Source organism: Lonchura striata, chromosome 36 (assembly GCF_050655825.1).
Source record: "Lonchura striata isolate lonStrDom1 chromosome 36, ASM5065582v1, whole genome shotgun sequence".
Taxonomy (NCBI): Eukaryota; Metazoa; Chordata; class Aves; order Passeriformes; family Estrildidae; genus Lonchura; species Lonchura striata.
In genome coordinates, this window is record NC_140738.1 from 2,095,154 (window position 1) to 2,166,102 (window position 70,949).

General features: G+C 49.6%; 2 protein-coding genes across 2 annotated transcripts; one reads left to right on the forward strand and one right to left on the reverse strand.

The window, feature by feature from the left end:
- Positions 1-6,492: 6,492 nt before the first annotated feature.
- Positions 6,493-9,684, reverse strand: LOC146764018 (uncharacterized). The gene has a single exon (XM_085565614.1). It carries the CDS (start codon positions 9,115-9,117, stop codon positions 8,290-8,292), a length of 828 nt encoding a protein of 275 aa, XP_085421740.1. The 5' UTR covers positions 9,118-9,684; the 3' UTR covers positions 6,493-8,289.
- Positions 9,685-14,415: 4,731 nt separating this feature from the next.
- Positions 14,416-44,035, forward strand: LOC144248412 (uncharacterized). The gene is made up of 10 exons (XM_085565428.1): positions 14,416-14,461; positions 14,603-14,700; positions 14,840-14,959; positions 15,932-16,015; positions 16,631-16,709; positions 18,365-18,420; positions 19,352-19,462; positions 27,862-27,868; positions 42,970-43,507; positions 43,676-44,035. The coding sequence occupies exons 1-10, from the start codon at positions 14,416-14,418 to the stop codon at positions 43,890-43,892; spliced, it is 1,356 nt and encodes a 451-aa protein (XP_085421554.1). The 3' UTR covers positions 43,893-44,035.
- Positions 44,036-70,949: the final 26,914 nt, after the last annotated feature.

A 70,949-nucleotide genomic window follows, 5' to 3' on the forward strand; every position in this document is an offset into this window, starting at 1 on the left:
TTAATCGGCATTTTTCACAATATTACAAAGAAATCAATCCAATATTATTTATTGATTATTGATTATTGATACTTGATTATTAATTATTAACCATTACAAATAAATTTATCCAATATCAACTATTGATTATTAATTAATCAACACTAAAAATAAGTTGATCTATTATTAATTATTAAGGATTAAATAATCAATATTACAAAGAAATCTATCCAAAATTAATTATTAATTATTGATTATTAAGAATCAATATTACACATAAATTAATCCTATGTTATTAGTTATTTATTATTAATCAATATTACAAGGAAATCAATCCTATATTATTAATTATTATTAATATTACAAAGTAACAAATCCAATAGTGTTAATCAATGTTAAAAATAAAATAATCAAATATAAATTATAAATTATTAATCAATATCACAAAGGAATCAATCTATATTATTAGATATTAGTAATTATTAATTATTAATCACTCGATATTACAGAAACTTTTATCCACTCTTTATTATTATTTATTATTAATCAATGCTACAGAGGAATCAATCCAATGTCAATTATTTATTATTAATTAATCAATATCACAAATTAATAGTTCCAGCATTAGTTATTAATTATTGATTATTGATCAGTGTCGCACAGGAATCGATCCAGCATTAGTTACTGATTATTGATTATTGATCAGTATCACACAGGAATCGATCTAAAGCTTGTTCCCGTGTAACGTTTCCCGCTCGCCGCGAGCTCTGAAAGCGCCGATCGCAGGTCTGTAAAATCACAAACTAATCACTAATTACACAAGTTAATTAATAATAAACTAATTATTACACAAGTTAGTTAGTAATAAATAACTAAACAAGTTAATTAGTAATGAAATAATAATAGCGATAAAATCGGAGCAATAAAAACGTGGACAATGAGGGTCAGGACACCACGAGATTATAAAAAATGAAAAATTTTGGACACCCAGGAGTTCTTGGGCACTGTGAAAACACCGATCAGTTGTTCTTGAAATGTTAAAAGTTTATTAATAATAAAATAGTTATTAAAAATATAAAATAAAAAATTAAAATAATAAAATTAAAATACAAAATAAAATCAGAGTTATCAAAATCTGGACAATGACATTTAGGCAACCACAAGGCGATAAAAAGAAAATCATTTTGGATGCCCAGATGTTTTTGGGCACCGTGAAAAATGCCAGTCTGGTTCTTTAAAATATTTTTTAAATTCCTGATTCAAACAAGTTAATTAGTAATAGAATAGTTATAAAAATAGCAATAAATAGGAGTAATAAAAATTTGGACAATGAGGGTCAAAGCACCACGAGATGATAAAAAATGAAGAATTTTGGACATCCAGGAGTTTTTGGGCACTGTGGAAAATAACAATCAGTTGTTTTTTAAATTTTAAAAGTTTATTAGTAATAAAATAGTGAGTAAAAAAAAAACAAACAAACAAACCAAAAAATAATAAAATACTAAATAAAATCAGAGTAATAAAAATATGGACAATGAGGATAAGAACACCACAAGATGATAAAAAATGAATTTTGGACATCCAGGAGTTCTTGGGCACTGTGAAAAGCACCATTCGCTGGTTTTTGAAATTTAAAATTTTACAAAGTCAAAAAGTTAATTAGTAACAAAATAGTTATAAAAATAGCAATGAAATCGGAGCAATAAGAATCTGGACAATGAGGGTCAGGACGATGACAAGACAATAAAAAGTGAAGAATTTCGGACATCCGGATGTTTTTGGGCACTGTGGAAAACACCAGTCAGTTGGTTTTTAAAATTGTAAAGGTTTATTAGTAATAAAACAGTTAGTAAAAAAACAGCGATAAAATCAGAGTAATAAGAATGTGGACAATGAGGTCAGGACAGTGACAAGACAATAAAAAGCGAGGGATTACGGACGTCCGGATGGTTCGGGCACTGAGCTGCCAAAGCCACGCCTTGAACAAGGAATAACCCAAAAGCAGCAGCCTGTTGCATATTCATCGATCTCATGCATGATGCATCAATCCTGTCCAGCCACAGAGCCCGGAGCAGTGGCAGCCTCTTCTCAATCCCGCGGCGCCCGCAGGGCTGAGCGGGACACGGAGAGTGAATTTCCTTTAATCAGGGAGCCCTTGTGGCAGCACATTGCTCTGCCTCCCAGCATTTTCCACAGAGGAGCACAGAGGGAAACGAAAGAGAAAACAATTTCTGTTTCTGCTCCTTGTTTTAGCATGTGGAATGTGTTTGGAGAATTGTTTACCAATTTGTTACCCAAATTGTTGTGGGGTGGTTGCTGGGTTGGGTTCTGGTGAGGATCGTTTGAGCCTGGGGCCAATCCAACCCACCTGGGGCTGGAATCTCAGAGAGGGTCACGAGTTGTGAGGAGTTACATTTGGGAGTTAGAAAAAGCGGGTTTGTGGTTGTAGTGTCTCCTTTAATCAGTATATTAATAGAAAAAGCAGGTTTGTAGTATTAGTGTCTCCTTTAAACAGTATATTAATAGAAAAAGTAGGTTTGTAGTTTTAGTGTCTCCTTTAAACAGTATATTAATAGAAAAAGTGGGTTTGTAATTTAGTATCTCCTTTAAATAGTATATTAATAGAAAAAGTGGGTTTGTAGTTTTAGTATCTCATTTAAACAGTATATTAATGTATATTACTATAGTTGTAATAAAGAAATCATTCATCCTTCTGAGCTGGAGTCAGGCATCGTCATTTCTTCCCCCCGGCTCGCCTGCATTTACAATGAGCTGTAAATTCTTTTTCTCTGGAAGATTTCGGTGTCCTTGGCTGCTGTCCCGGTGCAAGTACCTCATTCCTTTCTTCCCACACACAGAGTTTCTATTTTAGCCACAAAAGCTCCGTTTTAACCACAAATCTACATTTACCCTACCATTAAAATGTTAATACAGCACTACTAATCAATGTAACATAATAGAAATCCTATTCAATTTAATACTTGCAAAAGCCAACCATAAAATATGCATTTTTCACAGAGGACATCCCGAGGCTGCTGCAGGGACAGCGATGTCACTGCTGTGATGTCATTGGGGACGGTTGTCGCTGTCGAGGCAGGACGGGAATGATAAGACTCTGACTCAGAAGGCTGCCGAGAGTAAAACTCCGATTTATTCAAAATACACCGTTCTTCTATACAGAGCTCCATGACGACCAATTCCATTGGTGCAGAGTGCTTGATGCACAGTGATAGAACTTAACTATAAACAATGTGAACAACAAGAGAGATAAAGAATTATTTACATTCTTCTCCAACTCTTTCCCAGGCTTCTGCCTGGATAGAAATTCTCCATTTCTCTCTTTGACTGAATCTGAGACCCACATTTTCCCCTTTTTGTTTAAAGAAAGAGTCAGTGTTTGTCTCCTTTCTGTGAGGCCTCTTGCAGAAGAGAGGACAAACACAACTCCGAGGTTCACTCGTTGATAATTCAAAACCTCATTGGATGTTGGCTCAGAACGGTCAAAGAGCTTCCAAACTTAAAATTTTCAAGGAATCAGTTGCCAACTCTAAGATAATAACAACTCATTGTCAGACTGCCAAAGGACTGGCAGTCCAACTTGTCAAAACCCATTTCCCAGTGTGAGCATGACATGAGAGAAAAGAAGGTACTTACAACACATGCACATACCCAAATTAGGCAAATTTGAATTTGGCAAGATGAATAACATCTGTTTACCACAGCTGCAAAACCTTTAGGCCTCTGGGATTTGTCCCAGACAGTAAGGTGCAGCAGGTGAAGCCTTGGTTGGCATTCATCAGAATTGCTTTTGCAAGGTGTGTGCACTTGATAGAAGAATCATGCAAGGCTTTGCCTATGCAGTCATGTCCTCAATGGTCAGCTTGAGTGATTAAATTGAACTAAGGTCCAAATTGCATCCTCAAAGCTTTCAAAACAATTGAATTAAATTGACCCAATTCAGAAAGGACCAAATTCAAAACACTTGAGAGACCTCTGAAATGCCATGAAATCCCTGAAATGCCATGGCCACAGCCCTTAATTCAATCAGTTGGGCTGAGGTTGATTCGTGGCTTTCCAGTACTTTGAGCTGTCAGTGAAAACACAGCTCTTTCTGCCTTTTTTTTTTTTTTTTTTTTTTCCTGAAGAGCCAGTGGTAGGCTCTAGGACCCAGCGATGCTTGGCAAGGCGGGGGACCCGGCCCCGTGGGCAGGGCCAAGTGCCCCAAATCCGGCCAGGGGAGCAGGGAGCCCAGGCTCTCTGCTGAGCCAAGATTCACCTGGCTCGGCCCCCAGCTTCTCTTTGGTATTTCCTGGGGCCCCTGAATTTGGGGTCCCTGGGACACTCCAAGACCATCAATAAATGCGTGACCTCTCCCAACTTTATACTTCAGGGCACACTCCCAACAGGCTGCAAGAAACCCAGCAATCCCTCTGAGTTTCTGCCCTTCCCCCACCCCGCCTAGCCACGGGTCTTCCCACAGCTTCTCGGCATCCCGCTCTGTGAACCACAAGAGCAGGACCCACAGGGTTCGACAAAGGGGTGTTTCCCCAGGAATATAAAATTCCACCCAGGCTCCAGGGCTCCCTGCACCACCCAAGCCCACCCAGTACAACGGGCTGCTCCTCTTTCCCAGTGTGTCTGCGCTGCTGCGGAATGCAATTCCTCGCTACACAGCTCCCTGATTTGCGTCCCCATCCCCTCATTCCCACCTCTGGGACCAGCAGCAGTGGTGCTGCTGGGGACCAGGCTGGTGCCCCCTTCCGCCGCCTCTCCCTTGGAGGGGCAGAGCTCGGTACAGTCTGGAGGGAGCAAAGGGAGTGACGGGGTGGGTTCAGGCTCTGCAAACAAACAGGCTGGACTCAATGTCCAGCATGGGGGTCTCGGCCGCTGGATCGCAGGGCGGAGTCGCTGCTGATAAGCCAGCTTCAGGGGGCACGGTGGCAGGAGCTGCAGCGCCCTGTGGGCACCCCTCACACACAGTGAGTGGCATGGGCAGTGTTGCCATGTCTCCTGGCGGTAGTGGCCGCAGCACTTCTGCCGATTCCGAGGTCGGCGGCAGTGGCAGCGCTCTTGGTACTTGCAGTTGCAATGCAGAAGGCAGCACGGGCACTGGAGCTGCAGCGGGCAGTGCCATGGCTGAGGTGGTTTCTCCCGAGAGTGACGTTGGCGGTCCCAGGCTGGGCAGAGGCGAGGCTGCTGCTGCTGCTGGAGCAGTGGTGGGCAGGATGGTGAAGCCCGCTGTCAGCAGGGGCAGTGGCATGGCAGGCATGGCATGGAAGGCAGGCACCACCCCCGGCATGGGAGTCCGTCCCACAGTGGGCAGGGTGGAGAATAACATGGCTGTCCCGCCCAAGACGTGCTGTTGGACAACTGATGCCGGCACCGTAAATGAAATCAAAGCAGCCGGTTCGCACAGCACGCAGAGGGCCAGACCAGGAGTCAAAGCATGTCCTGCCGGCACAAATTGAAATCCCCGCGGGTGGCGGTGAGTGTCCCAGGGGATGGACCAAAGGCTGCAGTGGCGTCTGTGCAGGCTCCATCAGCGAAGGAGTCGGGAGGGAGGCAACCCCCACTCCGTGATGTGTGACAGGCAGCGCTGGCCCCCCGCAAATGCAGTTTGGAAAGCGGGGCGCTGTGGGTCCTGCCAGTCTGAGGCTGCCCCGTGCAGTCCATGCAACGCCGGGTGTGCTGAAGCTGATAGTTGTGGCCAAGGCACCCTGGCTGCCTCCTGAAGGGCGGGTGATATCACTGGCACCACTCTCTGGGCAGGGTGTGCCTGCGCAGCCAGCCGCCGTGTGGGCTGCGGCATGGTTCATGTCCGGAATCCCGAAATGTTCCGGTCAGAATCGCTGCCTGTGTCCAAGGCTATGTCAATGCCCACTCAGATTGGAGCCAATTCAGATGCCGTAGCATCCCCTTTGCACATTTGTGCCATGAGACAGCGTCCCAAGTTGAGCCAGACCTTATGATCAAAGGGGGACGTAGGATTCGCAGAAAATCCCCGGTCCCGAGCCCAACTCAAGAGTCTGACCATGTCTTCCTCAGAGAGCCAAGCTCCCACAAGAGGGATACAGGCTTGCCAGGCAGTCAAGACAACTCGCTCGACTGCAGATGGCTGGTTTCCCATTGTTAGAAAACCTTTCCCTAGCAGATGTCAACTTCAAGAGTCCAACAGTCTGCTCTTTCAGGGAAAACCCGTCCCATGCAGTTCCGGCCTCTAAGAGCAGGCCCGCAGTCCAAACAGGACAAGCCTTCTCTGGAAGGCATGCAGTTTCAGCATCACCTTTCATTAAGAAGGCAAAGGTGTCTGAGCACAGCCTCCAGGCTCTTGGCGTGGAACCACGCCAGCAGGAGACCCCCTGCAAGATGCCAGGTTTGGGTCTGCAACCGAGGGTGCAATTCCACGTCAGGTCACCATACCCTGTCCCTTCAGGGTAATGTGCCATATCATGTTGGGGTCACCACATGTTGCTCTCGAGGAAGAATGGGAATGAGAAGACTGAGTCAGAAGGCTGCCGAGAGTAAAACTCTGATTTATTCAAAATACACCATTCTTCTATACAGAGCTCCATGAGGACCAATTCCATTGGTCCTGAAATGAAAACAACCACACCATTGGTGCAGAGCGCTTGAAGCACAGCGATAGAACTTAACTATAAACAATGTGAACAACAAGAGAGATAAAGAATTATTTACATTCTTCTCCAACTCTTTCCCAGGCTTCTGCCTGGATAGAAACTCTCTGTTTCTCTCTTTGACTGAATCTGAGACCCACAGAGTAGCAATGGAGTGATGTAACTACAACCAATGGGGTAAGGGGAAGGGGTGGTTTGCATGGGGGAACCAATGGGAAACCGAGGAACACAGAGCTTTCTAGAACAGAGGGCTAGAGCAAACAATGACTGACAGGAAGTGGGGGAGGATACAACACTTGATAGACAGAAAGGAGGGGGTGGGAATCTTATGTAGTAGTTGTTTCCCATAGCAACCCTGAACAGTTCTTCCCCTACCCGCCTCCCACACCCAAGATTGTGAAAAGTCCTTTTCTCCCAGCCCGCGCGGCCAGAGAAGGAGTTGAGATGCGGAGTTTTGCTTCTCAGGGCCGTTTATTTTCCCTTGTCTCCAACACGCTTTGTCCCCTCTGCTGAGCTCTGTCTGGCAGCTCGGTCTGTGGCAGCCTCCCTGCCCTCAGGGCGCTGTTTGCCTTTTACACTAAAAACTACCTCTACTGTGTTTACAGTAACGTGCCAATATCTATCATTTATGTTGGACAGTGTGTCTCTACCTTCAACCAATAGAAAAGTGTCACCATCACAGCAAGACATGGAGGGCAAGAAGAAGGAGAAGAAGGTCAGGACATGCCCAAATCCCTCCATCTTATTCCCTTGAACCCCCTATTTTAAAACCCCAAAATTCTACTTTTCCACCCTGTGTTAATTCACCTACCAACCTACTCAAACCCTTGTTGCTTGTAATTCCTCTTCCCAAGTTGGAAATTTTCTCCATGGGCTAAAACCAAAGCCACCGGTGTCCTTGACACCGTGCCAAGGCCTCCGACCCCCTGCCAAGGGCTTGAGTCATCCAGGGCAGCCAGAGGGATGTCCTGGACTCCAACACCCCCCAGTTACCGAGCACCGGGAAACCCCTGTGCATTGATCCCCCCATCACTGAGCACTGCGACAGGGGCCGGGTCCCACCTTGTGCACCAACCCCCTCAAACACCGGGCCCGGACCCACCTTTGTGCCCCCCACCAATCACGGGGGTTCTGCCCCCTCCCCTTTGATCCCCCAGAGCCATGGAACCCCCTGGAAACAGCGCCAGGACTGGGGACACCCAGGCGCTGAGAGGTCACAAGGGGGTTGAACTGCACGAGGGGGGCTCCCTTAGGACTCAGTCGTATCCCCCACCATTGTCAGCAAGGACTCCCACTGTCACCAGGAATCCCCCAGTTTACCTGGACCCCCTCCCTTCACTGCCTCTCCCTGTGCTCTGACCCACCAAAGTGCTGGGACCCCTCACGCCATGAGCCCCCCACAGTGCACCAGGACCCACCACTCACCTCCCACCCCCAATCTATGGGAACCCACCCAAATCACAGCAGTACAAGGAGAAGAAGCCAACACCTTCCCCACACCCAGCATGGATCACCAGGACCAAGGATCAGCAGGATCAGGAGGGCTCTGCACAACAGGGCTCACTGAGGATCATCCAGCTCGGATCCTCCCATGGGGAATGGAGCTGGAGCAGCACACCAAGCTCTTCCCTCACTCCAAGCTCTTCCCTAACTCCAGGCACTCACAGAGCTTCCTTTAGTGGTGCCTCCGTTGGTGCTGGGTCAAGTTTGAGCCCGTGGAGAAGCTCTTCCCACACTCCCCACACTCGTAGGGCCTCTCCCCGGTGTGGATGCGCCAGTGCACAATGAGATGGGAGTTGTGCTTGAAGCCCTTCCCGCAATCAGGGCAGCAGTAGGGCCTCTCCTCTGTGTGAATCCGTTCATGTACAAGGAGATGGGAACTGGTCCGAAACCTCTTCCCACACTGGGAACACTCGTAGGGCTTCTCCCCAGTGTGGATGCGCTGGTGTGTTCTCAGGGCAGAGTGGCACTCAAAGCTCTTCCCACATTCCAAGCACTCATAGGGCCGTTCCCCGGTGTGGGTCACCTGGTGCTGAATCAGGTCAGAGCTTTCTCTGAAGCTCTTTCCACATTGCCCACACTCGTAGGGCCTCTCCCCAGTGTGGATCCTCTTGTGATGCCGGATCAGGGAGGAGCTCTGGCTGAATCCCTGCCCACACTCTCCACACTCATAGGGTTGTTCCCCAGTGTGGATCCTCTGGTGATGGACCAGGTGAGAGCGCTGGATGAAACACTTCCCACACTCCCCACACTTGTAGGGCCGATCCCCAGTGTGGATCCTCTGGTGCTGGATCAGGGTGGAGCTCCGGTTGAAACCCTTCCCACATTCCAAGCACTTGTGGGGCTTCTCCCTGCCACGAGGCTTCTCCACCAGCTCTGAGCTCCGGCTGAATCTCTGCCCGCCTTCCTGGCTCAGGGGGGCTCTTTCCTCCCCGCAGCTCCCTGGGCTGGGTTTGCAGCTCCTCCTCCTGCAGCATCTCAGGGGCTTTTCCTCCTCCTCCATCCAGCCACGCCCAGGGAATGAAAAATCCTGGTTTGAGGGAAAAACAAGAGGAGAGCACCTTGGACTGCAGGTTCCTCCTTGCCCAAGTTCATCTCAGAAAATCATTGGGAATCTTGCGTCTGTAAGAACCTCCAAAACACCAAGATTCAGCCCAAAAATTCCATAAACTTCCAAGACACAGATCAAAAACTCCCCAAACATAACAAGTCAGAAAAAACCTCCTCCAAAAGATAAAGATTCAGCTACCACATACAACCAAAGCACCAACATTTGTCCCAAGAAAGCTCAGAAACACCAAGCTTCACCCCCTGAAAATCATGAATCCCCCTCCACAGTCACCTGTGCATGTGGGGGGAGCAGCATTCCTGGGGCTGGGGGGAGGCTGCAGACACAGGGAAGGGTGGAACCTTCTGCTGCTTCCTCTTTCTGCTCCTCCTCCTCCTCCTTTTGTGTCTCTACTCTTCCTCACACTCTTGTTTCTCCTTCTCCTGCACAATCCCACCCTCTCCTGCCATGTCCATCATTTCACCATTTTGTTCCTCAAGCCTGCTTCTCCTTCCCTTCTCCTCCTGCCCCCAGGCCCAGCACCCACTGCCGGCTCCCTCTTCCCCCCAGCCCCACAGCATCCCAGCGCAGGGGCAGGGATGGAGCTGGGGCAGGTCGGGCTGGGGCAGCGCTGGGCTCTCGGCCGCTCCCGCCCGCACTCGGTCCCCACTGCAGCCGCTCCCGCCAGGACAGCGCGGGGGGGCCCGGCCTTGGCGCTGCCCCACTCCCACCTCCCCAAATTCCCCTCGCGGGGCCATGGGGCCGAGGGGGGGCGCAGGTGGGTCCAGGTGGGGAACGCGGGGAGCTGCGAGTCTGCCTGGCAACTGGTGAGTCATCAGCGCCGCGGGCTCTGATTGGCTGAGCTCTGCCCGAGCCCTGGGGCTGCAGCACAGAGGGGACACCCTGCTCCAGGGGGGATGTCCCACAAACGGGGGACCCCATGGAAGGAACAACAGGAAAGTGTCTTTACAAACAGATGCTGTGAGTCTGCTCGGATATAGGGCCAGGGACCTGTACATAAGGAAGTTACAGCAGACACAATCTGTCTCAGAAAATGTTATTAACTGATGACACAGACTGCTCCTCAGCCAAGGTCCTGCTCAGAAGTTCCAGAAGAAAAACAAAGACTTAACAGAGCCATGAATATCATTTGCTATATAAAAACAGGGAGCATATTATGGGAGTATGTAGTAGGTGGATTGGGAAGTCTGTACCTCTCAAGTACTTCAGTCAATGCGGAAAGGGAGAGGAAGATGTGGCCAGGAAAATTAGGATGAAAAGGAGGCTGTGTCCTCCAACACTGTCCGGGGCGGCGGGCAGGGAGTGCAGCTGAAGGTGCCTCACCCACTTTGGGTGATCGGCTCCCTTGGCTGGCGGCAGCACCGGGGATTGATTGGGGACCCGGGAGTGACCAGGAGACAGACGAGTGACACATCAGGGGGGTCTGTGAAGAGTCAGCAGGGAGAGAGCACTGAAAATCTCATCAGTGAGTGCCCTGGGATCCTCGGGGAGTGAACATGGCAGGGCAACCATGGAGGGGAGAAAAGGGAAAGCCAGGGAGGGTCCTGGCCAAAGGGATGATGATCCCAAAATGTCTCTGAAGGGTTCCTTTCGAGAATGCTGAGGTAGTTTGCACATTCCCCCACAGGTAATTAAGGACATGGACACCCAGGGAGGAAATAAGGGAAATTGAGAAGGCATTTGGAAAACAAGGGAATGGAGGGTGTTGGTGTGCTGTGAAGGGATCAGGTGAAGGGGAGTGTGCAGCAATATCATTACAGCAAGAGGCAGCAGGAGGAATCTATGTGGTAATAAAAAGGATGACGGAAAAGAAGAGAAGGAGAAAAATACTCAGGATTGGGATGATTTTCAGCAGGGTCTTATTCTCGAAATTTGCCAGCTGATCCAGATCCTTTCCATCCCCGGTTTCCAGGAGAGGAAAAGCAGGAGGTCAGGATGCCAGGGGTTTTTCTCTGGGTTGAATGACCCAGAGTGGGTGTGGGCAATCTCAGAAGTAACACTACCCATGAACAAAAAGGAGCTGTGACAATGCTGAGGATTAGAAGGGAATTACACAACCTGGATTGAGGATTCTCTGTTCCAGCCAGAACACTGTAGGACTTTTTAACCCCAGACAGCCTCCATATTGTGGTATGGGCAGGAGAAAGAGAGCAAAACTTGAGAAAATGAACAACCAAAAATATTGATGCCTCAGCTGTGGCTCTTTCAGACTCAGAAAAGTGTTGGGAAGGATGGATATATTTAATTATTCATAATACAGCCAGGCTGAAAACAATCCTCCCTACTGGCTGGACAATACAGTTACCTACGGATAAATCCAAAAGTCAAATAGACTGTTCCATCTCACCCCCCAAAATGTATGGTTCACCCCGCACCTGTAACCCTCCCCTAAAACATCAAGTGCCTGTAACCCCATTGGCCCAAGTCTTGTTCCAGCCCACCTTGAAGTCCCTGATAAGGAGTCTCCCAGGGGCCAGACGCTCTCTTGGATCTTCCCCCCTCTCAGGACCTCCACCCTGTCCTAGAGCATCCTCTTCTCTCTCCCCTCCCCCATCCCCTCAAGCTTGCCAGGTGCTGCATCTGGCAGCTCCAAGCAAGACCTTTCTCCATCCCTAATAAACCTCATATCCTAAGAGCAGCCTTCAGAGATCTCTCGTCTCCATTCACCTAAACCGTCCTGGAGCACAGTGCTCCCTACAGAAAAGAAATTGGAATTCTAGGTGAATGTTAAAGGGGGCCATGCCAAAGGAATTCTTGGGCCAAAATGTTTCACCCAGTGGCCACAGTGGCCTCATTGGCTGCAGAATTGTGCAGCCACAGCTTCCACGGGAACCGAGGCCCAAAACCTGATGACAACAGGATCTCCAACTGTTCCAGTCTGCCATCAAAGTCAAGCTTTGATAACCAAAAGAGCCTCGCAATGGATGAGCAGTGCTCGGTTATTACAGTGTGAAACTTGATCAGTGGCACAGGAGGATTCAGAACTGAGGACAGGGGAAGGGTTTAACCCAGCCTCCTGTTTGAACAGCCCACAGAGGGGCTGGGAAGAAACCCAGCACTGCATTCAAGTGACACAGCTCCAGACCCAGCCTGGGGGAGATTCAGGAGACATTGCCTGGCCTGAGGCAGAAAATGTCTTTGTGGATGGCTCTTCAAGGGCAGCAGAAGGGAAAAGAGTTCCAAGACACGCTGTTATTGAGGAAAGGGAATCAGACAAAGCGCAGGTTACCCCCATGGTCAGCTCAACTGGCACAGCTGTGTGTGCTTGTAAGAGCCTGGCACTTAAATGTCCTGAGCAGGAAGGCTTCAATATCTTCTGGTGACACCATCTCACCTAACAGGGGGGCAAAAGCAATTCTGATTGCTCAGCAAACACTGGATCACTTATTAAGGTATTTCCAAAAGAAATAATTCCAATAAAAGGCATTGTGGAAGAAACAGACTCAGAGAGCAGAACTCATTTCACAAGAAAGATCCTCCAGGGGGTTATGGCAGCTTTAGGAATACAGTGGGACCTCCATAATCCCTGGCACCCCCAGAGCTCAGGATGGGTACAAAGACTGAATGGGGAATTGAAATAAACACCTTTGGAAGCTGGGGATAGAAACCAAGATGCCATGGGTACGGCTTTTGCCATTGGCTTGGGCAAGAAGAAGAGCCAGACCTAGGGCAGATATTGAATTATTTCCCCTTGCAATTGATCTCAGGAATCCTTACCTAGGAATTCTGCACCTAGTGCAGGGTGGAGATAAGGGATGCACATTTAAAGCAGTCTGTGGCCAGAATCCTGTCTCTGGTGCAATCTCTCCCACAGGAAGCTGGGCTGGCACAGAGCCTGCCTTGGCACTTTGCTGCTGCCAACATCCAAGCAGGACATGGGCTCTGCCGAAGGAGTGCAAAGCAGCACCACTGGTGGCCAAGTGGCGTGGCCCATGCCAAGGGGCCCCGAGGCCAGAAACAGCCGCCAGCACAGCTGAACACGGGGGGACCCCTCAGCCTGGGCTCCAGGTCTCTGCAGCCCCGGAGATTTGCACTTCCCGCCTGCAGCAGGAGGATGGGAGGCCCCCCTGAGCCTGCACTGAAGGCAGCGCAGCAGCAGCCAGGGCTCCACAGCGGGGCAAGGCCCTGGGCCTGCCCACACCTCCTCTGCTGAAATCCTCGGCCTGGCCACCCTCCTTGGGCAGCTCCAGCCACCGGGGCCAGCCCTTGCTGCCACTGCTGCAGCTTCAGTGCTCGCTGGGCCTGCACTGCCACAGCTGCTGGGGAGACACCGGGACAATTCCACTCTGCCTCTCACTCACACTCACACACTGCCCTGCCTGCCAGTGCATCCATGGAAAATAGACCAGCTCATAGACTTGAACATTGTTAACCTTTGATTTCTCTACTCAGGCTTGCTTTGCCTTGGCCTTGGGGAAAGAAACGTTAAAGGTTTTGTTAAGGGATGTTACACCACTCAGTGGAGATGAGTTTCACATCTCAACACACTGGGAATGGCCCAAAAGAGACCCACAAAGACAACGACCAGCAGCAAAACATCAACCCCAGCAGCAAACAGCAACCAACACCTACCCCAGACACTGCCCCCAGCAGGGCTGCAGACACCTGGTCTGCAAAAGGCTGAGAAGGAAATCCAGCACTTCCCACCTCATTAACAGCACAAGCAAAGAAATCCAGGCCCAATAGGAAACCAAATACTAAAAACTGCACAACTTGAAACTACAGAACATTTTGTGGAAGAATGGCTTTGTGAGAAAGGACATGACTACGTGCAGTTAGTGAAGCAGTAGCTGAAAATTGCACAGTGCAGCAATAGCAGATGTAGCAATAATATCTTATGTCCTTGGGTAAGCTGGTTCCCAACAGTAGAATAGTCAGCAAAAAGATAAATGTAAGGGAAAACAAAGCAAGCTTAGAAAGCTCTAAAGGCGGGGTTGACCTGTTTTTCATACACCAATGATGAGCTTAAATTTTGCAATATGCATGAGCTTCATTATAACGGGTATAACTATACATGTGTGCTTGAAATAAACTGAGACTTGTTGACATTATAGAATGGACTTGTCTCCCGTCATTTTTTCCACAAAATGGTGACTCGATCAACGTGATAGGCGCCACGGTGGAGTGACGAAAAAGGGTTCGGGTCCTGATGCAGCCAGGACGGCAAAAGTGCTGAATTGAAATAGAGTGCACCGTGCCCCAGGTGACCGCACAGGCAAGCCTGGCCGATACATGCTGCCGACGACCTCGGAGGGCTGCAACAGTGCTGACAATATAGGTATGGAGAGGCAAGCAGCATATGATTTATTTACTGCATTCTTGCAGAGAAGGCAGATTAAAGGCATTGATTTGCAAAAAGATCTGCCAGGGTTATTAACATATGGGTATTCTAAGGGGTTCTTTGTAAATCCTCATACAGTACATGAGTTGTCTGAGTGGCGTAAGTTTGGGGATAAACTGTGGGAGGAAGTTTTAGATGATGATAAGACAGCTAAAAAGTTGGGAAAGTGGTGGAAGGTAGTTCACAATGAGTTATTACAACATCAGGCAGAAAAGAAAGCTGCCGAGCAGAGAACTTCAGCACTAGAGAAAAATAGAGGTTTTAGCGGGGAGGATTGGTTGCCTGGTGTTTCCATGCCACCTGCTGTGTCTACAGTGGAGTTACCTCCATTGCGACCTGTGTCTGAGGCTACGGAAACAGAGTCACGTTGTGAGCCCACGGCTCCTCCAGCCCCCTCAGAACAGAAATCGACAGTTCGTCAAAGTTTGTCTGCCAGTAAGCCGACCCCTAGGGCAGAGTCTGACCTAACGGAGGCTCTGGCCAGGGAACGGAGGGAAGTTTGGGCGACTTTGGCAAGAAAGGAGCTGGACAAAGGAGATGGGCAGGCTTTGGAACTAGCAACAGAACTGGCTTGTCCTGTAATTTTTCAGCAGCAGGCAGGCGGAGGGTTAACAGCTCAGATTACACCGTTAGATTGGAAGTTATTGTCACAGTTGCGAGCTACAGTGAGTCAATTTGGAGTTACTAGTGAACCGGCTAGGCAGATATTGGATTATGTTTGGAGTACTAATATATTGCTACCAGGAGATTGTAGAAGTCTTGCTAAGCTTATTTTCTCGCCACATCAGAGGCTTTTGTTTGGTGCACACTGGCAGGCAGAGGTTAATGAAGCTGTAGCTATACAAAGGCAGCCTGGAGATCCTCTTCATGGAGTAACTATGGATGAATTGATGGGCTTAGGACCATATTTTCGCACTGAGGCACAAGCTATGCTAGGACCTGAGAAGTGTCGAGAGGCAATGCGACTAGCTCGAAGGGCTATAGATAAGGTGAAAGACCCGGGAGGTTTGCCAGCGTATATGGGAATTAAACAAGGAAGGGATGAGACTTTTGGAGCATTTATTGATAAGGCAGCGGCAGCAATAGAGAGAGCTGGAGTGCCTGAGTTTATGCGTGGATCATTGTTGAAGCAGTGTGCTTTGCAAAATTGTAATGCTTCTACAAGAAGTGTGTTAAACACATTAGGAGCTAATTGGACTATAGAAGATGCATTACAGAGGATGGCTACTATACCAACGGGGCAGCAGGCATTTTTAGTTGAGGCTATTAAAGAGCTGGGGGAGGGATTAAAAGAGCAGGCAAAAGCTTCACAGACACAAGTGTTAGCTGCTCTTGCACCCCTCCAAGCGTCAGTAGCAACCCAGGGAAATGTTTACAGCAGTCGTATGAGATGTTTCCAATGTGGAGGGACAGGACATGTTCGGCGAGAATGCTCTGCTGCTGGAATATGATGTCCTAAATGCAAATCGGATACTCATAACATTGCTGCCTGTAAGAGGAGACCGGGAAACGCCCGAAACAGCGCGAACAAGAGCAGCCGCGCTCCGACACAAATAGCTGCTCCAGCTTGTCCAACAGGACACCTTGCGTCCAGCCACAAGAGAGAGCCTCGGGATGGACTTGGCAGCCGCAGTAGAAGTGACTTTAATGACACCACAGCCACAGAAGGTCCCCACTGGAGTTAATGGACCTATTATAATCAAGGGCAGGACAATGGGAGCTTTGTTATTGGGAAGATTATCGGCCTCTATGCTTGGATTATTTGTGCTGCCTGGTGTCATTGATGCAGACTATACTGGTGAAATTATGATTATGGTTCATACTCCATTTCCTCCTATTCGGATTAATAAAGGACAAAGGATTGCTCAATTGGTTCCTCTAGAGCAAGTTACTAAGGCTGTATCCTCACGGAAAAGCCGTGGAGGAGATGGATTTGGATCTACAGGAGGTTTGACTCTATTAACTTTGGATCTGAATGACAGACCAAGAAAAGAGGTTTTGTTGGAATATAAGGGACAAAAATGCATGCTTACAGGTTTGCTGGACACGGGTGCTGATTCAAGTATTATTGCACCACAGTGTTGGCCTGCACATTGGCCTTTACAGCCAGCTGCTACAGCAGTAACAGGAGTTGGAGGTTTAACTCTTGCAAGTCGCTCGCCATCTCTTACTGTCTCAATAGATGGTAAAGTCATAAAGGCAATATTTTCTGTTGTTCAGTTACCACCTACGGTGCAATGCCTAATTGGGCGAGACATTTTGACACAGTTAGGGGTTGTCCTGACAAATGAGCACCCTTTGGGATAATAGCCATTGCTTGGACTTTCCCGATTCCCATAATTTGGAAAAGTGATGAGCCTATATGGGTAAAGCAATGGCCTTTAAAAAGGGAAAGTCTGCAACATGCTCATGCCTTGGTTACTGAACAATATCAACAAGGGCATCTGAAATTATCTACAAGTCCTTGGAATACCCCTATCTTTGTGATAAAGAAAAAGTCAGGAAAATATCGCTTGCTACATGACTTGCGGGAGGTTAATAAACAGATGGAGCCAATGGGTGCACTACAGCCAGGTCTGCCTAATCCAGCAATGTTACCTGAAGGATGGCCTCTATTGATAATAGATCTCAAAGATTGCTTTTTTACAATAGCTTTGCATGACAGGGATACAAAGCGTTTTGCATTTACTTTGCCAGCTCTGAACAGAGAAGGTCCAGATCAAAGATTTGAATGGACGGTTTTGCCTCAGGGTATGCGTAACAGCCCTACTTTATGTCAACTTTACGTAGATTCTGCATTACAACCATTGAGGCAACAGTGGCCACAAGCTATCATTTATCACTATATGGATGATATTTTGATTGCTCAGCCTAAGTCATTTACAAGTCAACAGGTTAAACATGTACAAAACTTGCTGGGACGTTTTAAGCTTGTTGTGGCCCCAGAGAAAATACAGTTAACTTCTCCTTGGAAATACTTGGGATGGACATTGTCTCAAAGTTTGGTAACACCTCAGAAATTAGAACTGAAAACACAGATTGTTACTTTAAGTGATGCTCAGAAATTACTAGGTGATTTACAATGGCTTAAACCTATAGTGGGCTTTCCAAATGAACTGTTGGATTCTCTTAGACCCTTATTGAAGGGCACAGACCCAACAACACCAGTGACCCTTATTCCTCAGCAGAAAAGAACTCTTCAGCAAATTACAGACTGTGTGGTTCAGGGTCGTGTACATCGGCGAATACTGGGAATCCCGCTTAATCTCACTATATGGTGTGGTGAAAAACATTTGCTGGGAGCTTTAACACAGCTAGAAACAAAAACGGGGGAGATAAGGGTGTTGGAATGGCTATCCCCTCCACTTCAGCAAACAAAAACTTTAATTCAAAAAATTGAACTGTTAGCAGCTTTGATAAGACGGGGTCGTGAGAGAATTTTGCAGGTTGATGGGCGAGAGCCTGAATTAATACAGATTCCTATGAAAAAGGACTCTTTACAATGCTATTTGGTCAATAGTGAAGAATTGCAAGAAGCTCTGCTAGGAATAGGAGGTGCTGTCATAACTGAAAGTATTAAAAATCCTCCATTACAGTGGATTGGAAAATTGAGTTGGATGGTTCGGCCACAGTGAGAAAAGGAGCCGATTCCTGGTGCAATAACAGCATACACAGATGCAGGAAAGAGGTCAAGAACAGCAGCAATTACATGGCAGGAGCAGGGAGTCTGGAATCATGAAATTCTTACTGCAAATGATTCAGATACCCTTCAGACCTTGGAGTTAGCAGCTGTGGTATGAGCTCTAACAGTCCTGAAGGGGCCTTTGAATATTGTTACAGATTCCTTGTATGTAGTTGGTGTCGTGGAAAGAATAGAGGATGCTGCTATCGAGGAAGTACAGAATCAGAGACTATTTGAACTGTTCATACAACTTCAAAAAGCAATAAAAATCCGAGAACATCCTTATGCTATCATTCATATAAGAAGTCACAAATGGGAAATTGGCTTAGGAGAGGGTAATGCTCGGGCAGATAAGCTCGTCACAGTGACTCAAACTTCTCCTTTATCAGGGCAAATGCTTGCTAGGGAGGCACATTCTATGTTTCATCAGAACGCAAAAGGGTTACAACGGGAGTTTGGAATATCCCATGCAGATGCCACTGCTATAGTGAGAGCTTGTCCTACCTGTAGTCATCATAATGGGGGTCATGGCATGGGATGGGGAGTTAACCCACGAGGTCTTTCATCTAATGAACTCTGGCAGATGGACGTTACTCATGTAAATAGTTTTGGTTGCTTGAAATATGTTCATGTTACTATAGATACATATAGTAAATACATCTGGGCAACAGCTCAAGCTGGAGAAAAAGCATTACATGTTATAAGGCATTTGTGTAGTTGTTTTGCAGTAATGGGAGTGCCAAAGCAGATTAAGACAGACAATGGTCCTGCATACATTGGTGGCAGGGTGAATAGATTTTTAAAATCATGGGGAATTAAGCACATTACAGGAATAGCACATTCTCCCACTGGACAAGCAATTGTAGAAAGGGCAAATGGAACTTTGAAGAGATATCTGGAAAAACATAGAGAGATTGGAGATGTTCAGGAAAGATTAATGAAAGTGCTCTTTGTTCTTAATCATTTGTGTGTATTTGGGGATTCAGAGGCACCACCTGCAATAGTACATTATGGACAAAAAGAAATGAGAAAAAAGGGCAAAGAAGTATGGGTCAAGTATAGGGACCCTAAAACAGGTATTTGGCAGAACCCAGCAAAGGTCCTATATTGGGGAAGGGGATATCTTTGTGTTTCCACCCCTACAGGTTCACTCTGGGTGCCAGCAAAGTGGACTAAACCAGCTCTGGATGAGTCGTCTCTTAGCTCGCCTGACGGATCAGGACCAGAGGAGAATTGAAGAAAAGCTGATTCGCACAGTGGGACCTATTCTTCAAGAGATAAGAGGACTTTCCCCAGTGACTGATCAATTTTTGCCTTCAGAGTTAACTTTTACATCAATTGTTACAGCTATTGAGGCTTTACAGACTGTTCATATTCCAGGACCAAAGAATCCTGAGTGTCTTAGTTGTGGAAATTTTAATTGTAACAGTTGGATTGCTTTTGTTTGTGGGGGTTGTGGAAAAACATACTGGGAAGATCAAGTATTTTTAAAACGACATTTTTGGTGTAAACATTGTGACTTTCAAAAACGAGGAGATTCTTGGCAGAGAGATTTAATACGAGACACAGGCTTAGGAGTTGCTATAGCTTTACAGTTATTTGAAGCACCAGAACAAAAAATATTAGCTTTTTATAGGTGGGAAGCAGAACACGCTTGTGATAGATTAATTAAGCAAGCAAATTCAAAAGTTTTATCAACAAGGTGTCAAAAGCAAGTGAAGGTATCTATAAGATCTTATTTAGGAAAACCAGTAGTAGGAAATCCAGACATAGAATTAGATAAGCTTATTAAATATGTGCAGACATTAAAATTAAAATCCAAGCAGAAGAAATCATGAAAGCAATAAGGTGGATAATCTATTTTGTTCTTTTGACTAATCTTTGTCATGGACTAATAGAATTTAATCAGCCCAGAGAAAATATTTGGGTAACCTTGGCTAACATGACTAATCAAAGTTCACTATGCCTTAGCTTGGGAGGAGTGACAAATCCATTTCGTACCTGCCTAACAGGTGTTCCTGTCTGAAGACCAGAGGAATTTTGTGGGTTGATAAGGAATCAGACGCTTTGCAAGAATTTTGCAAAGGTGAAAGGGCCAGACAAGAATATTGGTTATACAGAAGCTCAAAGAGATGGCTATAGGCAATGTCTGTTGATACTGTCACTTAAAGAAACATTGCAATCTCCACCAGAGGAATTAGATCTCTTTGGAAGTGCTAATGATAGTTTAGGGAATGTTTCAACAGGAGGATGGTTTAGCTTTGTTCCATTGAATTTACAGAGTGTAAATAACCCAAGAAACAAATGGGCTTCTCTGGACTCTTCACTGGACTCAGAAAGGGTATCATCTCAGTTATATTCCAACTGTGATGGTTCCAAGATAACGAAACCCTTAAGGTTGCCAAAGGGTGTGTTTTTGATTTGTGGAGATAGAGCTTGGAATGGAATACCGGTAAAACCACAAGGGGGACCCTGTTACCTAGGAAAACTAGCACTGTTCCATCCTGATATATCCTTGCTAATGCAATGGGACAGGCTAGGGAAGACAAGGAAGAGGCGTGATGTGCATGACTTAAAATGTGATCAGGTTGGACAACCTCAATTTTGGAGTACTTTAAAACAGGTAATAGTGGCAACCCTGTTACCAGGAGGAGCTGCCAGAAAGGCTATGGTGTTAGCTGAACAATTGGGATGCTGGACTAAAGATGAACTTAACAAAACATCGGAGGTTTTATCTATGCTTGCTATGGATGTACAAAGTGTAAATCATGCTGTACTGCAGAACAGAGCAGCCATTGATTTTTTGTTGTTAGCCCAGGGACATGGATGTGAGGAATTTGAAGGAATGTGTTGCATGAATCTCTCTGATCATTCTGTATCAATACATGCTAAGATTAAAGAACTACAACAGGGCCTTCATCAATTAAAAGAAGAAGATGGTCTGGGGATAGAAGAATGGCTTAAAAGCTTAGGAATCGGTCCTTGGCTAAGAACTTTTATCATGTATGCAGTGAGAATCTTGATTGTTGTTTTACTACTCTTGCTGATTTTGCCCTGCCTGTTTAACTGTCTTCAGAAGCTAGTGGAACGCATGGTTCAAAAGATGTGGACAACTAACTTAATGGTCCAAAACAAAAACGGGGGAAATATGGAGAGTTTTGTGGAAGAATGGCTTCGTGAGAAAGGACATGACTACGTGCAGTTAGTGAAGCAGTAGCTGAAAATTGCACAGTGCAGCAATAGCAGATGTAGCAATAATATCTTATGTCCTTGGCTAAGCTGGTTCTCAACAGTAGAATGTTCAGCAAAAAGATAAATGTGAGGGAAAACAAAGCAAGCTTAGAAAGCTCCAAAGGCAGGGTTGACCTGTTTTCCATACACCAATGATGAGCTTAAATTTTGCAATATGCATGAGCTTCATTATAACGGGTATAACTATACATGTGTGCTTGAAATAAACTGAGACTTGTTGACATTATAGAATGGACTTGTCTCCCGTCATTTTTTCCACAAAAGAGGATGAGGATGGGGTGGAGAAAGAGGAGGAGCAGGAGGAGGAAGAGGAGGAGGAGGAAGACAACAAGGACTAGGGCAAGCACAAGGAAAATGAGGAGGAGGAGGAGGACAAGGAAGAGGAGGAGGCAGAGAAGCATGAAGAGGAGGAATAGGAGGAGGAAGAGAGAGGACAAGGACAAGGAGGATGATGAGGATGAGGAGGAGGACAACGAGGAGGAGGAGGAGGAGAAGAAGGATGAGTACGAGGATGAGGAGGAGAAGGATGAGGAGGAGGACGAGGAGGACAAGCAGGACGACAAGGACGACGAGGAGGAGGACGAGGAGGAGGATGAGCAGGAGGAAGAGGAGGACGACGACGACGATGAAGAGGAGGTGGAAGATGAGGAGGAGGAATAGGAGGAGGAAGAGAGAGAACAAGGACAAGGAGGATGATGATGAGGAGGAGGAGAACGAGGAGGAAGAGGAGAATGAGGATGAGGAAGAGGAGGAGGAGGAGGACAATGACAAGGAGGATGAGGAGGGGGAGGAGAAAGAGGAACAGCAGGAGGAAGAGGAGGAGGAGGAGGACGACAAGGAATAGGGCAAGCACAAGAAAGATAAGGAGGAGGAGGAGGACAAGGAAGAGGAGGAGGCAGAGAAGCATGAAGAGGAGGAATAGGAGGAGGAAGAGAGAGGACAAGGACAAGGAGGATGAGGAGGAGGAGGAGGAGGACAACGAGGAGGAGGAGGAGTAGAAGAAGGATGAGGACGAGGACGAGGAGGAGAAGGATGAGGATGAGGAAAAGGATGAAGATGCATAGGACAAGGAGGATGAGGAGTAGGAGGAGGAAGATGAGGAGGAGGAGTAGGAGACATAGGAGGACAAGGAGGACGAGGAGGACAAGGAGGAGGAGGACGAGGAGGAGAAGGAAGATTAACAGGAGGAGGAGGAGGACAAGGTGGAGAATAAAGAGGAGGAGGACAAGGATGAGGAGGACCAGGAGGAAAAGGATGAGAAGGATGAGGATGAGCAGGATGGAGGATGAGGAGGAGGAGAATGAGGAGAATGAGGATGAGGAGGACAATGAGGAGGATGAGGAGGATAAGGATGCGGAGGATAAGGAGGAGGAGGATGAGGAGTAGGACAAGGATGAGGAAAAGGCCATCACACCCAGAACAATTTCCCAGGCAGTCCCAGTCTCACTGCCCAGGGCTGTATTTGCACACTGGGAGCAGCCGTGCACAGCCAGGGGGTTTCCATTTCCCCATGGACCATTGTTAAGGGCATGGAGCACATCTGGGAGATGGGTTCTCCATGGAGACAGGTTCCCAGCTCCTCATTCTTTAACTGCTCTTTTAACAACTCCTTCTCCGCCTCCTCCTCCTCCTCCTCCTCCTCCTCATACTCCTCATCTTCCTACTTCTCATCCCAGTCCTCGTCCTCATCCTTGTCCTCGTCCTCGTCCTCGTCCTCCTCCCCCTCCTCCTCCTCTTCCTCCTCCTACTGGTCTTCCTCATCCTCCTTGTCCTCTTCCTCCTCCTTGTCCTCATCCTCCTCCTCCTCCTCATCCTCCTCCTCCTCCTCCTCCTCCTCCTCCTCCTCCTCCTCCTCCTCTTCATCCTCCTCCTCCTCCTCGTCCTCCTCGTCCTCATCGTCCTCCTCGTCCTCCTCGTCCTTCTCGTCCTCCTCGTCCTCCTCTTCCTCCTTGTTCTCATCCTCCTCCTCATCCTCCTCCTCCTCCTCGTCCTCCTCGTCCTCCTCGTCCTCCTCATCATCCTCCTCCTCCTTGTCTTCCTCGTCCTCCTCCTCCTTGTCCTCCTTCTCCTCCTTGTCCTCCTTGTCCTCCTTTTCCTCCTCATCCTCGCCCTTTTCCTCATCCTTGTCCTCCTCCTCATCCTCCTCCTCATTATCCTCCGCATCCTTATCCTCCTCATCCTCCTTATTGTCCTCCTCATCCTCATTCTCCTCCTTCTCCTCCTCCTCATCTTCCTCCTCTTCCTCCTCCTCGTCCTCCCCATCCTGCTCATCCTCATCCTCCTCGTCCTTCTCCTCCTGGTCCTCCTCATCCTTGTCCTCCTCCTCTTTATTCTCCTCCTTGTCCTCCTCCTTCTCCTACTCCTCCTCCTCCTCCTCATCTTCCTCCTCCTCCTCCTCATCCTCCTTGTCCTCTGCATCTTCATCCTTTTCCTCATCCTCATCCTTCTCCCCCTCGTCCTCGTCCTCATCCTTCTTCTCCTCCTCCTCCTCCTCGTTCTCCTCCTCCTCATCCTCAACATCCTCCTTGTCCTTGTTCTCTCTCTTCCTCCTCCTATTCCTCCTCCTCATCTTTCACCTCCTCTTCGTCGTCGTAGTCGTGGTCGTCGTCCTCCTCGTCATCCTCCTCGTCCTCCTCCTCATCCTCCTCGTCCTCCTCCTCGTCCTCCTCGTCCTCCTCCTCGTCATCCTCCTCGTCCTCCTCTTCGTCATCCTCCTCATCGTCCTCCTTGTCCTCCTCATCCTTCTCTTCGTCCTCCTCATCCTCCTTGTCCTTCTCCTCGTCTTCTTTGTTCTCGTCCTCCTCGTCCTCCTTCTCCTCCTCGTCCTCATCCTCCTCCACCTCTCCCTCCTCCTCCTCGTCCTTCTCCTCGTCCTCCTCCTCCTTGTCCTCCACCTACTCGTCCTCCTCGTCCTCGGCCTCCTCCTCCTCTTCGTCCTCGTCCTCCTCCTCGGCCTCCTCCTCCTCCTCCTCCTCGTCCTCCTCCTCCTCCTCCTCGTCCTCCTCGTCCTCCTCCTCCTCGTCCTTCTCCCCGTCTTCCTCCTCCTCGTCCTCCTCCTCGTCCTCCTCCTCATCCTTTTCAGTGTCCTCCTCCTCCTCGTCCTCCTCCTCCTCCTCCTCCTCCTCCTCGTCCTTCTTTTCCTCCTCATCCTCGTCCTCCTCGTCCTCGTCCTCGTCCTCGTTATCCTCCTCCTCGTCCTCCTCCTCCTCGTCCTCCTCCTCCTCGTCCTCCTCCTCGTCATCCTCCTCATCCTTTTCCTCGTCCTCCTCCTCGTCCTCCTCGTCTTCCTCCGCCTTCTCCCCCTCCTCCTCCTTTTCCTCCTCCTCTTCCTCCTCCTCCTCCTCGTCCTCCTCGTCCTCCTCGTCCTCGTCCTTCTCCTCGTCCTCCTCCTCCTCGTCCTCCTCCTCATGCTTTTCCTCGTCCTCCTCCTCGTCCTCCTCGTCCTCCTCGTCCTCGTCCAGCCTCGTCTTCATCCTCCTCCTCCTCGTCCTCCACCTACTCGTCCTCCTCATCCTCATCCTCCTCGTCCTCATCCTCCTCCTTCTCCTCATCCTCCTCCTCATCCTTTTCCTCGTCCTCCTCCTCGTCCTCCTCATCCTTCTCGTCCTCCTCCTCCTCCTCCTCCTCCTCCTCCTTCTCCTCCTCCTCCTCCTCTTCCTCCTCCTCCTCCTCCTCTGTGTGTGGTTCTCAAGATTCAATGACTCTAGGATTCCAGGAACCTGGAACTCTGGGATTCCATGGCTCTGTGACCCCATGGATGGATTCAGGACTGTCTCCAAGGCCACAAGGGAACGTTGGTGCCAGCGGGAGGGGCTGCAGTGCAGGGGCACCAACAGCTGAGAGGCGACTGCAGCTGCTGCTGCTGCTGCTGCTACTGCTGCCGCTGCTGCTGCTGCTGCTGCTGCTGCTGCTGCTGCTTGTGGGGGTGCTGTTGGCATGGGCAGGGCCCTGGTGTGGCTGAGCGTTGCCATCTCAGCCTGCGAGCTCCTGGGAGCTCAGGACAGGGCCAGGACTGACCCAGGTTGGCACTGCACTTGAGGACAGACACAGAGAATGGAAAGTGCCCATGGAGTGGTTCCGAGCAGGTCTGTGGGAAGGAGGAGGGAGGGAGGATGAATCCCCTGCCCAAGGCTGCCAAGGGAAGGCTTTGGGAGGGAAAGCAAGCCTTGACCTGACACTAAATCCTTCAAGGGCTCAGTTGCCAACGCTGAGCAGGATTTAATTGCGCAGAACTGACAGGGCCAGATCCAGGGATGGGGAGGACATCGAGGCAGGCTTCAGGTGAGCAAATTCTGCAGTGCTGACAAAGAGAGAGACTACAGCCAGGTGAGGGAGGCAGGTGGAAAAGGCTTTGTGCCGTCCCTGCTCAGAAGGGATCCTCAGCACAGCCCTGACGATCTGCACATAGGAGAAAACAATGAACACAAAACAACAAAATGATAAACTGCTAGTAACCACAAGAAGCCCAAGTTCCCTGAGGTGGGAATTGGAGCAGGAGAGCTTGAGGATCTGTGGGATATCAGAGAAGAACTGGCCCAGGGCATTGCTATGGCACGGGGACAGGGAAAATGTATTGGCTGTGTGCATGAGAGCATTGAGAAAGCCACTGACTCAGGCAGCTGCTGCCATGTGGGCACAAGCTCTGCTGCCCAGGAGGGTCCCGTAGTGCAGGGGTTTGCAGATGGACACGTAGCGGTCGTAGCAAATGATGGACAGGAGGGAATATTCTGTTGCAGCACAGAAAAAAAAAACAACTTGTGCAGCACATCCTGTGTAGGAGATGTTTCTGGTGTTCCAGAGGGAATTGTGCATGGCTTTGGGGACAGTGGTGCAGATGGAGCCCAGGTGGCTGAGGGCCAGGTTGAGCAGGAAGAAGAACATGGGCGTGTGCAGGTGGTGGCCGCAGGCTACGGCGCTGATGATGAGGCCGTTGCCCAGGAGGGCAGCCAGGGAGATGCCCAGGAAGAGGCAGAAGTGCAGGAGCTGCAGCTGCCGCGTGTCTGCCAGTGCCAGCAGGAGGATGTGGCTGATGGAGCTGCTGTTGGACATTTGCTGTGGCTGCACATGGGCACCTATTCATGGAGAAAGGACAGGGACAAGTCAGGAGAGGCTGCTCGGAGCCAAACCTGGGCCATTCCCTGCAGACTGTCCTGCTGGGACTCACCCACCTTTGTTCCTGCTCTGGGAAAACCTTCACCCAGGTCCCTGCCTGAGCTCCAGTTGTGCTGGCTGAGTGTGCCAGGAGCAGCAAGGGCTGTATGTGGGGGCTCTGGAGAAGCCATCCCTGCTCTGCTGCCCTGGGTTTGTGGCCATGTGGCAGAGGGACAAGGCTTGATATTCAGGATCCGTCAGGGGAATCACTCCTACTGCAGCAAGTCTTGGTACCATCTGCCCTTACACTTCTAAGAGAAATTGATGGCAGGGGTTGGATTTAGGAATTGATTTCCTACCCACACACGATTCCTGTCTCTTTGAGGTCAGAAATCCCCAGCATTCCTGCTGCACTCAGAGTTTGCCACTGAGAGATATGAGAGGCAAAGGATTCCCTGTGGCTGAGGGAAGGTGAGGGGCTGGATGGGCTTGTTCCCCCAGCACTGCTCTGCTCAGCCCCCTCTGCTTCCCTGAGCATCTCCCTGGGCCTGGACATCCCCTCCTGAGAGGTGCCTTGTCCCTGCCAGCGCTCACAGAGCCCATCCCACCCTGTGTGCCCTCGGCCCGGCCCTACAGAAACCTGCCTGTGTGCAGGGCCCTGGCTGGGGCAGGCTCTGTGTGCAGCTGGGCAAGGGCAGCTCAGGAGAGCCCTGCTGGGCCCTGCAGAGGTGATGCTGCTGCTGCCCAGGGCTGAGGAGTGGCTGAAGGCCCTTTGGGAGGTTCCCAGCAGAGAGACTGACCACCCAAAGTCACAGTTCTGGAGTCTCTGTACATGTTCAAACATTCCTTTGATGATCCTGTCTGTCCCTTTCAACTCACAATGTTCTGTGATTCTGGGATTACAATTCCTGTTCTGCTTCTCTTATCCCCCTGTTGTCTATAATCAAAAGAGAAAAAAAAGAACCCTTGCAACAGTGTTAGAACAGAAAAGGAAAAAACACACCTTTATTGGAATCTCCCAGGTGTCCCAGGTGGGATGAGGGACACCCAGCCCCTGATTTCAACAGTTCATTAAGGTTGATTAATTAGAATATTTAACAGGAACATCCAGTAGGAGATTCAGTTGCCCCAATTACACAACCCTGGCTCAACCTATTGGAGGAGGTCCACAGACTTCTTTGCCCAGGTTTTGTTATCACTGTTCACATTCAAAAACCAAAATGTTCTTCTTGTAGGTCCTCTTCCTGATAATAAGACTATATAGTATTAAAGGGATATATTTAGACAGTCAGCTTATTGTTCTAAAATATAGGGGAAAGGTAAGGAAACGTATTAGAGTTAATTAATGATAATAACTATATTAACAATATAATAGTAGTTTAAAATAGTTAAGTGTTTAATAGAGTTAGGTAAGGATTATAATTTTATAACTATATCATAGTAATTTACAGAACTGCGAATATATGACAAATATTTGAAAAGCAAAAACCTTTTTGTCATCACCCCAAACTTCCCACCCTGCTCCAAGCAAGAAGTTGAAAACACTCTCAGGAAAGCTCCTGACCTTTATAGCAATGCCAGGCTTACCTTTATTGGGAAGTGCCCTCTGGAGCTGTGCCCAGGCTGGTCTGGAGCTGGGAGCAGCCCTGCCCCAGCCAGCCCCTCTCAGCAGCAGCACCTGCCCTGCTCAGGGTGGCTCCTTCCCCCCACAGCTCCTGGCCAGCGCTGGGAGCAGCTCCAGGGCCGGCTGAGAGCTGTCCCTGGCAGGCAGCAGAGTCCCTGGCCCAGCACAGCGCCCTGGGCTGCAGGACCCTGCTCTGCAGGACAGCCCTGGGCACCCCTGGCTGCTCTGCACAGGAGATGAGCAGAGAATGCACTCACAGGCTCTGTGGGCATTGGCATGTTCCAGCTTTAGGAGATCACTCCAGGAGCTGCAGCTGCATTGTCCTGCAGCCAGAGGTTCCTGTGCCAAGGGCTGGCAGTGATTCTGCCCCAGGCACTTCTCAGCCCCTTCCCAGCCCTGACTGATTGAAGCTCTCTGTGCCTCTGTGCTGTGCCCGGGCTGGCTGCAGGCAGTGCCCCAGCCCTGCTGGGCTGGCAGAAGACCTGCTCAGCAAGAGAAATGTGCTTTTGAAGCTCTGCTTGGTTACCAGGATCACCCTCTGTGCCAGGAGCCTGGCCCAGCTCAGCAGCACAGACACAGCACAAGGACTTTAATGACCCTCTGGGGCTTTGTGCTCAGGCCCTGAACATCAGGCCCTGAGAGGGAGCTGCAGAAACCTCTCCAGAACTCCAAGTCAGAATCCAGCTCCAAAGTTTCTCTGACTTTTAATGGGTCCCACTGAGAGACACGACTGAGAAAGTGTCCCCAGGCCCCAGGCAGAGCAGAGAACTGGAGGCACTGATGCCAGGTGGGGACAAAGAGAAGCCAAGTCTTGGTGCCCTAGGGCACAGCAGGGTCTGTGCCACCAAGGGCTGTGAGGAGACACCTTGGCCTGAGGCCCTGGGGCCTCCTGGCACAGCCCCAGCCAGGCTGGGCACTGTCAGCCCCTGGTTCTGTCCTCAGCATCCCCCCAATGCCCACATCCCAGTGGCCTCAAGGATCTGCTGGAAGGAGTCCCTGGGGAGCCTTGGTCAGGAATGGCCCTGGGGGCTCCTTCATGCTCCCAGGGACTGCAGGTTTTTCAAAGGACTTTGCCTTTTCCTTTGGCCTTGGAGTCTCTGAGAGCTTTCTGCAATCCTGGTCTCCAATTATCTGCTTTAATTAGTCCCTGGAGAGGCTTTGTCAGTAACAACACTCAGTGGGGCCCATTAATGCTTCAAGGTACTTCAGTTCTTTTAAGGTACTTGGTGTTTCCCTTTTGCTACAGACTCTGTGAGAGGTTTGTGCAATCATGGCCCCAATTATCTGCTTTAATGAGTCCCTTGAGAGCTTTGTACTGACACTCAGTGGGGTTCATTAATACTCTGAGATACTCAACTTTTGTGAGGGTCTTTGAATTCTTTTTCCAAAACTGAGAGGTTTTTGTGCCATTTGGAGTCTCTGAGAGGTTTTTGTGCCATCCTGGCCTCCAGTTCACTCCTCCAAGGAGTCCATCAGGAACCGTTGTTGGGGATGGACCTCAGTGGGTCCCATTAATACCTCGAGAAACTTTGGGGTTTTTTTCTGACTTTTGCCTCCTGGAAAGGTTTGTGCAATCTCCTCTCAGGCCCTGAGGTTCCAGGGCTCAGCTCCAAATGCACCACGGGACTCATTAGGATCATGCAAGTCCTGACAAACCATTTCCCTCTTGTCTGCGGCAGTTCATCAGGTAGATTTCTATGGTAGTTTTGGTTTGCCTATTTGATATTTCTCGGTCAACGCATCAATTAGTGTGGTGGGTTCAGTGCTGGCTAATTACCAGTGCACTCACTAGAATATACTTACTCATTTCCTGCTGTGAGATAGGATTAGGAGAAAGGAAAAGTGGGCTCAAAACTTTAAAAGAGTGTAAAGAAAAGTTTATTAACAGTAACTAAATAAAAGAGTAATAAGAATATGAACAAAACTTTCAGATCACATCCTCTCTCCATACAACCTGACAATGTAGAGACAAAACCTGAAATTTTCAAGTCAGTTTACCACCTCTAGAATATTCTAATCTTTCTTCAGTTCACATCAGGAGAGAAGTACCTCTGGTTAATGTTATGGAGAATTCTCCACAAGAAAACAGTTATCTCATGGCTTTTCATTTCCATGAATAGCCACTGCCTGGAAAAATCTTCAATTGTGAAGTCCCTCCCATGTTTTCACAGCTTTTCCCACAGCTGTGTTTAGCGGCCATGCCAACTTATGGGGTATTAGTTTCAAGATTTGCTGTTTAAGAGCAAAGGATCTCTTCATCTATTTATGAAATCATCTTAATCTCTGGGAACAGACGCCTTCTTCTCTCCCTGAGGGCACAGGGTCTCATCACTCTTCTCTCTTTCAATGTTCAGACTTCTCATGAGATCACAGCTACTTCAACATTTCCCTACTTTAGCATGAAGGCCTTTGCTGAACAAGTCATCTCCCCATACTTTTCAATGCATTGTAGGGAAAAAGAGAGTCTGATGTATCAATGACATCCTTCTCCACAGCTTTAGCAGAGGATTTCAGCCCCAAGATCAAGGCATCTCCTCATCCCTCCCATCTGGGACTCAACTTCCCTGACCTCAGTGTCTTCACGTTGCTCCTCTGTGTGCCTGCCCTGTGTCTTTTCTCTCACTGGAGGGAGGATGGAAGCTCTGGAAGAGTCAGTATCTACCCCTGGGCCTGCATATGGCTATTTGACTCCAGCTGGGCTTGATGTCCAATTCTTATTTTGGCCATGCTTCCTGGACATGAGGACCAGTTCTTTTCCATAGGAATGAAGGAACAGAGTCCCACTGTTTTAGGGGCAAATGAGAAGTGACCACCTAAGGACAAGGCCAGCCAGAGCTGCCAGATTTTGTTCTTAGAGATACCCTTGAATATAGGAAATTTTTTAGGCAGAGTATCAGTTTTGGCAATGGGCATCTGAAAAGACGGATGGTTCTTTTCCATACAGAGGAGAGCACGGAGCTGCAATTCTCCAGGAGCTGATGAGAAGCAGCCCTTGACATCCCAACATCAGCCAGACCTGTCAAGTGGCCCCTGGGAGGCCAAGCCAGCCAGACTTGGTCCATGTTCCCTCTCTTCCATGGGGCCCCACAGTGTCCCAATGGACCCTTGCTTCCAGGAGGCCCTGAGGTGTCACAATGCCCCCTTGGTGACACCAGGCCCTGAAGGGTCGGAATGGTCTCCATGGTTCCATCAGGCCCCACAGAGTCATAATGGTCTCTGGGTCCATGAAGCCCCGTGGTGTCACCATGGCCCCTTGGTTCCATGGTCTCCAGTGGTGCCACAATGATCCCCTTGGTTCCATGAGGTGCCCACAGTGTCACAGTGATCTCCATGGGAAGGAAAGCACCGAGCCCCAGTGTGGCAGGGGCAGCCACCAGAGGCCAAGGCCAGCCAGACTTGACAGTACTGACAGATTTTGCCTGGGAACAAACCTTGGATGTAGGGAATTTTAGAGGTGGGATCCCAGTTTCAGATATGGACACCTGGAGAAGTACAGGTTTTTCCGTAGGAAGGAAAGCCCAGAGCCAAAGTGTTTCAAAGGCAGATGAAGAAAGAGGTGGCTTCTGGGAGGCTGAGACAGCCAGACATGATCTTCATGGCAGCTTTTGTCATGGAGGAATCCTTGCATACACAGAATTTGGGAGGAGGAATCTCAATTTTGACAACAGTCACCTTGAGAAGAAGGACAGTTATTTCCACTGGAGGGAAAGCACCAAGCCCCAGTGTTTCAAAAGCAGATGACAAGCAGCTCGCAAGAGGCCAAGGGCAGTCAGACCTGTCTGTTCTGGCAGTTTTCACTTGGGAGCAATCCTTGGATGTACAGAGTTTTGGAGGAGGAATCCCAGTTTTGGCCATGGCCCATGGAGGAGAAGGAGAGTTCTCTCCCATAGGAAGGAGAGCCCAGAGCCCCAGGGCTTCAGGGCAGGTGAGAAGCAGCCCTCGACATGCCAAGGTGGTCAGGTGGTCCCCAGGAGGCCCAGCCAGCCAGACCTGGTCCATGTTCCCTTGGTTTGGTGGTGATGCCTTGAGAGGCTGCCTAGAACAGAGCTAGGCAGTGTTAAAGGAATAAAGCAGGATTTATTAAAAGGCCTTCAAGGGATACATCTTGGGCAGTACAAGAGCCTGGCCCTGGCTCCATCCTAGATGGAGCCCAGGTCACGAGTTTTCACTGGGACAAACAGGGAGATTTGGTCTGGCAGGATGTGTAAAACAATCTCCTGTAATATCTACCTGTTCTCACAGAGAGCACTTGGCTGCAGGGACTCTGTTTTGGTTCGACAAGACAGGAGTCTGTGAAAGAAGGCAAAGCCTCCTGTGCAATGGAGAACGGCAAACCCCCCTCCCTCTGAATTACCAGGATCTTGGATCTTTAAATTAAAAGGCTCTCAGGCAAAGATATGGGAGTGGGAGTAACAATTCTTTACTAGAAGAAAACTAGACAATAATTTAAAAAAGGCAAATGCAATCGGTACAAACAAAACCAGTGAAAGAAAAAAAGAAGTCCAGAACCTGAGGGGTGCCAGTATCAGTTCTGCTGGGACAATTGCTTCCCTTGCAGTGGCTGATGAATTGTAGCTGCAGTGGTGATCTTTAGAAGGGTATAGTTTTCCTCTGAAGATCTGGTGGCAGTGGGGCCGGTCTTCCTCTGCGCCGGGGTTGCCTCTGAGCTCCGCCGCCGTCGGCTCAGCGCGCGCCGGCTGCTTCGCTGCGAGTGCCGCCGAAGAGAGCTGCTTCTCCGGGAATCCCGCGAAGAGAGAAAAAGCGAGCTGCTTCTCTCCCTAAAAGCTACCCCTTTATACCATAATAGAGTGCTTGGCTTCCCCCTCTGGGCGGGACCCCCCTCACTTACCAGCCCGGCAGGGAGTCAGTCAATAGTGTATAAACAAACCATTGCCTTTACGGGGCAAACCATTGTCTCTGAGAGAGATAACAAAACCTGTCCGACAGGTTTGCCTTCAACAGATGGCAAATAGAATACAAGCTTATTTTACAACCCAGGACATTATCCACCCCTTATTCTATTTCCATCTGCACACCATGAAATCTTACACCCAGTTCTCTCTTAAGACCAAGTTTCCCTGTGGTACACAGCGGGTCTCCCCATCTTTCTGCATTACCCACCAAGTGTAACCAGGTCCTTGAGCAAAGACAATCCCACGAATGGGTTGGTCTTTGACTGAGGTGGGATTAATCCAAACAGTTTTCCCTAAAATACCTTTCATATGTACTACAGGGACCTTATCTCCATCTACTGCGTGTAAGGGTTCTGACTGAGCAGGGCCAGCTCGATTGACAGACCCCCGGGTGTTGACCATCCAGGTTGCTTTTGCCAGGTTAATTTCCCAGTTTCTAAATGTTCCCCCACCAAGTGCCTTCAGGGTAGTCTTAAGGAGTCCGTTGCACCGTTCAACTTTGCCGGCAGCTGGAGCATGATAGGGAATATGATATATCCATTCGATACCATGTTCTCTGGCCCAGGTGTTGATAAGGCTGTTCTTGAAATGGGTGCCGTTGTCAGACTCAATTCTCTCAGGGGTGCCGTGTCTCCACAGGACTTGCTTTTCCAAGCCTAAGATGGTGTTCCGGGCAGTGGCATGAGGTAGAGGGAAAGTCTCCAGCCATCCAGTGGTGGCTTCCACCATGGTCAGCACGTAGCGCTTGCCTTGGCGTGTCTGGGGCAGTGTGATATAGTCAATCTGCCAGGCCTCCCCATACTTGTACTTGGACCACCGCCCACCATACCATAGGGGCTTCACTCTCTTGGCCTGTTTGATGGCGGCACACGTCTCACAGTCATGGATAACCTGGGAAACACTGTCCATGGTTAGATCCACCCCTCGGTCTCGTGCCCACTTGTAGGTGGCATCTCTGCCCTGATGACCTGAGGCATCATGAGCCCATCGAGCCAGGAACAACTCCCCCTTATGGTGCCAATCTAAGTCTATCTTTGACACCTCTATTTTTGCTGCCTGATCTACCTGCTCGTTGTTTCGGTGCTCCTCATTAGCCCGACTTTTGGGGACATGGGCATCTACATGACGGACTTTCACCGTCAGCTTTTCCACCCGAGAGGCAATGTCTTTCCATATATCAGCAGCCCAGATTGGCTTTCCTCTACGTTGCCAGTTGGCCTTCCTCCACCTTCCCAGCCAGCCCCACAGAGCATTGGCTACCATCCATGAATCAGTATAAAGGTAGAGCTTTGGCCACTTCTCCCTTTCAGCAATGTCCAGAGCCAGCTGAACGGCCTTGAGCTCAGCGAGTTGGCTCGATCCACCTTCTCCTTCGGTAGCTTGTGCAACTTGGCGTGTGGGGCTCCATATGGCTGCTTTCCACTTCCGGTTCATCCCAACGATGCGACAGGAACCGTCAGTGAAAAGAGCGTAGCAGGTGTCTTCTGCTGGTAGTTGGTTGTATGGTGGAGCCTCTTCAGCCCTTGTCACTTGTACCTGCTCCTCATCATCAGTGAGACCAAAGTTTTCACCTTCTGGCCAGTTTGTAATTATCTCCAAAATCCCAGGGCGATTCAGGTTTCCAATACGGGCGCGTTGAGTGATGAGGGCAATCCATTTGCTCCATGTGGCGTCAGTGGCATGGTGGGTAGTAGGAACCTTTCCTTTAAACATCCACCCCAGCACCGGTAGTCGGGGTGCCAGGAGGAGTTGTGTTTCTGTGCCAATTACCTCTGAGGCGGCTTGAACTCCTTCAAAGGCAGCCAAGATTTCCTTCTCTGTGGGAGTGTAGTTGGCTTCAGACCCTCTGTAACTTCGGCTCCAGAATCCCAGTGGTCGGCCTCGAGTCTCCCCAGGCACTTTCTGCCAAAGGCTCCAGGACAACCCATGGTTCCCGGCTGCAGAGTAGAGCACATTCTTGACCTCTGGTCCCGTTCTGACTGGGCCAAGGGCTACAGCATGAGCGATCTCCTGCTTGATCTGGGTGAAGGCTTGTTGCTGCTCAGGGCCCCAGTGGAAATCATTCTTCTTTCGGGTGACCAGGTAGAGAGGGCTCACAATCTGGCTATACTCAGGAATGTGCATTCTCCAGAAACCTATGGCACCCAGGAAAGCTTGTGTTTCCTTTTTGCTGGTTGGTGGGGACATAGCTGTGATCTTGTTGATGACCTCAGTGGGAATCTGGCGCCGTCCATCTTGCTATTTCACTCCCAGGAACTGGATCTCTCGGGCAGGTCCCTTGACTTTGCTCTTCTTGATGGCAAAGCCAGCTTCTAGTAGTATCTGGATGATCCTCTCACCTTTCTCAAACACTTCTGCCGCTGTGCTCCCCCACACAATGATGTCATCAATGTATTGCAGGTGTTCTGGGGCCTCACCCTTTTCTAGTGCAGCCTGGATCAGTCCATGGCAGATGGTGGGGCTGTGTTTCCACCCCTGGGGCAGTCGGTTCCAGGTGTACTGCACGCCCCTCCAGGTGAAAGCAAACTGAGGCCTGCATTCTGCTGCCAGAGGAATGAAGAAAAACACATTAGCAATATCTATAGTGGCATACCACTTTGCTGCCTTGGACTCCAGCTCGTACTGGAGTTCCAGCATGTCCGGCACAGCAGCGCTCAGCGGTGGAGTCACTTCATTTAAGCCACGATAGTCCACAGTCAATCTCCATTCTTTGTCAGATTTGCGCACAGGCCAGATGGGGCTGTTGAAGGGTGAGTGGGTTTTGCTGACCACCCCTTGGCTCTCCAGCTCCCGTATCATTTTGTGGATGGGGATCACGGCATCTCGATCCGTCCGATACTGCCGGCGGTGCACTGTCGAGGTCGCAATTGGCACGCGTTGTTCTTCCACCCTTAGGAGTCCTACTGCAGAGGGGTTTTCTGACAGTCCAGGCAAGGTGTTCAATTGCTTAATGTCTTCTGCCTCTACAGCGGCTATTCCAAAAGCCCACCTGAGTCCCTTTGGGTCTTTGTAATATCCGTTCCGGAGGAAGTCTATGCCTAGGATACACGGAGCATCTGGGCCAGTCACTATAGGATGTTTCTTCCACTCCTTCCCAGCCAGGCTCACCTCGGCTTCCACCAGAGTCAATTGTTGTGATCCCCCTGTCACACCAGCAATGGAAACAGGCTCTGCCCCCACATGTCCCGATGGTATCAGAGTACACTGTGCACCAGTATCAACTAAAGCATCATATTTTTGTGGCTCTGATGTGCCAGGCCATCGGATCCACACTGTCCAGAAGATCCGGTTTTCCCGTGCCTCTCCCTGGCTAGAGACAGGGCCCCTCTAACACTGGTTATCATTCCTTCCCTGGGCATACATACTAGAGGTCCCTTCAAGGGGGTCTGACAGATCGTACCCACAAGCTTGGTCACGGGAGGTTGAGGCTACCTTCACTTTGGTGGAACTCCCCCGGTTAGAGTTTCCCTCCTTGAGTTGACGGACCCGTGCTGCCAGGACAGAAGTGGGTTTCCCATCCCACCTCCCCATGTCTTCCCCATGGTCACGCAGGAAGAACCACAGATTAGCCCTTGGGGTGTACCCTCTCTCTCTAGCTGGGGATTGTTGGGTACTGATTCTGGGGCCTGTGACTCTCACGGGTGCTGTATTAACCTTCCTTATCTCCTCCCTCATCTCCTCTTTAAACTCCTTAATCACAGCTGAGATATGAGCCTGCATTGGGCCATTAATCATACTCTCATAATTCCTAAGTTTGTTGGCAACAGAACCTATTGTCTCCCGGTGGGTGTCAGCATTGATTGTTGCAATGAAGGTGGCGTATTGAGATGGCCCAAGATTTGCCAGACTCCACAGCATTTGTCCCGTACACCTGACCTTGTCAGGATCATTATTGTGTCGTCCATCCCTCCCAAAGAGTACCTCCAATACTGCCACTTCCCTCAGCTGTTGGATCCCTTCCTCGAGGGTCTTCCAGCGCATTCTATGATGGTGCTCTTGCATTCTCTCTCTGTGGACAAACCTCTCCCTGACACTCATTAAGAGCCGCTCCCAGAGAGAAAGGGACCCTGGTTCCCTTACAAAAACCTGATTTATACCCGAGTCCTGGGTCAAGGGTCCCAAGTTCCTTGCCTCACCACCGTCCAGCTGCACGCCTGTACCCATAAGATCCCAAACCCGGAGTAGCCAGGTAGCATAAGCCTCACGCCCTCGTCGCACAATGTCTTTATGCAGATTGCGAAGACTTTCGTACGTCAGGGACTCGGTGATGATAGCAATCTCTGGCTCCCCTGTGGGTTGTGAGGTTCCTCCATTCCTGTCCCTATCTGCAGGGTGCTCTGCTTTCACCTTAGACTTCCTTGTTTCTACCGGGGCCACTGCTGCTGACCGTGACTGCCTTTGTGGTTCAGCGGGAACCTGGACAGTTGTAACATCTGTGGGTTCCACAGCTGTACTATTAGACTGTCCCTCCTCAAGGCAAAGGGCCGGTTTCTCACCAGCTGGGGAAATGCACTCCTTCAGCATCTCTCGTATCTCCTTAACCAGAACCCTCACCCAATCTGGGCGGTTCATTTCTGAGGTGGGCTGTGGGGCAGGGTCAGGCTCTGGAGCAGCAGCATCTCGAGTCTGTGGTGTAGGTGTGAGGGTAGTTATCCAGGTTAATCTTCCCTTATCTCTGAATGCTAAATATAACAGGACTATCAGCAACACCACCCATTGTATGGTATCATTAGCACTTATAAAGGATCTTAACGCTTTGAGAACTGGTGGAGCAGACCCAAAAAGATGGTTAAAAGGTTGAGAGAAAGTTTGCCCAGGTGCTATTTCCTCGCAGTAGGTACCGTTATTAAAGTAACCCCAAAAACATACAGTTAACGTGTGATAGCTATGAATCCATGTACCTGCCTTCCAGAGGAAATTAAAGATCCATGAATTCCTCACCCAATTAACCCAGAAGCCAAACTTGATAACAGACACCGTAGCCTTAGTTATAGGACCCATTTTTAGATAAGGGTCTGCAAATGGGAAAAGTATAGCTACGATCACATGCCACCCAAACCAAGGTAAACTAGACCACATGGTGACGCTGAAGATGTTTTTACACACAACAAAAAACCAAATTACTTAAGAACTGTTAATCCTTTTTCCCTCTCAATGCCCTCGAGCCCCACATTGATGCGCCAAAATCTGTCTTGGTTCGACAAGACAGGAGTCTGTGAAAGAGGGCAAAGCCTCCTGTGCAATGGAGAACGGCAAACCCCCCTCCCTCTGAATTACCAGGATCTTTAAATTAAAAGGCTCTCAGGCAAAGATATGGGAGTGGGAGTAACAATTCTTTACTAGGAGAAAACTAGACAACAATTTAAAAAGGCAAATGCAATCGGTACAAACAAAACCAGTGAAAGAAAAAAAGAAGTCCAGAACCTGAGGGGTGCCAGTATCAGTTCTGCTGGGACAATTGCTTCCCTTGCAGTGGCTGATGAATTGTAGCTGCAGTGGTGATCTTTAGAAGGGTATAGTTTTCCTCTGAAGATCTGGTGGCAGTGGGGCCGGTCTTCCTCTGCGCCGGGGTTGCCTCTGAGCTCCGCTGCCGTCGGCTCAGCGCGCGCCGGCTGCTTCGCTGTGAGTGCCGCCGAAGAGAGAGCGAGAGAGAGCTGCTTCTCCGAGAATCCCGCAAAGAGAGAGAGAGAGCTGCTTCTCTCGGAGTCCCGCCCAGAGAGCTGCCTCCTCTCCCCAAAAAGCTACCCCTTTAAACAACAATAGAGTGCTTGGCTTCCCCCCTCTGGGTGGGACCCCTCACGGTGTTACATTTACCAGCCCTGCATTGAATCAGTCAATGGTGTATAAACAAACCATTGCCTCTACAGGGCAAACCATTGTCTCTGAGAGAGATAACAAAAACCTGTCCAACCGGTTTGCCTTCAACAGATGGCAAATGGAATACAAGCTTATCTTACAACCCAGGACAACCTCTTTCTAGAATGCAGGCAGATATTCCCAGCAGTGTTAAGCAGGATTTCCTCAATGTTTCTATAAATCTTCTGTGTCCCCCATGGAACGAAGGGGTCATTTTGGCACTGAGGGGGTGACATGGAAGCAAGGAGTCAATTGTGACCCTGGGGTCCCATGGAACCAAAAGGCCACGGTGACACAGCAGGGCCACGTGGATCCAGTGGCCCATTGTGACACTGTGAATCCAAGGAGACCATGGAGACACCCCCAGAACCTCATGGAACCAAAGAGTCCATGGTGCCCCACCGGGGCTGAATGGAGCCAATGGTCCATGGTGACACTGCCCAGCCAAGGAGGCCATTTGGACACTGTGGAAGCTCATGGAGAGAGGTGGCCATTGTGACACCAAAGAACTTCATGACACCAAATATCCATGGGGACACAGCAGGGCATCATGGAACCCAGGAACTGCTGATGGCAGTGCGGAAACTCCTGGACCCAGGAGCTGTTGTGACACTGCAGCACCAACACAGCTGCTGCACCTTGTCCCCTGCCCTGCACAGCTCCTTGGCAGGCACGGCAGGAGCAGCACCCTGGGAGCCTCAGAAATGTCCCTCTGGGATCCATGGCACACGCTCTCAGGGGCTGGAATTCCAGTTCCCAGCCAGGAAAATATGTTCCTGCCCTTGAAGGCAGAGCTCTTATGGAAGAGCCAAAAGCTGAGCGGAGCAAGATCCTACAGTGACATTTCACTGCCAGCATTCATAACTTCCCCCATGGTTGTTGTAGCTCATGGATTGGGAATGAAATCAGGGCAGGGTCTTTGGTGAGAGCTGCCCTGGGTCAAGGGAGACACTGAGAGAGAAACAGAGCAGGCAAAGGAAGGCAGGAGAGAAAGGAGGTGTTTTGGTTTGGAAACACAGGTGTCTTCTAAAGAAACCAGGAGCCTCCCCTAAAATGAAGAAATGTAGACTCTTTCTTTCTGAATTGCTATAAATTTGAAATTAAGGGGGGCTCTCAGGTAAAAATATGGGAGCAGGAATAACAGCTTTTTATTAGGGAAGAAAATGAAAATATGATCAATGCAGTGAACCAAAACAACACTGAGAGAGCCAGAATACAACCTGACACCCTGTTGGACAGGGTGTTGGCCACAATCCAATTGGAATTGTGGCTGCAGTCCTCCAGGAGTGTCAGGTGTGGTTCTGTTGGAGCAGTGATCCTATAGGAAAAGGTGTCTTCCTCTGAAGAGGAAGAGGCAGCTGTTCCTCTGAAAATCCAGCCCAGAAAAAGCTGTGTTGGTGGGCCAGAATCTCCAGACCAGATGCAGTAGGAATGCTTGTCTCCTCCCTCTGGGTGGAGCATCTCACAATGGGATGTTACAGTTCTTATCAGTCATGCAGTGACAATAGCCCATTATCAGCAGATGTCTCCCCTGAGGGAGGATTGATTGTGGAAGAGATAAGGAAAAACTGCCCACTTAACACAGGACAATTGCCATACAGTTGGAAATAGAACACATCTTACTTTTCAGTCTGGGACAGGAGGTCACAAATAAATTCAGCTGAGAAGGCGGCACTCTGAAAATCAAATCAGAACTGACAGAAAATGAATGGGACAGAAATCAATAATTCTGATAGTTTTACTTATTATCAAAATAAATCACACCCACCCAGCCTCACACAATCCTGACCCCACAACCTCAAATTTGGATCTCACTTCTCCCGATCACCTTCCAACCCCATCTCATCCTGGAGGCTGAGGAATTGAGCAATTTTGGCATGGGACTGAGGTGGGAACCAGGCATTTTGAGGTGGGATTGAGTCACTTTGAGGTGACAGACCAATCCACCTTGGGTTTTGGAGTGCAAAGATATGGAGAATACTCCCAGATATCCCCCAAGAAGCCACAAATCCTCCAGAATATGTTCCCAAACAGTAAATTCCACCTCAAATACCTCTTAAATGGTGGGACTTCTGACATCTCTGGTCAATACTCTTTTTAGTCATTTTTCAGGTGTTTTTAAGAGATAAAGACAAATCAGAAGTAAATTAGGGCCAAACCAAAACCAGAGACCCCTTGAGCATCGCCTGGACACTGGACAAAACAAACTTAGAAGAAATCAAATTTAACCCTACATAAAATGCCTTGAGGAAGTTTTGCTCTTCCCACAAGTCACTTCTGATGGAAACACAAACAAATCCCAAACATTAATAGACCAACAACAGAAGCAATTCCGTGGTAATTCCAAATTTCATCAGTTTCTGCACAGCTGGCAGGTTCCAAAAAATGAAATATGGAAATTTGACCCAATACAGATTATTAAAAGGAAGGGAACGGTCTGTGTAGCTGTCACAAAGGTGACAGGGATGAAGAAAATAATTATTCTCCCCCCAAGCATGTAAATTCAAAAGTTATTTGGGAATAACTTGAGCTGGGCTTCTTGTAGGACTTTAGTAGCCTTGTGTTTCTCACCTTGGGGTGAATGATCCTTGTCAATCTCGCTGGTATCATTTGGTCCCTTTCCTCCAGAGATTTTAACAGACTTTTCAAAGAAGGAAAACAAAATATTTTCTTTACCCTGGCCACCCACAACTTCCACTTTCCTCATAAGTCTCCCAAAAGTCGCTCAGAGGAAGCTGCATCGAAGTTTCCAAGAGTTCCTCCGGAAAGAGGCAGAACCTCCGCGAGGAGGAAACCAGGATGTTGTCAAAGGAACTTGGGGTCAGACAACAGTGCCCTGAACTCACTGTGCAAAATAATGTTGCAATCTGGATAATAAAATTGTTAGAGAGATGCCTCTGTTCCAATTAAGGTGCTAACAAGATCAAATCCAAAGTGGATTTTATTGACCAGTAAATGTGAGGTAGAGAGAGATGGAAAGAAAGAAAAAAGGGGGGAGAGCAAGGGAGTGACAGGGACAGAGATCTCCCCTGGGGCGGGGCAAGTGTGACATTGTCCCCTGTGTGCGTGGCCTTCCCAGGGTGGGGGTTTTACACCTGAGCCAGTTTGGGTAAGGGGGGTGGTGTTTACCCCCCACCCCAAGCAGGGATTGCCTCACTGTTTCAGGTTACAGTGTCAGATGTAACCAAAAGTGTTTTCAGTCCCCATCTCCATAAACTGTTATCAACAGGTGGGGCAGTGTTCTTTATCTCTTCCATGGCTCAGCCCTGATAACGCCCTCCAGGGGCCATCTTCTCTTAATGGGCCATTGAGTGTCACTGCAGCACTGATAAAATTACATCATCCCATTGTGGGATGCTCCGCCCAGGGGGAGGAACCAAGCATTCCTACCTGGATATAATCTCACCATTTGCAACACCACAACCACCTTGCCTACTGGATTCCCAGAGGACAAGAGCTCCATAAGCACCATTGGACCTTCAGAGGAAGACCAGACCCTTCTACAGGATCACTGCTTTGACAGAATCACGTTCATCACTCCAGCCGGACTGCAGCCACCATTTCATCAGACTGCTACCACCATCCTGACCAACGGGTTGTCAGGTTATATCCTGGCTCTGTCAGATTAATCCAGTGTTTCTGTATCATTGCCTTGATCTTAATTTTCTTACTCAATTGTCATTCTGGCTTAGACTCTCCCCCTGGTTTGCCTTCAAACCACTACAAAACTCACTGTACTCATTCCTTGTTTTCCTCCAAAAACAGGATTTCCCATACCCAAACGTTTCCCAGATGGAGAAGGTTGCGAGGAAGAGGAAGATGCCCTGGGACACCGAGGCAGGTGAGGAGGAAGTTAGTGCCCCTTTCCCCCTCTCTCCTGCTCCATCTCCCAGCCCAGCACAGCCCCCAGCTGCAGGACAGCCCCGCTGCCGGTGCCCTCCTGCTGGAGATACTCTGGGGGGATCTCCTTGCCCTTCCCTGTGGCATGGAGGCAAATCCCATCCTCTCCTTGTCCTTCCTCCCCCAGATCAGGAGCTGAGGATGGAGACCAGGAAGGACAAATCCCTGCAGCAGAACCTCATGGAAGAGGCCATTTTGAGCAACTCCACAGCGCAGGAATTCAACAGGGAGGAAAATCCCTGGAGATCCCACTGGAGGAGGGGCTGCAAGCCCAGTCCAGGATGCTCTGAGGAGGAAAGACACACCCTGGGCCAGGAAGGTGGGCAGAGCTTCAGCCAGAGCTCAGAGCTGGTGGTCCCTGAGAAACTTCCTGATGGGGAGAAGCCCTACAAGTGCTTGGAGTGTGGGAAGAGCTTCAGGCGGAGCAACAATCTGAAACGACACCTGATGATCCACACTGGGGAATGGCCCTATGAGTGTGGAGAGTGTGGGAAGGGATTCAGCTGCAAATCCCACCTTGTCAGCCACTTACACATCCACACTGGGGAGAGGCCCTACAAGTGTGGGGAGTGTGGGAAGGGCTTCAGACGGAGCTCCGACCTCATCATCCACCAACGCATCCACACTGGGGAGAGTCCCTACGAGTGTCCCGAGTGTCAGAAGAGGTTTCACAATAGCTGCAATCTCCTTGTACATCAGCGGATTCACAAGGATGAGAGGCCCTTCCGCTGCCCTGACTGCAGGAAGGGCTTCAAACACAACTTCACCCTCGTCACACACCAGCGCATCCACACTGGGGAGAGGCCCTACATGTGCCCCACTTGTGGAAAGAGGTTTCAGAGCAGCTCCCATCTCCTCCGGCATGAGCGGATTCACTCCGAGGAGAGGCACTTCCTCTGCCCTGACTGTGGCAAGGGCTTCAAGCGCAACTGCCACCTTGTCAGGCACTGGCACATCCACACCAGGGAGAGGCCCTACTTGTGTCCCCAGTGTGGGAAGAGCTTCACCCAGAGATCTCACTTGACCAAACACCAACGGAGCCACCAGTAAGGGAAGCCCTGAAAATTCCCCAGATGCAGGAAGAGCTTTGTGCACTGATCCAGTTTCATCGCCCATTGGAGGACCCTGTTGGGAAGAGCCCTGGTGATCCATGTTCCCTGTGATCCATGCTGGGAAGACACCTGTCCCTTTCCTTGCCCCTGCCAATGGCCTGATATGGGATTGAAGGACATGAGGGTCTGGCCATGGCCCTGTCACTACATTCACTCCCACCTCAGGTCATTACCGGGGCAGGAAAGGGACTGTCTCTCTCTGTCTCTCCCTGAGGAGAAGGGTGTCCTTGCCATGCAGGAGGAAACACGTGGACAAAAAGATACAATTGATGGTGATGTACTTTTCCCTGTAACTGGTTTTTCTTATCCCTTCTGTTGTTAATATTTTTTCTGTTTCTGTTTGTTCCTTATCTTGTTGCTGTTCCCAGTAAATTGTTCTTATCCCAGCCTGAGATCTTTCCCTTTTTTCCTTCAATGGAAGGTGGGAGGGCAATGAGTGCCTGCGGGGTTTGAGTGGGAGCAGGAAATAGAGACATGCCATTCCTGAACCCCGGCCTGTGGAAACCAAGCATCCCAGCTGGTCCCAGCCCTGGTGGCCATGGCAGCAGCCTTGGGAGCGGGTCCCTGGCTGGGGCTGAGGGAACCTCTTCACTCTGGTGCCCAGGGACAGGAGTGGAGGAAGCGGCTGCAGCTGAGTCGGGGCAGGCTTAGGTTGGACCTCAGGAAAAGGTTTTTGCCCAGAGGCTGCTGGGGCAGTGCCCAGGCTCCCCAGGGAAGGGTCCCAGCTCCAGGGCTCTCTGAGCTCCAGCAGCGTTTGGACAGCGCTGCCAGGCCCCGGCTGGCAGTGTTGGGGTGTCCTGTGCAGGGCCAGCAGTTGGACTCGAGGATCCTGATGGGTCCCTCCCAGCTCAGCCAATTCTGTGGTTCTGGGATCCATGACCCTGGGGATGGGAGTGCCAATGGTTGCCATGGCAACGGGCTCCAGGCCTGAGCTGGTGTCCATGGCAACCACCCCTGGCATGGGGTCTCCATGGAGCTGCCCAGGGACTGACCATAGCAACAGGGGCTGGGGATGGTTATGATGGAAACTGACCATAGCAACAGGGGCTGGGGATGGTTGCCATGGAAACTGACCATAGCAATGGCCATATTGGGATTTCACCTCCAATGCTGACTGTTGTGACAGACTGGAGGAGATTGTTGGCTGGAAACATTTCATGTGTGGGGGAGGAAGGGGCAGGTCCAGCCTTGCCCTGCCCTGGAACCCCAGCCCTGCCCTGCCCTGGAACCCCAATCCCCCCAGAGCCTCTATCCCAGCCCAGCAGTGTCTGCCAGTCCCTGGCACAGCACAGGCAATGCTCCACAGCCACCTCTGGAGCCCCAGCCCAGCTCCTGAGTGACCAAATGACCCCAAGTCCCACCTGGGGGAAGGCCCAGGAAGACCAAGGGGTATTTAAGGCTGACCACAAGGCAAGCACACATCTTGACCCTACCTCCTCTTGGAATTTCCAGCTGAACATTGCTGGAATCCAGGAGTTGGTAGCTGAGTGTGTGCTTCTCTGTATCTTATTGTTCTCTCTTTTTGTATCTACCTCTTCTATTTCTGTACACTTGCAAATATTGATTAACTTAAAATTGAACAGGCTCAGAGTTTGTGAAGTTGAATGGGCCAAGTCAATGCTTTGAGAAGCTTTTTCTGTTGATTGAATGCCATATTAAAATATTTGCCAAAGTTTCACTGATTTTCTAAATTTCCCAGTAAAGGCTGTTTTGTTGCTTAGAGCTCCTGAGAAACTCTTGATAGTGTTGCTCCAGTGCATCCAACTCAGAGGACACAAATTATTGTCACTCCATTTAAATGTCTCCTTGAGAGAGTTTTTTAGTGGATGGGGGTCAAGGCTTGTCTGTCCTACTTGGCACAGCCCAGGCAGGGCTTTCACAGCCCCATCCCACACTCCATTGCCCAGCTGGAGCCGCTGGTGCCTCTGAGTTCTGCTGCCCCAGCCCCAGGGACGCTCTCCTTGTCTGCCCATTCCCCCAGGGTCTCTGGGCAGGGATGGCCTCAGTGGGGGCTGCTGACATCCTCAGCAACTTGGTGGCTGCTGTTGAATTTTACTGCTCCAGAGGATTGTTCAGCCTTCAGCTCTTCAGTGCAGGAATTCAGTGCCCCAGGGCTCATTAGCATTCAGAACACATTAACAAGCCAAGCCTCTGGGAATATTTTGATTTAAGCTTTCAAATCCTTTGTGGTTGGTTAGGCGGATTCCATTAGTGTAATTGAAATGAATGACTTTTATTTACACAGGGAGTGAGAAACCATTTTTTAGGTCCTGTTTTGATTTTTTAGTTAATACATTGATATGTGCAATCTCCAGTTGACACTGAATCCAAGTACCTCCCCATGCAGTTGGAATAGATATGCAAATCAAGACCCTTCATGGCTGACAATCCATCAGACTCTGTCCCTACCCCCACCCTGCCATTTCCCCCATCCCAGCCCTGGCACTCAGAGCAGCCTTGTGCAAATCTGAGCTCCCTCCAGCCCAGGCTGCACCTGCAGGTTTCAGCTCGTGGGCTCCACCTCCCACCTGCTTTCCTTGGAGAAGGAGCTGCCCCAGACACAGAGGGATGTTCATTTATTGCCAGCCAACAAAGCCTGGGGAAGGCACAGCTCTATCAAATCCTGAAGTCATTCCTCTGCTGGATATTAAATCCACTTTGCACAGCAGACAGTCTCAGAGCAATGGAAAACACCTTCTGTGCCCAGCACAGATCCCAAGGTCCCCCCAAACCCTCCCGGCCCCGATTCTGCCCAGATTTGCTCTTTGCACACACCCGAGTCACAGGCTGAAGTGAGAAGCTGCCTCCATGCCCAGAGGGAGAAAAAGAGGGAAAGTGGATGAAGAGCTCTCCTGTGCAGAGCCAAGGTCCAAGTGCAGCCCCTGCAGTGGGAACCACAACTCATCAGGTTTGTGTCCTTTGGGCTCAGGGACTGGTGGCACTCAGAAGCACAGAAAGGTTTCTTGCCAGCAAACACAAGTTGAACATTTGAGCAGTTAAATAACCATCACAGCTATTCCCACAGCTCTCTGGGATGTCCCAGCAGCATCTGGCATGTCCCCCATCCTCAGGGGATTTCTGTACAGGAACAGTTTTAGACAAAGACATAAGAAATGGTAATTCTGTGATGGATATAAACACAAAAAGATATCATTCTTATTTAGTAGAACTTCAGAAAGATTGGGTCACTCCCTGTTGCTCAAAGCATGAAACCAGTCAGTTGAGAGGCCCTTGAATGACCAGAGAGCATCTAGAGGAAGAAATCTGGGGGCAACAGTTAGGACATAGAACCAGCTGGTCTAGTGAAGAGATGCCTTTACACTTTCAACAGGAGAACTGGAAACTCCTGAAGAATGGGGGAGATGTTATAAAGAGAATATTGGTGACTCAAGAAGATGGGAAGATCAGTATTTCTTCTCTTTCCCCAACAGTACACCGCCAGGAAATTCCTGTTACTGGTGGGGAAAACTTTGATATTTATTAAAAGTAGCAAACTAACCCAGAGAATAAAAATGTCCTTGTATAACAAGATATCTTAAAACTAAGCCCATTTCCAGGCAGACATCAGCTGTGTGTCCATGGACAGGCAGTGCCACTTGTGCCCTGAGATGCCCAGCTAGGATTGGATCTCTCAGAGAGGAGCTGAGGGAGAGCAGAGCACCTTGCAAGCTGCAGGTCCCTGCCAGCCCTGCAGGACTCCTGTGCCATCAACATCTGCTCTGCTTCAGTCTGGAACAGGGCCCAGCACGGTGCTGGGACCATCAGAGAGCTGAGGTGTGTGCTGGAATTCCATGCCCTCCCCATGGCACAGCAGCCCTGCATTTCCCTGCTCCAGCCTTGGTCTCCAGCACAGCCATGGAGGCTCTTTGGGCTCCTGGGTGTTCCTGCAGCCCCCAAGGGCAGCTGAGCTCTGCCTTGGGCACAGGCAGCCCTGGCCAGCGCAGGCCATGCTCAGCAATTCCTTGTCTGTGCCCGGCCTTGCTGCCAGCCCCGGCAGCGGCTGCGTGGCCCCTCGGTGGCCCTGTGCTGGCCCAGCCATGGTGCCACAGCCCCTGTGCAGCCCAGCCCAGGACAGGAGCATTGCGGCTGGGAACGGCCCCTGTGCCGTGGGGCCCTGGGCAGCCTTGGGGCTCTGTGCCCCATGGCCTCCCTGCTGGGCAGCCTCTGCCAGCTCCTGCCGAGCCCGTGGCACCTGTGGGGCTGCACAGACAGCCCTGCCCGGGCTCTGCCGGCCTCGGGGCCAGCAGAGAGGCGGACAGGGCTGGCCATGGCCGGGAACAGGCCCTGAGCCCCGCAGGAGGATGGAGCTGGGCCACAGCCAAACTCAGCCCAGGGCAGAGCTGGGCTCAGCAGCCAGGGCTGCCCAGGGCTGGCACAGACAGAGGCTGGTGCTGACAAATGTCCTGGGCCCCTCCCTGCTCTGTCCATGCCCCAAGGGCACAGAGCAGCCTCCTCTCTCGGGCTCTTGCCTGTTTTCAATGCCTGCCCAGGCACTGGCCCTGCCCCACACGGCCTGGGCTGAGTCCTGCCCCTGCCCGCTCAGCCAGGCTGAGATGGACACTGATGGTTCCTGTGCCAGGCTCTCCCAGCCCAGCCCAGCTCCCTGCCAGCTCTGCCAGCTGCCCTGAGCTCTGGGCAGCACCAAGGGCCTCTCCCCAGCACAGCCCAGCCGGCTCTGGCCCCACAGCTCTGCTCAGCCCAGGCTGCTCTGGGCACTGCCCCACGGCCTCAGCCCCTGCCAAGGGCACAGCAGCAGCTGCAGCTCAGCCAGGACTCAGCCCCACCATGGGGGAAGGGGCTTGGCCAAGGCCAAAGGAGCTCCCTGGCTGCCCTGCTCCCCTCTGCCTGAGGTGCTGAGAGCTCTGCAGCCCCTCCTGCCATCCCATCTGCCCAGGCCAGCACAAGAGCCCCGGCCCTGGGGCCCTCCAGAGCTGCTCCTGCTCCAGGCCCAGGGCCCATCCCAGAGCTGGGGCAGCCACAGAGCTGTGCCCATTTCTGCTCATTGCTGCTCTGATGGGGATGAATCCTCAGCCACTTGGAGGTTGCTGATGAATTATCCTACTCCAAAGGGCTCTTCTTTCTTGAGCTCCTCTGTTCAGGAATTCCGTGAAAAAGGCACATAAACATATGTTCTAAATACCTGAACAAGAAAAACCTCTGGAAATAATTCATGTCCTCAATTCCTCTGTGGTGAATTAGACAGATTTCTGAAGTTTATTCAAAGTGAATATACTGTATTGAAATGCAGAGAGAATTGTTTTGTCCTGTTAAGTTTTCTTTTCCTGTTTATTGATTGATATCAGCAATGTCCAATTGATATTGATCCCCAGCACCTTCTAATACAGTCTAAAAATATATGGAACCAAGGGGCCAGTGCTGCTCCTCGAGGACTTGTAGAATTAAGGGAACATATTTGACACCATGGTGGCCCTTGGGACCAAGAGGCCATTGTGACACTGTGGGACCAAGGAGAGCATTGCTGCCCTGCCAGACCTCATGGAACCAAGGATCCACTGTGACACTGCAGGGCCTTGGGGACCATGGTGACATTGTGACACTGCAGGGCCCAAGGATTCAAGGGACTTTGTGACACCAAGGGGTCCCATGGAAACAAAGGGACATTGTGACACTGGGAGGCCTCATGGAATCATGGAGACCATTGGGACACTCTGGGGACTCATGGAACCGTGGTGACACCAAGTTGTCTGGGAGTGCAGATCTGCTGGAGGGTAGAAGGGCTCTGCACAGGGCCCTGCACAGACTGGATCCAGGGCCCAAATCCAACAAGGTGAGGTTTAACAAGTCCAAGTGCCGGATCCTGCACTTTGGCCACAACAACCCCTGCAGTGCTACAGGCTGGGGACAGAGTGGCTGGACAGCAGCCAGGCAGAAAGGGACCTGCAGGGACTGATGGACAGCAGGCTGGACATGAGCCAGCAGTGTGCCCAGGTGGCCAAGAAGGCCAATGGCTCCTGGCCTGGATCAGGAATGGTGTGGCCAGCAGGAGCAGAGCTGCTGTGCCAGCACTGATCTGCCCCAGCTCTGCACACAGACATTGCTGCTGCAGCTCCAGAGAAGGCAACAAAAGGACATCTCTGCAGAAAACTCTGCTGGGAGGTCCTTTAGTTCCTTTAAAGCCACAGAGGATGCAGCCCCTCATTGACACAGTCTGTGGCCACAGGGAAGGGGAGAGAAACAAAATCAGAAATGGCACAGAGGATGACATTTGTTAAGAACATTAATATGTAAAACAAAGAAAAACGACCTCCAAAATGAAACCAACAAGATGTATCTAAGATTAATTTTATTACAAGTGATTTGCAGAAATTGGCCAGCCATTTAATGTTTGTGAAAGCATCCAGTCATGAGTGTCCACACTGCAGCCTTGAGCTCCTGGTTCCTCAGGCTGTAGATGAGGGGGTTCAGGGCTGGAGCCACCACCGAGTACAGAACTGACACTGACAGATCCATGGATCGAGAGGAGATGGAAGAGGGTTTCAGGTAGGCAAATACTGCAGTGCTGACAAACAGAGAGATCACGGCCAGGTGAGGGAGGCAGGTGGAAAAGGCTTTGTGCCGTCCCTGCTCAGAGGGGATCCTCAGCACAGCCCTGAAGATCTGCACATAGGAGAAAACAATGAACACAAAACATCCAAGTCCTAAACAGGAACTAAATGCAATGAGCCCACATTCCCTGAAGTCCGATTTGGAGCAGGAGAGCTTGAGGATCGGTGGCACCTCACAGAAGAACTGGCCAAGGGCATTGCCATGGCACAGGGGCAAGGAAAATGTATTGGCTGTGAGCAGCAGAGAATTGAGAAAGGCACTGGCCCAGGCAGCTGCTGCCATGTGGGCACAAGCTCTGCTGCCCAGGAGGGTCCCGTAGTGCAGGGGTTTGCAGATGGACACGTAGCGGTCATAGCACATGATGGTCAGGAGGAAATACTCTGCTGAGATGAAGAAAATAAAAAAAAGGAGCTGTGCAGCACATCCTGTGTAGGAGATGTTCCTGGTGTTCCAGAGGGAATTGTGCATGGCTTTGGGGACAGTGGTGCAGATGGAGCCCAGGTCGCTGAGGGCCAGGTTGAGCAGGAAGAAGAACATGGGCGTGTGCAGGTGGTGGCCGCAGGCTACGGCGCTGATGATGAGGCCGTTGCCCAGGAGGGCAGCCAGGGAGATGCCCAGGAAGAGGCAGAAGTGCAGGAGCTGCAGCTGCCGCGTGTCTGCCAGTGCCAGCAGGAGGAAGTGGCTGATGGAGCTGCTGTTGGACATTTGCTGTGGCTGCACATGGGCACCTGTTCATGGAGAAAGGACAGGGACAAGTCAGGAGAGGCTGCTTGGAGCCAAACCTGGGCCATTCCCTGCCGACTGTCCTGCTGGGACTCACCCACCCTTGTTCCTGCTCTGGGAAAACCTTCACCCAGGTCCCTGTCTGAGCTACAGTTGTGCTGGCTGAGTGTGCCAGGAGCAGCCAGGCCTGTGCGTGGGGGCTCTTGAGGAGCCATCCCTGCCCTGCTGCCCTGGGTTTGTGGCCATGTGGCAGAGGGACAAGGCTGGATATTCAGGATTTGTCAGGGGAATAACTCCTGATGCAGAAAGGCTTGGTACCATCTGCATTCAGACTTCTAAAGGAATTTAACTTTATTTCTAAAGGAAATAGATGGCAGGAGCTGGTTTTAGGAATTGTTTTCTTACCCACTCACCATTCCTGGCCCTCTGAGGTCAGAAATCCCCAGCATTCCTGCTGCACTCAGAGTTTCCCACTGAGAGATGTGAGAGGCAAAGGATTCCCTGTGGCTGAGGGAAGGTGAGGGGCTGGATGGGCTTGTTCCCCCAGCACTGCTCTGTTCAGCCCCCTCTGCTTCCCTGAGCATCTCCCTGGGCCTGGACATCCCCTCCTGAGAGGTGCCTTGTCCCTGCCAGCGCTCACAGAGCCCATCCCACCCTGTGTGCCCTCGGCCCGGCCCTACAGAAACCTGCCTGTGTGCAGGGCCCTGGCTGGGGCAGGCTCTGTGTGCAGCTGGGCAAGGGCAGCTCAGGAGAGCCCTGCTGGGCCCTGCAGAGGTGATGCTGCTGCTGCCCAGGGCTGAGGAGTAGCTGAAGGCCCTTTGGGAGGCTCCCAGCAGAGACACTGACCACCCAAAGTCACAGTTCTGGAGTCTCTGTAAATGTTCAAACATTCCTTTGATGATCCTGTGTGTCCCTTTCAACTCAGAATGTTCTGTGATTCTGGGATTACAATTCCTGTTCTGCTTCTCTCATCCCCCTGTTGTCTATAATCAAAAGAGAAAAAAAGAACCCTTGCAACAGTGTTAGAACAGTGAAGTTAAAACCAGAACTTCATTGGAACCTTCCAGGTGTCCCAGTGGGGATGAGGCACACCCAGCCCCTGATTTCAACAATTTGTTCATGTTGATTATTTAGGATATTTAACAGGAACATCCAATGGGAGATTCATTACCCAGTTACACACCCCTGGCTCAACCCACTGGAATAAGTCCAGGGCCTTCTTTGTCCCAGTTTTTCTTATCACTGCTCACATTCAAAACCCAAAATACTCTTCTTGTGGGTTCTTTCTCTGATAAAAAGATTATATAGCACTTTAAAAATGTATTTAGACAGGTTATAGTTCTAAAATCTAAGAGAAGGTAAGGAAACATACTAGAGTTAATTAAGGATCATAAATATATTAAATATATAATAGTAGTTAAAAAGAGTTATTTAAGAGTTTAATAGAGTTAGTTAAGGATTATAATTTTAAAACTACGTAACAGTAATTTACAGAACTATGAATATATGAAAAATATATAAAAAGCAAAAATATTTTTATCATCATCACAAATTTATCATCTTTCTCCAAGCAGAAAATTGAAAACACTCTCAGGAAAGCTCCTGACCTTTACAGCAAACCCAGGCTTACCTTCTTTGGGAAGTGCCCTCTGGAGCTGGTCTGGAGCTGGAGCAGCCCTGCCCCAGCCAGCCCCTCTCAGCAGCAGCACCTGCCCTGCTCAGGGTGGCTCCTTCCCCCCACAGCTCCTGGCCAGCGCTGGGAGCAGCTCCAGGGCCAGCTGAGAGCTGTCCCTGGCAGGCAGCAGAGTCCCTGGCCCAGCACAGCGCCCTGGGCTGCAGGACCCTGCTCTGCAGGACAGCCCTGGGCACCCCTGGCTGCTCTGCACAGGAGATGAGCAGAGAATGCACGCGCAGGCTCTGTGGGCATTGGGATGTTCCAGCTTTAGGAGATCTCTCCAGGAGCTGCAGCTGCATTGTCCTGCAGCCAGAGGTTCCTGTGCCAAGGGCTGGCAGTGATTCTGCCCCAGGCACTTCTCAGTCCCTTCCCAGCCCTGACTGATTGAAGCTCTCTGTGCCTCTGTGCTGTGCCCGGGCTGGCTGCAGGCAGTGCCCCAGCCCTGCTGGGCTGGGAGAAGAGCTGCTCAGCAAGAGAAATGTGCTTTTGAAGCTCTGCTTGATTACCAGGCTCACCCTCTGTGCCAGGAGCCCAGCCCAGCTCAGCAGCACAGACACAGCACAAGGACTTTAATGACCCTCTGGGGCTTTGTGCTCAGCCCTGAACATCAGGCCCTGAGAGGGAGCTGCAGAAACCTCTGCAGAACTCCATGTCAGAATCCAACTCCAAAGTTTCTTGGACTTTTAATGGGTCCCACTGAGGGACACGACTGAGAAAGTGTCCCCAGGCCCCAGGCAGAGCAGAGAACTGGAGGCACTGATGGCAGGTGGGGACAAAGAGAAGCCAAGTCTTGGTGCCCTGGGGCACAGCAGGGTCTGTGCCACCAAGGGCTGTGAGGAGACACCTTGTCCTGAGGCCCTGGGGCCTCCTGGCACAGCCCCAGCCAGGCTGGGCACTGTCAGCCCCTGGTCCTGCCCTCAGCATCCCCCCCTAGCCCACATCCCAGTGGCCTCAAGGATCTGCTGGAAGGAGTCCCTGGGGAGCCTTGGTCAGGAATGGCCCTGGGGGCTCCTTCATGCTTCCAGGGACTGCAGGTTTTTCAAAGGACTTTGGCTTTTGCTTTTGCCTTGCAGTCTCTGAGAGCTTTGTGAAATCATGGCTTCCAATTATCTGCTATAATTAGTCCCTGGAGAGGCTTTGTCAGTAACAACACTCAGTGGGGCTCAATAATGCTTCAAGGTACTCAGTTCTTTTAAGGTACTTGGTGTTTCACTTTTGTTACAGACTTTGTGAGAAGTTTGTGGAATCATGGCCCCAATTATCTGCTTTAATGAATCCTGTGAGAGCTTTGTACTGACACTCAGTGGGGTTCATTAATACTCTGAGATACTCAACTTTTGTGAGGGTCTTTGAATTCTTCTTCCAAAACTGAGAGGTTTTTGTGCCATCCTGGCCTCCAGTTCACTCCTCCAAGGAGTCCATCAGGAACCGTTGTTGGGGATGGATCTCAGTGGGTCCCATTAATACCTCGAGAAACTTTGGGGTTTTTTTCTGACTTTTGCCTCTTGGAAGGGTTTGTGCAATCTCCTCTCAGGCCCTGAGGTTCCACGGCTCAGCTCCAAATGCACCACGGGGCTCATTAGGATCAAGCAAGTCCTGACAAACCATGGCTGTGCCTCGATTTCCCTCTTGTCTGGGGCAGTTCATCAGGAAGATTTCTATGGTGGTTTCCGTTTGCCTATTTGATATTTCTTGGTCAACGCATCAATTAGTGTGGTGGGTTCAGTGCTGGCTAATTACCAGTGCACTCACTAGAATATACTTACTCATTTCCTGCTGTGAGATAGGATTAGGAGAAAGGAAAAGTGGGCTCAAAACTTTAAAAGAGTGTAAAGAAAAGTTTATTAACAGTAACTAAATGAAAGAGTAATAAGAATATGAACAAAACTTTCAGATCACATCCTCTCTCCATACAACCTGACAATGTAGAGACAAAACCTGAAATTTTCAAGTCAGTTTACCACCTCTAGAATATTCTAATCTTTCTTCAGTTCACATCAGGAGAGAAGTACCTCTTGTTAATGTTATGGAGAATTCTCCACAAGAAAACATTTATCTCATGGCTTTTCATTTCCATGAATAGCCACTGCCTGGAAAAATCTTCAATTGTGAAGTCCCTCCCATGTTTTCACAGCTTTTCCCACAGCTGTGTTTAGCGGCCATGCCAACTTATGGGGTATTAGTTTGAAGATGAGCTGTTTAAGAGCAAAGGATCTCTTCATCTATTTATGAAATCATCTTAATCTCTGGGAACAGACGCCTTCTTTTCTCCCTGAGGGCACAGGGTCTCATCACTCTTCTCTCTTTCAATGTTCAGACTTCTCATGAGATCACAGCTACTTCAACATTTCCCTACTTTAGCATGGAGGCCTTTGCTGAAACAAGTCATCTCCTCATACTTTTCAATGCCTTATAGGGAAAAAGATTGTCTGATGTATCAATGACATCCTTCTCCACAGCTTTAGCAGAGGATTTCAGCCCCAAGATCAAGGCATCTCCTCATCCCTCCCATCTGGGACTCAACTTCCTCTTCCCTGACCTCAGTGTGTTCATGTTGCTCCTCTGTTTGCCTGCCCTGTGTCCTTTTCTCTCACTGGAGGGAGGATGGCAGCACTGGCAGAGTCAATATCTCCCCCTGGGTCTACAGATGGCTATTTGACTCCGGCTGGGCTTGATGTCCAATTCTTATTTTGGCCATGCTTCCTGGACATGAGGACCAGTTCTTTTCCATAGGAATGAAGGAACAGAGTCCCACTGTTTTAGGGGCAAATGAGAAGTGACCACCTAAGGACAAGGCCAGCCAGAGCTGCCAGATTTTGTTCTTAGAGATACCCTTGAATATAGGAAATTTTTTAGGCAGAGTATCAGTTTTGGCAATGGGCATCTGAAAAGACAGACAGTTCTTTTCCATACAGAGGAGAGCACGGAGCTGCAATTCTCCAGGAGCTGATGAGAAGCAGCCCTTGACATCCCAACATCAGCCAGACCTGTCAAGTGGCCCCTGGGAGGCCAAGCCAGCCAGACTTGGTCCATGTTCCCTCTCTTCCATGGGGCCCCACAGTGTCCCAATGGACCCTTGCTTCCAGGAGGCCCTGAGGTGTCACAATGCCCCCTTGGTGACACCAGGCCCTGAAGGGTCGGAATGGTCTCCATGGTTCCATCAGGCCCCACAGAGTCATAATGGTCTCTGGGTCCATGAAGCCCCGTGGTGTCACCATGGCCCCTTGGTTCCATGGTCTCCAGTGGTGCCACAATGATCCCCTTGGTTCCATGAGGTGCCCACAGTGTCACAGTGATCTCCATGGGAAGGAAAGCACCGAGCCCCAGTGTGGCAGGGGCAGCCACCAGAGGCCAAGGCCAGCCAGACTTGACAGTACTGACAGATTTTGCCTGGGAACAAACCTTGGATGTAGGGAATTTTAGAGGTGGGATCCCAGTTTCAGATATGGACACCTGGAGAAGTACAGGTTTTTCCGTAGGAAGGAAAGCCCAGAGCCAAAGTGTTTCAAAGGCAGATGAAGAAAGAGGTGGCTTCTGGGAGGCTGAGACAGCCAGACATGATCTTCATGGCAGCTTTTGTCATGGAGGAATCCTTGCATACACAGAATTTGGGAGGAGGAATCTCAATTTTGACAACAGTCACCTTGAGAAGAAGGACAGTTATTTCCACTGGAGGGAAAGCACCAAGCCCCAGTGTTTCAAAAGCAGATGACAAGCAGCTCGCAAGAGGCCAAGGGCAGTCAGACCTGTCTGTTCTGGCAGTTTTCACTTGGGAGCAATCCTTGGATGTACAGAGTTTTGGAGGAGGAATCCCAGTTTTGGCCATGGCCCATGGAGGAGAAGGAGAGTTCTCTCCCATAGGAAGGAGAGCCCAGAGCCCCAGGGCTTCAGGGCAGGTGAGAAGCAGCCCTCGACATGCCAAGGTGGTCAGGTGGTCCCCAGGAGGCCCAGCCAGCCAGACCTGGTCCATGTTCCCTTGGTTTGGTGGTGATGCCTTGAGAGGCTGCCTAGAACAGAGCTAGGCAGTGTTAAAGGAATAAAGCAGGATTTATTAAAAGGCCTTCAAGGGATACATCTTGGGCAGTACAAGAGCCTGGCCCTGGCTCCATCCTAGATGGAGCCCAGGTCACGAGTTTTCACTGGGACAAACAGGGAGATTTGGTCTGGCAGGATGTGTAAAACAATCTCCTGTAATATCTACCTGTTCTCACAGAGAGCACTTGGCTGCAGGGACTCTGTTTTGGTTCGACAAGACAGGAGTCTGTGAAAGAAGGCAAAGCCTCCTGTGCAATGGAGAACGGCAAACCCCCCTCCCTCTGAATTACCAGGATCTTGGATCTTTAAATTAAAAGGCTCTCAGGCAAAGATATGGGAGTGGGAGTAACAATTCTTTACTAGAAGAAAACTAGACAATAATTTAAAAAAGGCAAATGCAATCGGTACAAACAAAACCAGTGAAAGAAAAAAAGAAGTCCAGAACCTGAGGGGTGCCAGTATCAGTTCTGCTGGGACAATTGCTTCCCTTGCAGTGGCTGATGAATTGTAGCTGCAGTGGTGATCTTTAGAAGGGTATAGTTTTCCTCTGAAGATCTGGTGGCAGTGGGGCCGGTCTTCCTCTGCGCCGGGGTTGCCTCTGAGCTCCGCCGCCGTCGGCTCAGCGCGCGCCGGCTGCTTCGCTGCGAGTGCCGCCGAAGAGAGCTGCTTCTCCGGGAATCCCGCGAAGAGAGAAAAAGCGAGCTGCTTCTCTCCCTAAAAGCTACCCCTTTATACCATAATAGAGTGCTTGGCTTCCCCCTCTGGGCGGGACCCCCCTCACTTACCAGCCCGGCAGGGAGTCAGTCAATAGTGTATAAACAAACCATTGCCTTTACGGGGCAAACCATTGTCTCTGAGAGAGATAACAAAACCTGTCCGACAGGTTTGCCTTCAACAGATGGCAAATAGAATACAAGCTTATTTTACAACCCAGGACATTATCCACCCCTTATTCTATTTCCATCTGCACACCATGAAATCTTACACCCAGTTCTCTCTTAAGACCAAGTTTCCCTGTGGTACACAGCGGGTCTCCCCATCTTTCTGCATTACCCACCAAGTGTAACCAGGTCCTTGAGCAAAGACAATCCCACGAATGGGTTGGTCTTTGACTGAGGTGGGATTAATCCAAACAGTTTTCCCTAAAATACCTTTCATATGTACTACAGGGACCTTATCTCCATCTACTGCGTGTAAGGGTTCTGACTGAGCAGGGCCAGCTCGATTGACAGACCCCCGGGTGTTGACCATCCAGGTTGCTTTTGCCAGGTTAATTTCCCAGTTTCTAAATGTTCCCCCACCAAGTGCCTTCAGGGTAGTCTTAAGGAGTCCGTTGCACCGTTCAACTTTGCCGGCAGCTGGAGCATGATAGGGAATATGATATATCCATTCGATACCATGTTCTCTGGCCCAGGTGTTGATAAGGCTGTTCTTGAAATGGGTGCCGTTGTCAGACTCAATTCTCTCAGGGGTGCCGTGTCTCCACAGGACTTGCTTTTCCAAGCCTAAGATGGTGTTCCGGGCAGTGGCATGAGGTACAGGGAAAGTCTCCAGCCATCCAGTGGTGGCTTCCACCATGGTCAGCACGTAGCGCTTGCCTTGGCGTGTCTGGGGCAGTGTGATATAGTCAATCTGCCAGGCCTCCCCATACTTGTACTTGGACCACCGCCCACCATACCATAGGGGCTTCACTCTCTTGGCCTGTTTGATGGCGGCACACGTCTCACAGTCATGGATAACCTGGGAAACACTGTCCATGGTTAGATCCACCCCTCGGTCTCATGCCCACTTGTAGGTGGCATCTCTGCCCTGATGACCTGAGGCATCATGAGCCCATCGAGCCAGGAACAACTCCCCCTTATGGTGCCAATCTAAGTCTATCTTTGACACCTCTATTTTTGCTGCCTGATCTACCTGCTCGTTGTTTCGGTGCTCCTCATTAGCCCGACTTTTGGGGACATGGGCATCTACATGACGGACTTTCACCGTCAGCTTTTCCACCCGAGAGGCAATGTCTTTCCATATATCAGCAGCCCAGATTGGCTTTCCTCTACGTTGCCAGTTGGCCTTCCTCCACCTTCCCAGCCAGCCCCACAGAGCATTGGCTACCATCCATGAATCAGTATAAAGGTAGAGCTTTGGCCACTTCTCCCTTTCAGCAATGTCCAGAGCCAGCTGAACGGCCTTGAGCTCAGCGAGTTGGCTCGATCCACCTTCTCCTTCGGTAGCTTGTGCAACTTGGCGTGTGGGGCTCCATACGGCTGCTTTCCACTTCCGGTTCATCCCTACAATGCGACAGGAACCGTCAGTGAAAAGAGCGTAGCAGGTCTCCTCTGCTGGTAGTTGGTTGTATGGTGGAGCCTCTTCAGCCCTTGTCACTTGTACCTGCTCCTCATCATCAGTGAGACCAAAGTTTTCATCTTCTGGCCAGTTCGTAATTATCTCCAAAATCCCAGGGCGATTCAGGTTTCCAATACGGGCGCGTTGAGTGATGAGGGCAATCCATTTGCTCCATGTGGCGTCAGTGGCATGGTGGGTAGAGGGAACCTTTCCTTTAAACATCCACCCCAGCACCGGTAGTCGGGGTGCCAGGAGGAGTTGTGTTTCTGTGCCAATTACCTCCGAGGCGGCTTGAACTCCTTCAAAGGCAGCCAAGATTTCCTTCTCTGTGGGAGTGTAGTGGGCTTCAGACCCTCTGTAACTTCGGCTCCAGAATCCCAGTGGTCGGCCTCGAGTCTCCCCAGGCACTTTCTGCCAAAGGCTCCAGGACAACCCATGGTTCCCGGCTGCAGAGTAGAGCACATTCTTGACCTCTGGTCCCGTTCTGACTGGGCCAAGGGCTACAGCATGAGCGATCTCCTGCTTGATCTGGGTGAAGGCTTGTTGCTGCTCAGGGCCCCAGTGGAAATCATTCTTCTTTCAGGTAACCAGATAAAGAGGGCTCACAATCTGGCTATACTCAGGAATGTGCATTCTCCAGAAACCTATGGCACCCAGGAAAGCTTGTGTTTCCTTTTTGCTGGTTGGTGGGGACATAGCTGTGATCTTGTTGATGACCTCAGTGGGAATCTGGCGCCGTCCATCTTGCCATTTCACTCCCAGGAACTGGATCTCTCGGGCAGGTCCCTTGACTTTGCTCTTCTTGATGGCAAAGCCAGCTTCTAGTAGTATCTGGATGATCCTCTCACCTTTCTCAAACACTTCTGCCGCTGTGCTCCCCCACACAATGATGTCATCAATGTATTGCAGGTGTTCTGGAGCCTCACCCTTTTCTAGTGCAGCCTGGATCAGTCCATGGCAGACGGTGGGGCTGTGTTTCCACCCCTGGGGCAGTCGGTTCCAGGTGTACTGCACGCCCCTCCAGGTGAAAGCAAACTGAGGCCTGCATTCTGCTGCCAGAGGAATGGAGAAAAACGCATTAGCAATATCAATGGTGGCATACCACTTTGCTGCCTTGGACTCCAGCTCGTACTGGAGTTCCAGCATGTCCGGCACAGCAGCGCTCAGCGGTGGAGTCACTTCATTTAAGCCACGATATTCCACAGTCAATCTCCATTCTTTGTCAGATTTGCGCACAGGCCAGATGGGGCTGTTGAAGGGCGAGTGGGTTTTGCTGACCACCCCTTGGCTCTCCAGCTCCCGAATCATTTTGTGGATGGGGATCACGGCATCTCGATCCGTCCGATACTGCCGGCGGTGCACTGTCGAGGTCGCAATTGGCACGCGTTGTTCTTCCACCCTTAGGAGTCCTACTGCAGAGGGGTTTTCTGACAGTCCAGGCAAGGTGTTCAATTGCTTAATGTCTTCTGCCTCTACAGCGGCTATTCCAAAAGCCCACCTGAGTCCCTTTGGGTCTTTGTAATATCCGTTCCGGAGGAAGTGTATGCCTAGGATACACGGAGCATCTGGGCCAGTCACTATAGGATGTTTCTTCCACTCCTTCCCAGTCAGGCTCACCTCAGCTTCCACCAGAGTCAATTGTTGTGATCCCCCTGTCACACCAGCAATGGAAACAGGCTCTGCCCCCACATGTCCTGATGGTATCAGAGTACACTGTGCACCAGTATCAACTAAAGCATCATATTTTTGTGGCTCTGATGTGCCAGGCCATCGGATCCACACTGTCCAGAAGATCCGGTTTTCCCGTGCCTCTCCCTGGCTAGAGACAGGGCCCCTCTAACACTGGTTATCATTCCTTTCCTGGGCATACATACTAGAGGTCCCTTCAAGGGGGTCTGACAGATCGTACCCACAAGCTTGGTCACGGGAGGTTGAGGCTACCTTCACTTTGGTGGAACTCCCCCGGTTAGAGTTTCCCTCCTTGAGTTGACGGACCCGTGCTGCCAGGACAGAAGTGGGTTTCCCATCCCACCTCCCCATGTCTTCCCCATGGTCACTCAGGAAGAACCACAGATTAGCCCTTGGGGTGTACCCTCTCTCTCTAGCTGGGGATTGTTGGGTGCTGATTCTGGGGCCTGTGACTCTCACGGGTGCTGTATTAACCTTCCTTATCTCCTCCCTCATCTCCTCTTTAAACTCCTTAATCACGGCTGAGATATGAGCCTGCATTGGGCCATTAATCATACTCTCATAATTCCTAAGTTTGTTGGCAACAGAACCTACTGTCTCCCGGTGGGCGTCAGCATTGATTGTTGCAATGAAAGTGGTGTATTGAGATGGCCCAAGATTTGCCAGACTCCACAGCATTTGTCCCATACACCTGACCTTGTCAGGGTCATTATTGTGTCGTCCATCTCTCCCAAAGAGTACCTCCAATACTGCCACTTCCCTCAGCTGTTGGATCCCTTCTTCGAGGGTCTTCCAGTGCATTCTATGATGGTGCTCTTGCATTCTCTCTCTGTGGACAAACCTCTCCCTGACACTCATTAAGAGCCGCTCCCAGAGAGAAAGGGACCCTGGTTCCCTTACAAAAACCTGATTTATACCCGAGTCCTGGGTCAAGGGTCCCAAGTTCCTTGCCTCACCACCGTCCAGCTGCACGCCTGTATCCATAAGATCCCAAACCCGGAGTAGCCAGGTAGCATAAGCCTCACGCCCTCGTCGCACAATGTCTTTATGCAGATTACGAAGACTTTCGTACGTCAGGGACTCGGTGATGATAGCAATCTCTGGGTCCCCTGTGGGTTGTGAGGTTCCTCTATTCCTGTCCCTATCTGCAGGGTGCTCTGCTTTCACCTTAGACTTCCTTGTTTCTACCGGGGCCACTGCTGCTGACCGTGACTGCCTTTGTGGTTCAGCTGGAACCTGGACAGTTGTAACATCTGTGGGTTCCACAGCTGTACTATTAGACTGTCCTTCCTCAAGGCAAAGGGCCGGTTTCTCACCAGCTGGGGAAATGCACTCCTTCAGCATCTCTCGTATCTCCTTAACCAGAACCCTCACCCAGTCTGGGCGGTTCATTTCTGAGGTGGGCTGTGGGGCAGGGTCAGGCTCTGGAGCAGCAGCATCTCGAGTCTGTGGTGTAGGTGTGAGGGTAGTTATCCAGGTTAATCTTCCCTTATCTCTGAATGCTAAATATAACAGGACTATCAGCAACACCACCCATTGTATGGTATCATTAACACTTAGAAAGGATCTTAACCCTTTGAGAACTGGTGGAGCAGACCCAAAAAGATGGTTAAAAGGTTGGGAGAAAGTTTGCCCAGGTGCTATTTCCTCGCAGTAGGTACCGTTATTAAAGTAACCCCAAAAACATACAGTTAACGTGTGATAGCTATGAATCCATGTACCTGCCTTCCAGAGGAAATTAAAGATCCATGAATTCCTCACCCAATTAACCCAGAAGCCAAACTTGATAACACACACCGTAGCCTTAGTTATAGGACCCATTTTTAGATAAGGGTCTGCAAATGGGAAAAGTATAGCTATGATCACATGCCACCCAAACCAAGGTAAACTAGACCACATGGTGATGCTGAAGATGTTTTTACACACAACAAAAAACCAAATTACTTAAGAACTGTTAATCCTTTTTCCCTCTCAATGCCCTCGGGCCTCACGTTGATGCGCCAAAATCTGTCTTGGTTCGACAAGACAGGAGTCTGTGAAAGAGGGCAAAGCCTCCTGTGCAATGGAGAACGGCAAACCCCCCTCCCTCTGAATTACCAGGATCTTTAAATTAAAAGGCTCTCAGGCAAAGATGTGGGAATGGGAGTAACAATTCTTTACTAGGAGAAAACTAGACAACAATTTAAAAAGGCAAATGCAATCGGTACAAACAAAACCAGTGAAAAAAGTCCAGAACCTGAGGAGTCGGGGTGCCAGTAGCAGTTCTGCTGGGACAATTGCTCCCCTTGCAATGATTGATGAATTGCAGCTGAAGTGGTGATCTTTAGAAGGGTATAGTTTTCCTCTGAAGATCTGGTGGCAGTGGGGCCAGTCTTCCTCTGTGTCGGGGTTGCCTCCGAGCTCCGCCGCCGCCGCCTCAGCGCACTCCGGCTGCTTCGCTGCGAGAGCCGCCGAAGAGAGCTGCTTCTCTGGGAATCCCGCGAAGAGAGAGCGCGAGCTGCCTCTCTCCCCAAACAGCTACCCCTTTATACAATAATAGAGTGCTTGGCTTCCCCCTCTGGGTGGGACCCCTCACAATGGGATGGTGTTACATTTACCAGCCCGGCAGGGAGTCAGTCAATAGTGTATAAACAAACCATTGCCTTTACGGGGCAAACCATTGTCTCTGAGAGAGATAACAAAAACCTGTCCAACCGGTTTGCCTTCAACAGATGGCAAATGGAATACAAGCTTATCTTACAACCCAGGACAGTCACCCATCTGCAAGGGCCCTTTGCCAACATGGTGACAGAGGACAGCGTGCATCTAATTTACACTGGAGCTGCAGCATTCCCCTTCAGGAACTGTTAGGGGAGAACTCAGGCCACAGGCATAATGCTTCTTGGTTACAAATTGAACTTATCTCTAAAAGCAGAAAGCTATTTAACCCTGAGCCCATTTAACACTTAGAGAAAAACCCAATTTTAAAAAACAACCTTTAAGCACTTGATCCCTTGGGGAAAAAACAAACTTCCAGAAAACAATCTGTAAACAGAAAAACTGTTTGCAAACTTGAGAAATAATTTGTAAACAAATCAAATCCATCTATGAACTGTCCATGAGGCAGGTGATCATTTGTAATGCTGTCTGTGGTTTCCAGTGTCCATATTTTAGGCAGCTGTATTGTACTGTTGTAGGATTTATTGTAAAACATGAGAACAGACTCAGAGGAGAGGAGGGTGTACCCTCAATCCAACCCCTTTCCCCTTTTTTCTTTGTATAAAAATAATAATAGGAACAGAACATGGACTTTGAATACTATTAACTTATGCAACGTTTCATCCACATTTACTGATAATATTTGCCTTTACCAGCCAGGTTCAGGGCGAAGAACTTGATTGGGAGATGTTTTGATCAGGGCAAGGAACTTGGTTGGGAGACATTTTCTGTATTTATATTTTATCTAGTGCAAACCATCTACTTTTTTCCCTTTGTTAGAAGTTAGAAATTTTGTTATTGACTTTAATAGCTGACTTTTCACTTTTAAAATGATGACAAGTGGCAGAATGTCAGTGAAAATCTCTGCAACTGCAATTTGCTTATGATAAATCGATGTTCTATGTGTACCTCAGTGGATATTCTTTGAATCATACCAGTTTATCTTAAAGCAATGCAAGAATAATTACTCGAATATTAAGAAAAGACATGTTAATGCACATACTAGGACTTCTTTAGGACAATGATTTACTAAAATATGAATATCAATCTAATATCGATATCCAACTGAGATGGACAAAAACTCTCTACGGGTTTAAATTTAGAAAGTGTATGTTTATTGAGACAGCCAGGCAGTACCTGGGATAATTCCCTAATGCACACTGCAAAAATCACAGGTATTACAAAGCTTTTATATTTACAGAAGTCTTGAATACACAAAATATGAATGCATATTCATATCCCTGTAACTTCCTCTGCTCCGCTTCACATGCTAATTGGCAAAAAGGCAATTAAGCATGTGTGGTTCTGTTCCCTGAAATGAGTCGGGGGTCCATTTTGGGGAGGGGTCTCCAAAATGAGGAAGTAAAATAAGTCTTCCTCGTTCTGACCTTTCTGCCTTTCTCATGCACACGTGACAAATGAGTCCTTGCCGTTTTCCTGTGCTTAATGGATCCCTAAAGTATGGGAAGTCTGCAACTGTTTTTGTGTCCCTGAAATCTGTTTATCACATTCTGTTTCACATGATAAGCACAGCTACCCAAGCATAAAGCTGGCAAGCAATGAGTTAATAGATCCTGCATATCTTATCTAAGATCCATCTACTGTTAACTATGAACAAAGCCCATTTATCTACTTCCGATAAGTCAGCAACATCTAATTTAACTATCATCTTAACTTTCCTAAAATTCTTAATTCTTCAAAATTAATGTCTCACCGGGATTGGGGACAGGGAATGGGAATGGGGACAGGGAATGGGAATGGGGACAGGGAATGGGGAATGGGAATGGAGACAGGGACTGGGAGTGGTGACAGAGACAGGGAATGGGGACAGGGACCAGGAATGGGGACAGGGAATAGGACTGGGAATGGGGACAGGGACAGGGAATACGGTACAAGGATAAAGAATGGGGTCCGGATTGGGATGGGAGCAGGATAGGAACGGGACAGGGGGGACACGGGAACAGGCAGGGGCAAGGGGAGTATGGAAGGGGAGTAAGGAATGGGGCAGCTTCTGCAGGGGATGAGGCGTTGGGATGGGGGAACATGGGGACAGTTCCAGGGCAGGAGGTCCTTGACCAGCTGCCCAGAACCTCCACCAGGGTCTCCCAGGGCAACTGGAGCCGCTCAGCCTGGGGTGCCCAAAGCCCTGAGAAACTCCCAGGTCCCTCCCAGGAACCCCCAAGTCCTTCAAACCCATCATCCCCCACATCCCCTGCAAGACCCCCCCCTCCATGTCCCCATCCTTGTCTTAGCTCAACATCTTTATTTTTGCCTGCTTTTAAGAGTTTTGAAAGGGCAAAGAGAAATGAAAAGAAAATCCAGGCCACGGGGAGCCAGGAGGATGTGGATCCCCCCAGCCGGGTGTCTTCCCAACATGGATCAGCAGCACCACGGGTCACCAGGGCTCTGCCCACCGGGGCTCACTGGGGATCATCCAGCACAGATCCTCTCATGGGGGATGGAGCTGGAGCAGTGCACGGAGCTCTTCCCACACTGGGGCACTCGCAGGGCTGCCCTTCGTGGTGCCTCTGCTGGTTTGGGGTCAAAGCTGAGCCGTGTGATGAGCTCTTCCCACACCTGGGACACTCGTAGGGCCTGGGACATCACCAGGAGTGGGGCTGGGATGTGCTCTGGTGCCTGGGACATCACCAGGAGCGGGGCTGGGATGTGCCCTGGTGCCTGGGACATCACCAGGAGCGGGGCTGGCTCTGATGCTCTCCGGTGCCTGGGACATGACAAGGGGCGGTGCTGGCTGGGGTTTGTTTGGTGCCTGTGCAATCCCAAGGGCAGTGTCACAGCGGGGCAGCTCTCAGTGTCCTCAGCAGGTCACAGTGTCCAGGGCAGCCCGTGCCAGCGGTCACTGCGCACACGGGGCAGGCTGGGCTGGACAGGGGACGGGTCAGAAACGCTGCCCCGGGACTGGGGTATCCCCCTGCCTCTGGGGCCCAGCCCCTGCTGGGAGCGCCTTGGGCAGGGCACGGGGCTGCTGCTGGGCCAGGGGGACAGGCCGTGCCCCCTGTCCCCTGCTGCTGGGCCAGGGGTGTTATGGACAAATTCAATTGGGGAGGCTAATTATAGATAAATCAATTAACAAGAATTTATTAAGCAAGTGGTATTAAGCAAAAGAACAGCGCTGGGTGGCCAGGGAGCCTCTGCTCTGCCACGGCACACCTTCCCCCTTCACCTTTTTGTTTTTATAGTCCCTTTTTATTTCCTGTTGACGCATTTTCTCTCGATGCACTCTGCATCGGTGCAATTGGTTCCTGGGGGGTCTTTTGTTCTGCCCTTGGTGGTCATAGGAATGAAGGCTCCTCATCTTCCTTGCAGATTGTCCTTGGCCTAAAAGTTAACTTGTATATAATTAGTTACACAGTCTTCTATGCTAATTGCATTCCCTACTCAGTTCAAATTCTTATCTCCTTTATCACTCGTTTTGATGAGCAAAACAATTTTTATTTATTACAATTCCCCCTTTTTCTCTTTACCAATTTGTTCATTAAAACGCTTTAACTCTTGGTAGCTTAAGACCAGGGTTTCATCTACTTCTAAGTCCCTGGGCAATGTTTCCTACCTATCTCCAATAAGTGTTAGATGAGCTGCCTCTAATCTTCCTTTTACAATGTCTATGATTTTATTAAAAATGTAAGGTCTGAAAGTTAAACTTAGTAACAACAATATTACGGGACCTGCAATCTCCCTTATACAGAATTTCTCCTTGAGTGCCATACCCCGGAGTTTTGCACCCCTCAGGGTACCATGAGACATTTAAAAATTTATCTGGATGGGTGACAGCCAAGGCGGTTGCTATGGTTTCACAGCCCCAATACTCACACAGATATTCCCCAGGATAATGACAATATCCCCTCCCAGGATTGGAACCAGGACACCAATAGGTAGCCCGGAGTTCAGGTTTACTCCATCCCCACATAGAGTTTACCAAGTCTTTGTTAGTAACAAAAAAATGGGAGCTACAGTGGTGGTATTATGCTTAACAACTTTCCCTTGGTCTGTTTTGGTCAGAGTCCAATTAAATGGCTGGTGTGCATAGTCCCCTTGACCAGGCCAGGTACAACATATAACTAATATGCACAGAATTTGCCAGCAAGGGTGGAGTCCAAACTGCCCCAGCATTTGATTATCATTATCTCCCCATTCCCAGTGTTTGTTTTGACATGTTATTGCCGGGCTCACCTTTACCCTTGGGAGATCAGTATCCTTGAGGCAGTTCTTGAAATACTTTGAATTGTCCCAGTCTGAGGGCTCTTTCCTCCACCGCTTCTCATCCCTCTGCCTCGCTCGCTGACTCGGTTGCTCCAAGCCGTGAGGCGCACCATCTTCTCGGAGCAAGGATATTCTTCAGGAGGACCCAAACTCTGTTTTTGTTGCCTCTTTTTGAATGATTTCCAGCTTTTATCCTTCACTTGTGATGAGTCACACTGAATCCCAGGTAAAGTTTTCCAGCAATTCCCTTTTATAATTTGAACAATTAAGGGAATTGGTTAATTGGAGTGGAAACAACAATTTTCGGGTCTAGCCCCCTTAGTAAACACCTCCCACGACTCTTGGGATTCCCTTGGTAGGGTCCCGTTCTCTTCTCCAATCCTTAGGACTGACTCTGTCAGTTCTCTTTCTAACTGATAACACCTTTACAAATACCCCTAGGAGGAGTGCCTCTGTAACTATGGACCCATCACCGTTCCTGGCAAATTTTACAAGTAGAGCATACAAAAGGGTAACAATCACAATCCTTATTTGTACAATATACTCTAAAATCATTAGTTATAGGATATCCATAGTCCAGTATCTCACTCTACCAGCTGGTTCGTACAATTCTTACTGAGTCCATTCAGTCCATTTAAATGTGACCTTAAGGTCCCCGGGCTGGCTGGTTATTCTCCAGGGCTCTTCGGCAGCAGCAGGAATCGCTCCCTTTATTTGGCTCGCATGGGTCCACCCCTTCTCGGCGGTTCTGACTGCAGTTTCTGTAGTGAGTAAAACAACACAGGGGGCTTCCCAATTTGGGGTTAGTGAGGTTTCTTTCTAGGTTTTTATTAACACCTTATCACCTGCTTTTATATTATAGATTGCTAGGTCTAAAGGAGCTTGTTGCACTAGTAACCCAACTCTTCTAAGCCCTTCCCGAGCCTTCATAAGTTGCATGACATATTGGTTAATTTGTTGATTACTTATTTCAGGGTGATCTATAGGAGAATCCATGTCATAAGGCATCCCAGAAAGCATTTCAAATGGAGAAATTCCAATATCGGTTCTGGGCAGAGTTCTTATATTTAACAAGGCTAAAGGTAAACATTTTACCCAAGATAACTGTGTTTCATACATCAATTTAGTTAGTTGTTTCTTAATTTTCCCATTTACCCTTTTCACTTTACCCAAGCTTTGTGGATGCCAGGGTGTATGATGTTGCCACTTTGTTCCTAGAGCTGTAACTACTTCTTTAATTATTTTGGAGGCAAAGTGTGGCCCTCTGTCTGAGTCTATTACTTCTGCTAGTCTGTAGCGGGGGATTATCTCTTCTAATAGTATTTTTACTACTGTTTGTGTAGTTGCCCTGGAGGTAGGGAATGTCTCTACAAAGTGAGTCAAGTGATCTATTATCACCAATAAGTGTTGATACCTTCCTACTTTAGGCAAATCAGTAAAATCTATTTGAATGTGGGAAAACAGTCTATGTGCCAATTCCCGTCCCCCCCATTTCCCACACCACTCAGGATTTCTCACACCTGGGTCTACTCCTGGGTCAGGGGTCTCTTCAGCCCCCCTAGAAATCTCAGCCCTCATTCTAGAGAGACTGCAGACTGTATAGAGAAACCTTACCAGGTTAAACACCAGGAAGATGGTCTCTTTAACAGTCAGGGGAAACGGAACATTCTCTAATAGGGAGCTGAGAGATTCAGAGGAGAAGAAGGAAAGCAAAGGCTGAAAAGCCTCATCCCCTGCTTCCCCTCTAACAAACTGGCTGCACAACCATGACCATGAGCCATGCATTCCTGGAACAGACTTCAGCACCTTCATAAACCCCTGAAAGCCATGACACCCAAGCCCAGCCCAATGGATATTCTGGTCAGTGCCCTTCTACTACAAAAACTACATATTAGGGACAATACCGGAGCTATTCCTGAATAAGAAAATAAACCTAGGGACCATAGAGGGATTAAGATCTCAAAAAACCCTAGGGACCAGAAACACATACAGGCCTGCACTCTAAAAGACACTATGAATTCAAACAACATAGCCAGTAACTGCTCCATACTAACACAAAGTAATTGGAACCAAAATATGATTAGAACTGGGTTGTTTTTTTTTTTTCACTCTCTCCAGACACGAAATGGGCAGCAAAATATTTGTCCTAGTTTAGGGCAAATTTGGGAGAAAAACCTCTGGAAGGAGCCCCCAGAAAACAAACCCCCACGGCCCCTCCCCACCCACCTGATTTGGGAAGAATTTTCTCTGAGAGAAGTGGAAAAGAACCTGTTTATTTAACAAACAAAACCCTTCCCAGCAGTAAAAAAATGAACAACATCAGATGACAACAAAACTCTTTCACCACTCTGCAGAGATGACAAATCCAGAAAGTCTCTCCTGCGGGTGGTTGCCCAGGTCTGGGCGCTGGGGATTGCTCTGGGCACGGGATGGCTGCTGCAGATCACAGAGCGCAGGCTCCCGGTGCTCCTCGGTGTTTAGAGGGTCCCAGTCCAGAGCAGGTTGGATGGTATTCAGGAAAGGGAAAGGGAAAGGAAACAGTCCAGGCAAAGAACTGGACTGCTCAGCTAAACTAACTAGGAAGAAAAGGCAAAAGCAGAAGCAAGCAAAAAAAGCAAAGCAAAGCAAGCAAAAGCCAGCAAGCAAAGCAAAGCAAGCCAGCCAGCACTGGCCTCTTCTAGACAGCAGACCATGGGGGGAGGTGAGCCGGCTGATAACAAGGCAAAACAAACCTTCACTTTCAGAGTCAGTTCTGAGAGCACAGAACAGAATATCAAACATGAACAGAACCCACGATTGGAGATACAAACACCATAACATCACCCTCGGACATTCCACCCCTTATCTCCATATCTTCAACATCACGTATAAACTTCATCAAGTAAAAACTTCTTTCATTTACTCAAACCTTTGACACTTACACATTTCCTTCTAGTTCACTTGCTCAAACCTTTGACACACATTTCCTTCTGTCTCATGTCTGTGTGTTTTTGTGTACAGACACTGGCAGCACCATCCAGCAAACAGTGATATTTGCACATGAGTCTC

Coding starts and splice junctions, on each gene's coding strand:
- LOC146764018 (XM_085565614.1), bottom strand. CDS start 9,117: ATGGAGGAGGAGGAAAAGCCCCTGAGATGCTGCAGGAGGAGGAGCTGC.
- LOC144248412 (XM_085565428.1), top strand. CDS start 14,416: ATGCTGCCGACGACCTCGGAGGGCTGCAACAGTGCTGACAATATAG. Junction 14,701..14,839: donor AGTTGGGAAAGTGGTGGAAG/GTAGTTCACAAT, acceptor CTGTGTCTACAG/TGGAGTTACCTCCATTGCGA. Junction 16,016..16,630: donor TACTCATAACATTGCTGCCT/GTAAGAGGAGAC, acceptor TGGCCTTTACAG/CCAGCTGCTACAGCAGTAAC.